This window comes from Dromaius novaehollandiae, chromosome 1 (genome assembly GCF_036370855.1).
Source record: "Dromaius novaehollandiae isolate bDroNov1 chromosome 1, bDroNov1.hap1, whole genome shotgun sequence".
Lineage (NCBI taxonomy): Eukaryota > Metazoa > Chordata > Aves > Casuariiformes > Dromaiidae > Dromaius > Dromaius novaehollandiae.
The window spans coordinates 129,233,295-129,305,383 of record NC_088098.1 but is presented as its reverse complement, the minus strand read 5'-3'; the positions used below and the strand labels follow the sequence as shown (position 1 = coordinate 129,305,383).

The 72,089-nt window shown below is 37.7% G+C and overlaps 2 protein-coding genes across 5 annotated transcripts in view; one reads left to right on the top strand and one right to left on the bottom strand.

Annotated features, from left to right (window-relative positions):
• The window catches only part of TASL (TLR adaptor interacting with endolysosomal SLC15A4), an 18,180-nt gene extending 1,680 nt beyond the window's left edge, over positions 1 to 16,500 (bottom strand). The window contains exon 1 of one of the 2 annotated variants that reach the window (XM_064518424.1): positions 16,443 to 16,500. The gene's annotated coding sequence lies outside the window, so the exon portion shown is untranslated. Of the gene's footprint in view, positions 1 to 5,721; positions 5,908 to 16,442 lie in introns of those variants that run through there. The other variant, XM_026101660.2, reaches the window with a different exon arrangement.
• Positions 16,501 to 32,788: 16,288 nt separating this feature from the next.
• On the top strand, positions 32,789 to 71,007 carry GK (glycerol kinase). Of its 3 annotated transcripts, none has more exons than XM_026101658.2 (20): positions 32,789 to 33,052; positions 40,753 to 40,826; positions 41,471 to 41,577; positions 42,139 to 42,216; positions 43,203 to 43,282; positions 44,227 to 44,364; positions 45,097 to 45,206; positions 45,823 to 45,889; positions 49,570 to 49,605; positions 50,253 to 50,320; positions 51,880 to 51,922; positions 52,594 to 52,674; positions 54,628 to 54,706; positions 56,568 to 56,664; positions 58,586 to 58,670; positions 60,702 to 60,822; positions 62,591 to 62,734; positions 63,785 to 63,865; positions 67,364 to 67,434; positions 68,534 to 71,007. In XM_026101658.2, exons 1-19 carry the CDS (start codon positions 32,975 to 32,977, stop codon positions 67,405 to 67,407), a joined length of 1,611 nt encoding a protein of 536 aa, XP_025957443.1. In that variant the 5' UTR covers positions 32,789 to 32,974; the 3' UTR covers positions 67,408 to 67,434; positions 68,534 to 71,007. The 3 variants fall into 3 exon arrangements, with proteins under 3 accessions (XP_025957443.1, XP_025957442.1, XP_025957444.1); XM_026101657.2 differs by lacking the exon at positions 67,364 to 67,434 and adding an exon at positions 65,402 to 65,488; XM_026101659.2 differs by lacking the exon at positions 67,364 to 67,434.
• Positions 71,008 to 72,089: the final 1,082 nt, after the last annotated feature.

Here is a 72,089-nt window from a genome sequence, read left to right as displayed (position 1 = left end):
TGTTGATTTGAAATGCACATTAAGAGTATAACTCCTCCTTTTCCAGCCTAATCAGTGATTGCAGCTGTGGATCCTTTTTTCAGTTAAGTCTCAGATCATTATATTATTACACATTTCTACTTGTAAGCAGGATAAAATTGTCTCTAACTTTCAAACATAATGAGTGTAGATGTCCACATTTAAGGTTATTGCCTTATCTCCCCTTAAAGCCAGTGGAGAAAGAAAGGCATGTTGCAGGTATGATTCATCTGGCCTGTTTTAGACACCTTTATCAGAATGTGCCCTAGATAGGCTTATCTCTCTCCAGTTACTATAAAGGGATCTTAAATTGACTACCCCAGATGTAGAAATCTGCAGTGTACTTCTGATGAGACACATTCCAGTGCAATGAGTTCCCATAGGAAGACACATGCACTTAAGAAGTACTTCAGCTCCTTAACTCTTGGTTTAGTCATGAGTACCACCAGCTCTGAAATCAGTTTCCATCGCAATCCCACAAAGGCACAATCAGGCTCCAGCAGTCACTAACTCTCTCCAGTCTCTGAGCAGGCAGCTCAGCGTCAAAAGCTGTTCAGACATGTTAGCACTGAAAGGCAGGACTTAAAAGCAAGGATGTATATGCATCTACATATTAGCAAATGTTCTACCCAGGCTCTAGGAGTTCCACTACTGCATAATTGTTCTTAACTCCACCTGTTCTTTTTTTTTTTTTAAAAAAAAAAAAAAAAAAGCAAATGACAAGTACACAACCCCTGAGAAAGATGTCATAAGGAAATTTTGTGTGGTCCAGCAAAGAGAAAGTACATCTTAAAAATGATTTGAATTTTTCTTTCTGTTCACGAAATAGCATGTGGTAGATGAGGAAATAGTATTTTATTTTAATTGTGAGTAATCTTCTTCATTTATCTGTTAATCTAATTATATACTCTTAATCCTTATGGATACTGTCTGTGCAGATATGAACATGCCCCAGTTATTTGTCAGTTTGCTTGACTATTTCAAAACACCAGCTGCAAAGGAGCACCAGAACTAGAACATATTTACACAAGCTGTGAGAGGGGAGGTGGCATCTCTGGCACATGTCATACCACCCATGCCACTTTTTTTGCTCTTTTACAAGAGCAAAAAGACTTTCAGTTCTCTGTAAGGCATTTCATGTGTTACAGTTACTAGTGCAAAATACCACACTAATAATAAATGTTGGCTAAATTCTGTCTTACTATGGATATAGACTTTATTTCAAAGTTGCGAACAAGAAGAGAGAAGACTTTCCTCAGGTGAAAACTCTTTCAGTTTAGAAGAGATGAGGCATGAGAAAATCAACTTCAGAAGGAAGTACTCATGAAAATTAAATGTGTCCAAACACTTGCTTTGGAGAATCTGGATCCTCTCTGCTCTTGCTAATAATGTGGGACTTCCCATGGACTGCAATAACTGTGATAAAAGGATACAGGGAGAGGGATGGACTGAGACCCATGGAGGCATAAAAGAGTGGAAATTGGTTTTCCATGAGGTCCAAATTAATGACGTATAATCTACTTAACATGAGAAGCAAAAAAAAAAAAAAGTTTGGGGTTTGGCGTTCCTTGAAGTATATTGCTTCTGTCTTGTTTTAGGTTTTAGCCATGATTAAGGTACAACCACAGAAATCTCTCTTAGAGACTAATTTCCTCTCTTTTCTCCTCCCTTTTCTTCCTTTTGCAGTGCAAAAAGACTGTTTCTCTCCCCTCCCCCCTTCATCCATAGCCCAGATGGCTTTATCGTGATGTTATCGCTAACTTACACTAACATGAATCTGGAATAGGTATATGCTTATTCCTATGCTTATTTTTGAAGTTGATCCTGAGAAATGAGTGAAACGTAACATATCGTCTATTCACTTTTTAACCAACGTTACATAAAGACATTTGTGTTCAGGTAGCATGTGACCTTTTTGTCTTTTCTGCTACCCAGATGTATCTTGTTTCTGTCATAAGCTGATACATTAGGGAAATGAAACTGTTGGTTTCATTTCTGTGCACTGTATTCTGCAGTACTTATTTTCAGAGTTTTAGAGCATACAGTCTGAAGTGGGAGTGGAAACAAAAGAACTGGGAAATTCAAAAAGTTCAGGCTCACTTCATGCTCAAAAATTATCTCTTTGGCTGAATAAGTTACCAGCTTCCCCTCTGAAGCTGGCAAGGACTTTTGCTCTAATCTGACAATATTCTCAGCTCTGTGAGGAAATATAATTGGAGTTCTGATAGGATAGGCCCTGAGAGCCTGAATGCAGAAGTGAGGTGCATATGTATTTCTTCTCTGGTCCTCATACTTATTATAATACATACCCAAATAGAGTAAAGTTGTTATTGTCTCACTACCAATGGCTGTTCACACAATGGGTAAGCCTTAATTCTTGTATTTTACATGTGATAAGGGTGACTGTTTTCCTTGACTCTCCTTTTGCATGTCCCATCTCTTCTTAATCCCCCTTCCATGTCATGTGTGTGTGTATATACATATATTGTATATATACACAAGATTCCAAGTCCACATAGATCATGTATAATGCCTTTCAATATTTTGGGTCTCATACTCCTCAAATTCAACTGTATTCTCTTCCCTTTCCCTGAAAAAAAAAAAGTTGCATGACTTCCATTGCACACAGACAAACAGTCTGATCTACATTTTTCATGAGATAAATTTTGCATGCGAGGGGAAAAAGGGGATTTTTCTTTAGATGGCTACTGCCTTGGTGGACTACATCCTGTATGGACATAGTGAAAGGAGAAGGTGTTTTTTATTACACAGTCTTTACTATCTTATGCAGTCTTTAACACACTGCAATCTTAAAAACGCCCTTCACTGCTCTGAGATATTTGTTGAGTTCTTCAGTGGAAAGAAAGCTCCAAGGCAGAATGAATGTATAAAGCCAATAGTGTTGCCAAGTATTTGCCAAGTGGTAGCAAATTTTCTGGGATATAAGGCTTGGAGATGGTGCAAATCTTTGCATAAAGACCTAAGATCAGAGTATGGGAACAAGCAAATAGAATGTAAGTACTTGGGTCAGAATAAGCAAAAAGACTTTATAAATGTGCATCTTGCACAAAAACCCAAACAAGATGAAAAGCTGCCAGGGAGAACAGAAAGAATGTTGTGCCGCCTGGGATCACAGTTTGGTGGGAAAAGGGACTTTCTTTTGCATTGCAAAGGAGGGGATGAAAAGCTCACAAAAGAGATCCCTTTGGACAAAGTATGTTTGGCTTTCAGCTTCTGGAGTAAGGCTCTCAATGGCACTAAAATTGTGCTGTTGGTAGTCAGAGTTCAAGTCACAGTACAGGTTATAGCTTAAGTAAGTTCTAGCTGATTTACTAGATGGATCTCAGATGGTAAAGTCTCCCTGTCTTGAGGATGGATCCATCTCTGGGTTTCTTTTCCCCATTTTTGCACATAAAGCCCTTCAGTTAGTTTTGGGATACATCTCAGGTTTCAGGTCATGGGTATGAGAGTTCCCTTGGCAAGCAGGGAAGCTGGAACATTGAGCCCACTCGCACTGCACAACTGTACTCCACTTTCTACCAGGGCTGGAGCAGAACAGCCCCCAGGCAGCCCCTGTACAGGGAAAATCAGGAGAGCGAAGAAGAGAGTATAATCAAATATGCAAATGGATGAGTCTAGTCTTTCCTTAATGCTGGAAGTCTACTAATTTTGGAGTTTGAATCCCATTAGAAAAGGAGCAAGTTTAATATAGGTTGCTCCTTAAGGCAGGAGTCAGCCCACTTTGTCCATGGCAAAAGACAAGAGGGCTGCCTAAACAGGGCTTCTGCAAAAGCATCCCAGCTCTACCTAATGCATGTTTAGCTCCCTTCCCTGCTGCCACTTGGGAAAATGTGGTATCTGTGGGACTGTGTCATGGTCTTTTACAGTGGCAGCAGTCGTGAGCTTTACCCACCTGCTCTGCTGCTTGTCTTTAACTTGGGCCCTGCTGTCTTCCCACAGAAGAAAATGTGAGCCCTGCTCCTATTCTTGGTTCACATGTCAACAGTCCAAGAGACACAGGGTAGTTAAGAGTGGCTTTAGCACAAGGGAAGTTGGGGTTGTTTTGGGGGAAACAAATAGAAAAGGGTTGGGATTATGACAATCCTGTATTTCCAGAGAAGAGAGGAATTACCTTGAAGGGTAGCCTGAAGGAAGCAGGGGAGGGGAGAGATCCCCTTCCCCACGAAGATCACAGTACAGTTTATCTGTGTATTGTAATATTGAATGTTCTTGTTAGACAAGTGTCTATCCTTTTTTAATCACACTAAACTGATGGTAGTGATCCCTGGGAGCAGCTGATTATTTTCATTAAAAAAAATCTTAATATGTGTTTGAATGTGGTTGTATCTTTAAATAAGTGGACTTTCTAGGGACAAGCTTCCATAAAAATACAATGAAAATTGTATCTGTATAAATATAGCTCCCTAAGCCCTTAAATCATTTCCCATCCTATTCTGTTTTCTCAGTTTGAGTCCTTTGACAATTTATACAGATTACCTGTGCAAATCAGAATTGTACCTGATTTGTCATTTTCCATGCCTGCCTTAATCATCCATACCCATGCAAAGTTGTTTTAAGGCACTATCATTCTGATCTGATAGCATTTTACATCTAATATGCACAGTTGTAAGCAACAACATGAAACATGAGGAAGAAAAGTATCAGGCCCCATGTTGGTAAGGATGACTTGACTACATGATACTTCTGCACTGAGGCTTTGTGTCTTTCTGGGGGTGGAAATCATCTCATGTTTCTGGATTTCTGTGTGTATTTTGAGTTGTCAGTTGTTGTGACTGAACTGTTTGAATTGAAATAAGTTGTATCTAAACGGCTGAAGTAAAGGGGAAAATAATTCATGTGCACTGTTACAGAAGAGAGTACACTTTCTAGAAGTGGAAAGAATAAATGGTAAAGCAAGAAAGACAGAAAAGGCTGAAGGGGTTTCCCAGAAGAAGCGAGGGAAATGATGCACTGACTAGCGTTGAAATGTTAAAGTCACATCTGCTATAGAGTTGAAAAAAAAGAAAAGGGAGGGGGAAGCTACCAGGGGCTGTGCATGGGTGTGTATGTACACCAGTAATTTTCTGTGAATCATGAAAATACAATGATAACATTTCTTTGTTTCTACTTCTTACCATCATCTTTTATTCAGAAAAGTCTCAACTTTTTTGTATGAACTGTTTTTTCAATATATGATGCCCGCTTTTCTAGGTATGGTGCCTATTTTTATTTTTAATCTACAAAGAGAGTATTCCACTTAAGATGTGGTTTGTACAGTACACTAACATGCACACGAAGGTCAATAAAAATGCCATAGTCATGATAAAAGCAACACAACTGGTAAGACTCCCCTTAAAGTATTCCAAAATAGATATTATTTAGCATGATTTTGTGACAGAGGAACAGTTAAACTTCTTTCTTTTTACACTTTTGACACCTATTACAGACCAAGCATGGCAAATTGTGGTTTTGAAGACAGTGCTTTTGAAATGTTTTTTTCATTTCTTAAGGCAGTAGAAACTGCATGTGGACAGAGTCTGAATCTCTACAAACATACCCTACATTCAAGATGGTCAGAAAAAGTATATCTTCCTTTTACCAGCTACAAGCTGTGGTCCCACAGCAACAGACAAAGCCACACTGATAAGCAAGAGCAACATTTTCATACATTTATATAATACAAGGTATATTTTAAGTTCTTACCTCCAAAGATACAGCAGCTGACCATGTACAGAAAGTCTGTCTTCCAACTAATTTAAAGCTTCCTCTAAGTCTGTCTTACCCCAAAATGCAATGTTCTGTTTTTATTGTTATTTTTAAATATACTTCTAAGATGATTTGTGTTTGATTTCTAATCCTCCTTAGAGTAGAAGTATAGAAAGAAAGTCTCTTAAGAGATGAGGGTTTTTATAACTGACTATACCACAACATGTTTGATTTACTTCCTCTTTTATGTCTAAATGAAACTTTCTTGTGAAACTGTGTATTGTTAAAATAGCTGATTGCAACATATTCAGCCCATGAAGCCAGACTTCTCTTTATTAACTCTTATACAAGATAGTGAATTAAACAACTAGAACACTCTTAGAGATTGTAGAGATTAATAAACGGCTAATCTGTTAGCAACATATGGTGTACCTCATTTCATCCATTTTCTATCATTTTCTTTTTAATTGAAACAGCAAGACATCTATTAAATAGACATATCAAGACTGTAGTGGGAGATAGATATGAAGACTGATGTGCCAAAGAAGAAATGCACTTCATAGAAGACCAACTTTGTTGTCTTACAACTCCTAAGAGGCTGTGCTGCACCCTCTTACATTTCAGTTTCCACAAAACATCACAGCTCAGGTGGTTCACCTGATCTGGCTTTTGGGATACCTATAAAACCTTTAATAGGCATTCGTAAGGAGAGTCAGGCTTGCTGTGCACTCAGTAACCTCACTGCCTGCCAGATCCAAGCGGGCAGCTTGCCTTAGTATGGCCGTACATTACAGTAGCTTAGACAAGTGGGAGTTCACTTGCCAGGCTTGAGGTGAATAGACAATGAACATGGCTTTGAGACTGGTGCTGGAGTATTCCTCAAAGGACAGAGGACATGTCCTATTTGATGGATGCAGATGGGCTGTTTGAGTTACTCTTAACAGGATGCCCAGAAGTTGCTTAAAAAGGCATCATCAGGCATCCAAGCATCACAGAGATAAGAGCAATTGATTTTCGTTCTCAGCGTTTTTTAACTTTATTGTTAAGGAGCTATTGGCGGTTTTGTCTTTCTCAGAAGCATGGAACACTGGCAGCCAAAATACATGTTGTAGCACAATGTTTCTAGTAAAATCATTCACAAAAATTGAGATCAATCAAGACACGTATCAGTGTTAATCTAGAACACTGAGAGAAGGAAAACCTTCCTGATACCTTACCTATTCAATAGTAATTGGACAGTGCTACCAGGTGTTTTTGATGTTGTTTTCATGTTGAATTTTTCACAAAGCCCAGTGCTAAGACAGTGAACCAATGGTTACTACAAAAAAAAAAAAAAAAAAAAAAAAAAAAAAGGAGGGGGAAAGATAATGCAGTCTTCGATATCTCGCACATGAAAACTGGAGTTCTAATATCTTAGACCTCATCTTATTCTGTCTCCAAACTAATTTGGCCTCTTTTTCCACATAGTCCAGATTTAAATATGATTGGAAAAAAATTCAAAGGCATGTGTGTCATTCTGGGTCTGGGCCCTACCTATGCATTGTAATTTATACAATAGTTTAATCAAATAATTCTGTACCCACTCATATGCTATGCCATATGAATGGCAGTGTCTAGAAAGCACAAGAGCTGGACAAAATTGGCAATCTAATGGAAATCTCAAGAGTTCTTTTCTGCAAAAGGTATTCCTTGTGGGAGCAATGTTATTGTGGTAATAGACAACTCTGTGTGTGTGCATTAATGTTGTATTTTTTTCTCTGATCTTTCATCAATGCTATGGGCCTTGTCAAATCTATCCTACTGAAGTTGGTCCAAGTGTCACCAGTCTTATTTTGGCTCTCTATATAAGTAAGGCATCCCCAAAATATTTTTGTACACATGTTCAAATAGTGAGCAATACTGAGAGGGGTTTTTCTCCCCCAAAGATTATGGACATACTCCTCAAATTTCCTTTTTCTCTGACAACTACTGTCTGTAAGGAGTTAAAATATAAATGAATTTCAGTCCATAGGCCATGCAGAATTTCTTCTCTTAATGAGAGAGTTATTCACTTAGTGTGCTGACACTTTTCTTGACGTTTCCATCATCTGGTTGAACTAGTATTGAAGCAAGCAAGAAATCACTAGGAAGTTTTTCCTCTTCTGTAGATCCACAGAGCTCCATATATACAAGAGCTCAATATTTCTAGTTAAACTATTGGGAAATAATTTTGGCAGTGTCTAAAGGCATTTCTGTAAAAGCCCTCAGAGAGTGGTCAGAATATATTTTAAATCTTCTAAATCCATTTAAAAACAAGATATAAACAGGCAGATTTTCAAAAGTAAAAAGTGATTCCACAGCCATAAAAGTGCAGCTACCCAGAACCACTGAAAAATCAGTGTACTTTATACAGATACCTGACTATGTATTTAAGACATAGCTTTAGGCCCCTAGATTTGGAAAAAATAGATGGTCTTTTTTTTTTTCCAGGTAGGCACATGTAATGTTTTCAGTACTCTGGAGGAAGCAAAACAATGTCCATATTCCTGCACAGTAGCTATATGTTCCTGTGAAAGAGATGTAGAACTGTCATTTCTTGTCATGCAAATTGCATATTAACACCTTGATAACCTAGGCAAAGTGCATCACTTTGGGGATACACGTTTATTCCAGTGATCTTGTTCACCTTCACTCCTGACTTTGGAAGGATTATCCCCAGTTAAGAAGTATTGTCCTATATGAATTGTTACGTTGTGATTTATCATCTGAGTACAGCACTCGGAGGGCCAGATTCAGAACCGAATGAATTGGGAGATTATCCAACGCAACAGCACCTGGCCCCTTTTTGCAAAAACCCTAGGAACTGCTTTGAGTCCCAGAGGCAATAGCTCTGAGAAGGGAGGGCAATTTTGGTAGCTTAGGGCATCATTCAATCCATCTGCAAATGCAGCTCAATGTCTAAGTCCATGCTTACACATTTTTCTAAATGTACTTTGCCATGGCGAATCCAACATATCAAGAATGTGTTGTTGTCACTCCCCCCCCCCCCCAAAAAAAAAATTTCCTTCTTTCCCACATTCCTTCCATTCCTTGTAGTCTCAGGGAGAGAGCTTCCTCTGGGAGACCGCTTTGATTTTGGCCCGAAGCACATCTATATTACCTTTTTAGTTCAGTTCAGGAGTGTACTTTCAAAGCAAATCCCCCAGTCGTACCCCCTTACTGTGCTTTGTTTTGCCTCATAGCCCAGTCTTGGAGCAAGTGAAAAGGCTTCCTTTTAGATGAAACTAAACAGGAGGACGCAGGCCAAGACCATACTTAAAATTAGCTAGCTGCTCATGGGCATTCATGAGATCACACTAGAGCTAGTCCAAAATAACCTCTCCAGAACACGTGTACCATGGATGTAGGGTTTCACCACCAATTATTTTGCTGTCCAGATCTTCTCCAAATGTGATACGCTATTTGCTGATGTAAACAAAACTGCAGAGCCCTATTGATGCACTCTTCTATAGGATAGTACTAGCGAGTTAATTGCTTATTCACCAAGCAAACTTTGGCACTGTTGATGATGCTATTCAGCTACTGTGGCTCAGTGTGTTGTGAATGATAATGCTGCACTGCTATAAGTATGGACAGAAGGCTGGAGAGAAGGCTGAAGTTCCTTCTCTATAGCTACAGACTCTACTACAGAAGTTCAGGATAAATCTATGCTTAACATGGGCCTATTTTGTCAAACAGTGCAAAGGCAGCTGCCTGCCAATTGTAGGAGAAAAGCTCTTTGTATTCAAAAAAATTTAAGTTGGGAACCTTTGACATGACTAATATTGTATAGCTCTGTTAAAATTATTAATAAGTGGAGAAAATAGATGTCTTCTTGTGCATATACTCAAGCAGGCATGTACATAGAAAGCTCTATAAGGCTACCAAAAATTTTAGTTCTATCCCCATTTGGTAAGTCTATATCATCAACTACAAATGTTGGAATTAAAAAGTTAAATATAACATCTTAAGATTATTGCCTAACTTATATTTACTTCATCCAATATGACAAAGGAGATATTTTGATTCCTTTAAGTCTTTGCAAGGGAAGTATGTATCAGAAGGAGATATGCACATTATTCAGTACTTTATCATAAAGAATGATCAGGAATAATCTATGTTCCTTAAAATAGCAAAATCACTTATATTTCAGGTTTCCTAGTATGTCACACTCTTGATTAGAGTCTGAAACTCAGTTCCCAGTGTGATAATTAACAACAGTATAATCAATTATTTGTGTAAAACATCAGTCTTTAAGCAGGAAAGGAGCTTCTCTGTTGTACAGTTTTATTTCCTCTTCACTGCTGATAATAAAAAATAAATATAGTTCTCTAGATAACATATGAGGATTCTCATCTTTCAAATGAGTACTCTAACTACTAGTCTCATGTTCATACCTCCGTCCCCCTTCTCTGTTCCATGAATTTTGTTTTTGTTGTTGCACAGGAAGAGTAGAAGGTCAGTATCTTCCCCACTCTTCCTTTTCGCTTGCTCACATGTTATAGTGCATCCTCCTGGCATGGCAATGTCTGGTTCTGAATCATCTCAGGTTGAAGGGAACCTCACAAAAAGTCCTCAGTCTGCTATGGAAAAGAAAGGTGGTTCTGGCATCAGTCTCCTTTTTGCTGTGCTCTACTCACACAAGAGCAGTTGTGGACATGTATTCCTGAGGAGGAAAAAAAGGGCTTGAATGGGCACAGAGACTGGCCTGCTGCTCTGGAAAAGACAGGGAGTGCTGGTGACACCTGCATGTGCCGTTTCCAGCTGCCCACGGCCAGAGGCTCCCTTCCCAGCACGAGGCGTATTGCACCAGCAGAAGAGTTGCCTTCAGGGCCCGGAGACTTAACTCTGGGAACATGAAAGTAAGGGAGCACAAGCACCTGCAGAGCAGCTTATTAGATCAAGTTAGGCACCCAGCATATGGTATTTCAAAATGAAATCATACAAATGATCATTAAATCTTTCCTGACTTCTTGTTGTATTATAGTATGGTTCTTATCCTTCATGCGACAATGTAATAGAAAACTATTCACTGCCTCACATACTGCTTCTGGCCAATAAACATAAGTATACAATTAATTTTCATATTGTATTTTATTTCTCTCTTTGGTGGCTCACATAAATCTTTTAGTTATATCCAATTATTTCTATAGCTTCAAACTATGTGCAAGTCAAGAAGAAAAGCAAGGCCTTTGATCTAAGAAAATTATAAGCAAGACCATTATACCCTCTGATAAATTGTCCAAGACCAATGAGAGTTTTCATTGAGAGAAGATGGCGGTATTGAACCTTGCATATTGAAGATGTTCTGTGTTATGTTCCCAATATAAGCCTTTATTAGTAAAGAATAATCAGTTAATGAAGCCTTTTTAGTCCATATTCTGTTCTCGTCTCACTGATTTACATGAACTGAAAGAGTGGTCTTGCCACAGTTCAGAAGTCTTTTCATTCAGTCTCAACCTACCTTCATTCATAATTCTTTTTTTTTTTTTTTACATTTAGTGGTCAAATTGTTTCACCTATATTTATAAAGGTCATAAATAATGCTACTCCAATGTATTCTGAAAAAAAAGTACCTTACTCTACAAGTGATATCAGAAAGTATATTGTGGTTTTCCACATAACCATATATGGACACATAAGTATATAAGCATTGTCATTTAGCCTGCAGTGCATGAATCACAAGTGGTTTGTAAAACATCAAAAGCTGGACTGCTTGGTTTGTTTGCCTGTTTCCATTGTCAACGTCTGGAAAAATCCAAAGCCTTTTCTTTCTTCTGTTTTTTCTTTTCTTTTTAACCAATAGCATAACCTAGAAAAGGATGATTTTGTAAAGAAAAAGAAGAAACTAAATACCACCTACGTTTTTACAGCCCTCTAGCCTTATAAAGAAAAAGAAGAAACTAAATACCACCTATGTTTTTACAGCCCTCTAGCCTTAATAATAATGAGGATAAAAGGCGATCCACAATGTATGAATACATTGGCTATAGATACATAGATATATGTTTAACTACTGAAATACTGATGCATAGGACAGCAGACAGCAACTTGAAGCTCGGCAGTGTGCTGGGTAGAGTGCAAACTGCAACTATTTTTTAAGCAATGAAATGTATTCCTCCCCATCTTACCACCTAGCTTTGCTAAACAGTTTGTCAGCAACCATAGCTGCTTATCTTTGCACCTTCCAGATCTTTTCAGATCTTCTGGGGTCAATTTCTAAGCTTTCTAGAATGCAAAGACATCAGTTCTTCACCTTCCATAGGATTTCTGTGTTATGGTAGGCCTAGTCCATTTTTAAAATGTCTGTTTTCAAAGAGGAAATTTAACAACGACTTTTTTTCTGTTCATTTGTTTTCCAAAGGTGCGTCTTTTCTTTGTAAGTAACTAAACTTTTAAAATATGCATATATAATGTGAAGGTTTGGTGGTTTCTCTCTGTTTTCAGTTTTGTTTAAGACTTTCCATACATAGCCAACTTATTTGAATGCTTGGAACTCATATCAATCATCACAGCAAACTGTGAAAAATTATTCTTAATTGGCTTTCTTTTATTTGTAAATCCCAGTATGTGTAGCAAATGTGAGTGATCAAAATGAGTATTTCAGATGGTAAACAAATAAAGCAGCCACCCCAGATCACTGCATTTCAAAGTGGCTCCTGCAGGATAAGAAAGTGCTTGAGCCTAAATCTCAATTCCATAGTGCCAGATGAATTCCTCCTGCTGGAATCACAGCTGCTTTGAGCACAGGATGTTATAATTCAATCTTTGCTTCACAAGTTTGACATGATTATTCACATCTGCCTACTCAATTAAGTAGCAGCTGATTACATCTTTTGCACCAGAGAGAAAGGCATCATTATTAGACTAGTGATAAGACTAATCAGTAGGTCTGGGAGGAAATATTAATGTTGCTTGCAGTGTAGTCCCACCTTTCATTTAAGCAGTCTTTCACACAGAACAGTGCCTAGCACTGAGGCTGCAGGAGCCAACACAGTTCTAGGAAGAGGGGAGCAGAGTGTGGAGCTGCTTTACCAAAGTTGCCAGAGCATGGTGCAGCCAACCCTTCTCTCCTCCCCTTGGCTTCCTTCCCCTGAGACCCTTTTTCTGACTTTTTGCCTTTGGGTGAGCTCTGCTTTCCCTTCTCAGCAGGTCTCCAGGTTTAGTAAACTCTAAGCCTCAGCAAATCCCAGCTAATAAGAGGAGGAGCTTGTTGTTTACCTGCCTGTGTCTTGAGGAAAAAAAGACTATTCCTCTCTGCAAGACTGGCTCAGTAGGATACAGGTATTTTTCTTCTTGGCTTGCCACTGGTTAGACTTCCACTGTGGCTAGATAGACTCTCAGGGACAAGCTCTGACTTTCTGTGCCATTCTTAAGGGGGAACTAGTTAATCATAATGTAAAACTTTCAGCTGATATTTCCAAAGGCAATAGAATGGCTGGAACACCTCCCACCTGTACAAAAATCCTCCCATATGATGCATAATCTAATCCTGATGCTTTTATTGAGTCTTTGTTAAAAATAAATCATGCCTCATGCTGCCAATGTACTTCTTGGTTCAGTGACAACTAGCCACTAGTAGTGAGGCTTTCAGATGTCAAGCAGAGAGCTTTTTAGTGGAAAATAGGATTGTACAATAGATGGATTTTTTTTCCTCTTTTTTATTTTTCTAATAATACTTCAGTGCAACATAATCAAGTCGAAGCAACACAGGCTACTCACAAGGGATTTTCTAATAGTGTATCAAAATACCACAAAAAATTCACAGTAATGCAAGAGGTCTGGTTATGTTAGCTGTAGTGGGCAAATATCTGTGCTACCTAGATGGAGCCATCCAGTGGCTGCTAGCTGAATTTCGTGCACTTTCCCTAAGTACTGGCTCTTCTTTTGACTCTAACTTCCATATCACTCATTTCCTATTCTTGTATCTTTCCAAGAAAGACAAGTTTTCAGCTAGCCCAAATTCTCCATTAGTAAATTAAACTGAAAATAGTGGCTGAATTCAGCCACTGTCAGGAGACTGACAGCATGGATGATAGGGGAAATCTGCAAGCAGCAAAAAGAAAAGCAGTTGATCCCACTGAGTACTTTTAACAAGACAATAATAGAAAAGCCTCCTGCACCTTGGTCCATATAAACTAGATCCCAGAAAACCACTGCCTGTAGTTTTGTCAGAGTTGGGTATTCTTGGGCAACAGTGCTATGAGCAAACTCCCTTCCTACTTTCAGTCCAAAAGGAAAAGCAGCAAATACTAGGGGCTGGAATAGCACAGAGAAAATTGTCAGTTCCATCCGCCAACAGAAACTACGCCTATTGCAGTTTGCTGTTGAAGTGATATCCAAGGATGTGGACCTAGCAGAAGGGGTGTGAGGAAGGAACGGTATCGTGGACAGGTTTCTGAAAAGCTGATTGAAAGCCAAGGGTCATTGAGCTGATTTCTGTTTTTGCTGAGGAACAGAAAAAAAGAAGAAGAAATCAGGCAGTTATACAGGCAGAGAGAAGCAAGGGAGCTTTTCAGATGGAGGTTGAAACTGAGATTTTGCAAGGAAAAATGATAGCAAAACGGTGTTTAGTTCTATACATAAAAAGAAAACAATGTAAGAAAATGGATATACTGTGGTTTCTGAAATCAACAAACACATTTGCTTTAAGGTAGAACTCAGTGAGTTAAGCAAAAGTGCATGTCTGGTGTAGCGCTTGGAGGAGTCAATGAAGATTATACTTATTTAGGAAGATTGGGATAGAAGGAATATAAAGATTTAGAAATAAGGTAAATATTGAAAAGTTTAGAAAAAATAAAATCAAATTAGCCACCAATGTGCCCTTGTGGCAAAGGTCAACAGAATACTGGGCTGCATTAGGCAGAGCATTGCCAGCAGGTTGAGGGAGGTCATCCTTCCCCTCTACTCAGCCCTGGTGAGGCCACATCTGGAGTGCTGGGCCCAGTTCTGGGCTCCCAGTACAGGAGAGACATGGAGCTCCTGGGTGTGAGTTCAGCAAAGGGCCACAAAGATGTTTAGGAGATTGAGGTCTCTCTCATATGAGGAGAGGCTGAAAGAGCTGGGGACTGGTCAACCTGGAGAAGAGTGAGGGGGATTTGATCAATCCGTATAAATCAATCCGTATAAATACCTGATGGGGGGAGTAAAGAAGACAGAGCCAGACTCTTCTCAATGGTGCCCAGTGATGGACAATAGGCACAGACTGAAACATAGAAATCACATTTAAACATAAGAAGAAATATCTTTACTGAGGGTAAAACACAGGAACAGGTTGCCCAGAAAGGTTGTGGAGTCTCCATGGAGATATTCAAGACCCAGCTAGACACATCCCTGAGCAAACTGCTCTGTTTGACTTTGCTCTGATCTGGAGGGTTCGACTAGGCCATCTCCAGAGGTTCCTTCCTGCCTCAGTGATTCTGACTCTGAGTATGAAAGAGGTAGAAAATAAAGATAACATTTTGTACAATAGACAGCAAATACTTCTCTGTGAATACTGTGAATACTACTACAACATTAAATAACAGTGATGTGTGAAAAGTTCACTATAAGCACAGCAATAAAAAAAATAAAAGCTAGATATGAATCTAGACAAAGAGATAACAGAATAATCACAAAGGATGAACATGGAGGCTAAAGGCAGAGGAAGATTTTATGCTCAGAGCAACTTTTGATGCTTGTTAATTCAGACTATATTGCCAACATTGTTCTGGAGTTCCTTTATATCTCTGGATGAGACCTTTAAATACTATATCATTCATTTTCTCAACCCACAAAACCAATAAATAGCAAGTTCTAGTGCATGTAACCCTTTCAGGAAAGAAAAGACAATCTCCGTGGATTTGGTTACACAAAAGGGAAACGAATTCCAGTGATTTCAGTTACCACTAAACAAAACTGGAAACTAAAACAAAGCTAATCAAACAAGGCCACAGGCCAAATAATTTCATTTCCATAGTAAAAGATGTGCTTGGAACAAGTTTCACTGCTGACTTCAACAATCCAAAGAGAGCAAAGACATTTCTGGAAATGAACAGAAGCCAGCAAATATAGCCAGTTTAGGACAATGTAGAAGACCTGGTTCTTATTTTTAATGAAGAGCTGGAAAAAATAAAAACAAATATGAAGCTAGGAAGAGTGGGAATAATACCCACTAAACTGGAAGTCAATATTAAGGGATGTTTGTATTTTTCTTGAAAAGTAATATAATGTAGGCCTGTGTGTCAGCTGAGGTTGGTCCTTTTTCTGGACCGGTCCATTGTTTTCTTTAAACTGCTGTTTATCTTTCATTTTATGCTGGGTAGTTCACACTTTTAATGGCTTGCTAAAGATTTCCTTTAAGAAGGACCTGGATACATTATCAGAGATGAAAGTCGTTTAGTATTTGTGTCACCTCTAATTTTTTTTTTTTTTTTGGTCCCATTGTATCACACCTAACTTCACAAACATCTTTACTTATAAGACAGAAGTTATAACTTAAAAATTAAAGTGGTTCTATGGACACCGGTATCATCATCCATCTTAGCAGCTATTCATGCTGAGTTGGCCAAGACATGTAGAAAAAGTTCGTAATATAATTATCTACACCCAGATACCATGAAAAGATAAGGAGCATCTAGTATCAGAGCAGCAATTCACATTCTGCTATGGATTTACTGTTACAAGTAACTAGGAAACATTTCACAACACCCCAGACTCACCCATGTGCGATCTGCCACGCATGCCTGATGCAATGATCTCAGCAGTTTACATCTAGCCTTGGACCAGGACACAGCACTGTTAACCCCGTATTATTACGTCTGGGCAGAACTCACTCCTTTGGGTTATTCAAGACTGCTTGCTGCCCTTAAAGGAGGTTGTTTGCTTACCACTCACAGCCTCTGGACTGCAGAGAGAAGTGGTCATTTTATCCGTACTGTTCTGCAGCGGCCCTGAGGGCTCTGTAGGGTGACTGTAAAGGTCAGCTGAAGACCTGGACTCTGCTGACCACCTTAAAGGATTGGCCTGTGTTTTGGGGTTTTTTTGTTTTTTTTTTTTTAACTGAAGTGTTTGAATCAGGTACCTCGCCCTACAGAAAAGCCTCAGAGGGAGCGCTACAATTCTGAGTTACTTCCCACAGCTCCTCCACCATCCCAGATGTGTATCCAGTGCAGAGCAGGAGCTCTCTGGGTAACCTGTGCCTTCCTGTGAAGCACAGAAGCTGCTTGGTAACTGCCCAGCTGCCTTTCCACTCCAGCTAAGGAGAGGAGGGAGGAGAAACAACTTTGGCTGCTCTCTTCCTTGCTTTCCTGCCAGACAATGTGACCTCCAGGATGAGCTGAGCAGGTTCGACCAGCTCTGCAGAGTGACTGAGGGACACCTCCTGTCCAAGATATAGGTCTTTGAGCAGCCTAGGAAAGAGGAAGAACTATTGGCATGTCACAGCTCCCCGAGTCACAGCCCCAGCAGATATGGACTGACCTGGTCTATACTGGTGGGCTATGGTCCCCATGGGTTAACACAAAAGACAGGAGAGGGGTGGATAGTTTGCCTCAAAGCACCTAACTTACCCCTTTTGCTGTTTAAAGTGGTAGGTTAAATTCCTTAGGACTAAGAGGCTGTCATACCTCTTAAGTGGTGAAATGTTTGTTAATCGCAATCTGCCCGAAATGAGAACAGTGGGTGTGTTTGCAGCGCAGGAGGAAGGGAACTTTGTCCATCCTCTAAAAAATGCCTGCTATGAAGCCGCCTGGGAATTCAGAAGCTCTTTCACCTGCAGGTTGGAAGATATCCTTTTACATCTTTTCATTTCGCCAGTCCTCAGGCCAGCACCCGCAGAAGGTGATTGGAATTGCGTGCTGCCAATGGCACAGCTCAGGTTTAATGGCACAAGGGACAGAGGAGGAGAAGAGTCTGGGCCTCTTCAGATTTACATTAGTAAGATAAATCATATTTGATAAGATTCGATAAGACACAGACATTCCACCCTTGAACTCCCTTTTGCAGTGCACGTTCCAGGTACTGACACTTTGCCTCATGAGGTAAATGAACTGAGAATTGCACATGAAATTGAAGAATGAACTTTCCCATGACCTGTGAAATTTCTTATAAATAAGATAGCGTCTGAGCTTAAGTCAACAAAACAGGTAGAGTGACTGTGTAACAAATGCTGGTCTCCACATAGCAACTCCTCTAGCAGAAGCAGGACACAACACATTCAGGGAAAAGAGCTTCTCACCTTTCTTCCCAAACAGCCTCTTCTTTAATGAGCAATTGCATATCAGTTTTCTTTGTAAGGCTGGCCATTTAAAGATTCCTGATGAGGGTTATTTGTACAGGCAAATAGATAGTGCAGAGGTTGTTTCCTTCAGGAGAAATTTGCTGTATCACAGTATAAATCTGATCCTTACATTTTATGGGACTGCCATGGAGAAAAACTAATATTCCAAGCTAAAAATATATCCTTTGAGTTAATCCATTTTAAAGAAAAAAGGTCTCCTTTACTTGCCAAAATATGCAGCTCTGAACTGACTTCAAAGCATGTGAAATATCCAGTGCTTAATTCTGTTATGTGATGCTTAAATCCTTCCTCTCCTGCCCTGCAGGCTGTCATGTGAAACGTGCTGTTAGCTGGGATCACCTGTTTCATATAGGCTGTCTCAGTTGTCAAAATGATGAAATGTGATTTCTCCTGCTGGAGTGTATAAGGATAGTATCACATATGAGCCATAGCAGAGCTCCTTGTTTTATGTCAGAAGCCTAATTACTATAAAATTAAAAAAAAGAAAAAGGCAAAAAAAAAAACCCAGGATGAGTAAAAAAGCCAATATGGAAAAAAATTCTCTTGTCTGTGAGCTATATGAACTTAAGGAATAACGTACCTCAATCTACACATTTTTTTCTTGAACCTTAGAAAAAATACCCTTAGTGATCTGAAACATTGTTTTTTTCATTGAATGAATGTGGTAACGAGGGATTGATAATAACAAAGAAATTACACAGTATAATAGAAAAATTGTATCCAAAGAATTCAAATCAGAAATGAATAGTTACAAAGGCTTGAATAATACAGCTACTTTGCTTTGAATAAATATAATCATGTTTTAATTCTGCTATTTGTCAAAAATGGTTGGCAGCAACTTGTAGCTTTCTACTACATAATGCTATCTGAGCAATTTCTCCCAGTGTCTTCAAACAGCTGAATGCTCCCATTCTTCCATTGCTTTAGGCATTCCTATTAGCATGAATGGGAGTTGTAAACAAGCTTCATTTGCTCAAATAATCTTAATATTCATTTGATATACCCCAAATTACTTTCTCATAATAATTAGACATACTTTCATTTATTTTAGTCTTTCTACTGGTATTCAAAACTGAAAGCTTTTTATTTATATGACTACATGGGTTTTATTTTTCTTGTAGATCTTAGAGTCAATAATATTTTTAAATAGAAACGTAAAATCCTGATCTCTTTAGACAGTTTAATCAGTCCCTTCCTTAGACAAACTTCCCATGCATGTAATTTTGTCTGTATATGGGCTAAGGAGTTGATTCAAGAAGAAACATTTTCTAATCTCATATTGACTTTTTTAGGAACTGGGAAGGCTTAGCATTTTTCAGAGCTGCACCCTATCTATAGATATAGTGTTTGGTCCATAAATGTAAAACTCTAGTATAAAGAGGGTACAGAGATGACCTCCAGAGGTCTCTCCCAAACTTAATTATGCTACAAAAACTGATTTTATTGAACTCTTAGAAAACTACTGACTACTTTATGGTATTTGATGTATATTTTGGTATTCTTTCAATATAATATCTGGAAATAGTATTATACCATTACTCTAAATTATGAATGTGTTTCTATAAATTGTATGTACATAAGAAAAATTATATACTAAATCATATAGATTACATATACTAAATAATTATAATTATTTAGTATTAGCATCATTTATTTTCAAAGTTTAAGTCATGCTTTAAAATATTATTCTGAATGCTCATTAATTAGAACTGTACCTTCCTGTATTTCGGATGCCTCTGAGATTTCTGGTGTTCTCTGTCCTTTTTTATTGTAGCAGACTCACATGCTTCACCATTCATCATCTGAGAACTTTGTATGAAACACTCCAAAATGATTAGTCATGGAAGCAAGCTTTTCTATTTATTTTATAATATGTAGAAACAACTCACTATTTATTTTATCTACAAAAATACAGCAGATAAACAAATATAGTAAGCAAAGATATTCAAGCATAATATATTTTGATGTTAAAACTTTAATCTAGTTTCCTTCTTAGGTAAGCAATGACAAAGCAAAACAAAGAAAACAAACACACACACACAGTCCTCTGCTGCAACAAACAGCAAGCACCTTTCAGGGCACCTGCAGGTGCACGCCTCCTTTTCTCCCTAATTTCACTGCAAAAGCTTCCATTGACTGCAGGGGGAGCAAGAATTTTCCTAGTAGTATTTTCGAAACACTCGGCAGTAGGGGACTCACAGTCACAGTGCAGTATGGTCTTGGTCATTAACAAGATAACTGTTTTTACAGTAGAACATAAAGAACTATATACAGAGCACATGAAATCAAACTGAGCACAGTGTGTTGCCTAAGGCTGACTTCCTGTCTCAAATAATATGGTAGGAATGAACGTGTAGAGGAGGCTAAAGGTAGCAATTAAATTTCTTTATATTGTTATTATATCATAAATATAATCTCATTCAGAATGAGGAGTCAGCTATGAATTTATCTCAGAATAATAGGAACCATATAATGTCATTAGAAAAGTAATTTTTCCACTTTGGCAATAACATTTAGATGAATTTTACCACTGCTACACTGATTTTCATCATCTGAGTGTCTAGCCTTATGATTTTATCTATGCCCTTAATATCTTCTGGTGCTAATTGTCTCAATAAAGGGCATATACAAGCAGACTACTCTTTTATAGTCATTGGAATGTTATTAAATTGCACAGAAGAATCAACTCAGCCTCTAGAAGTTAATGTACCTACAATGACGACTCACAAACACAGGCAGATCAAACCAGAGAGCTTAAGCAGCTCCCACCCTACCTCTCATCTCGGCCTCTAAGAGTGTTGTAACATGAAAAGAACCAAGCAAATATAAATAGGCAGTCTTAACTGCCTATTTGTACTAATGGCATTGCTGGAGTTAGACAGAAGTTAATAGCAAATAGCTGCAACACAAGTATATAAATACATTCTTTTAATGAACCACTGCTGAGTAGAACGCATTGTCAAAAACCCTGAAACAAGAGTGTATACCATGCATGACTACTATATATTTTTATATATATATAATATATATATATATATATATCTTTTTTTTTTTTTTCAGGAAGCCACCCTGGAAAACATTATCAGGAAACTGTCTTGAAGTATGTTAAAGAAAAACAGCAACTTGCTGATGGAAAACCATTTAGCCAGTGTATAAAAGTGACATAACTTGACCATGTATAGAACTGTGTAATAACCTACTGATGCAGCCCATAAGCTATAGCATAGGTGGACCAATCTTTATATTGCCTATATAAGACTGCAGCAAACATCGCTAGTTGCACAAGCACAACTGCCTCAGAACCAAGTATGCAGAACTGATCTCTCTGAATTTCTGTAATGCTTCGCATGTAAATATTATCTTACTGTCACTAAAGGGGGGGAAAAAAAAGTATTGTTTGGTTTTGGCAGTATCCTGAACTTGAGGCTGGGTTGTAATCCAGCTGGATCTTGTAGCATGGGATATTAATGCTAACGTTACTTTGGGTTTCCTTGGCTGTGGCAGCCTGGTTCCTGTGGCTCAGTCAGGACTGTGTTGTGGGCAGTTCATCCTTGCCTTCCACAGTGGTGGCAACCATCAGGAGAGGACCAAGCATAGCTAAACTGATTGCTGTTTTAGACAAAAGGTTTTCCTCTTTTTGTGTCATGCATCTCCACCGTTACACCAGGAAAGCACATTCTTTAGATTAGCTATCTTGAGTTAATGTTTAAGATATGTAGTCTCTGCAGATGCTCAGAAAGTATACAATAAATCATCAACATGTCAAATTCAGCCCTTGAGGAACAGTCCACATATCCACTTTCTCTTTGTGTGACTGGGCTTTTTCCCCTAATAATAGCTCCTAGATAGGTTTCAGCTCTCTCCCACTTCTCTTCCCCCTTTCCTCAGGATATTCTATGGCTTGTTTATCTCAAAACCTCAGTTCCTCTCAGCTACCAAGGAGCACCTTGCTCTTGGTCAACTATATCGGTGGGAACGCTTCTTCCCTGTCTTTTTCTTGCTTTTTTTTTTTTTTTTTTTTATTAATTCTATTTTTGAGATATTCTCTTTCTCAAGTTGTTTTTTCCCATAAGCATACCTTTAGGGTTGTATTTTGGGAATCCCAGACAGAAACCTATGCAATATCTTCCAAGCTCAGTATTTTTCAAAGGCCTAAAATGTTGATGTTCGTTTTGGTATCCCTAGTGGGGTATATTTGCCAGTTCATGTAGCAAGTGAGTTTTCTGCCTCTAGAAGAAATTTGTGTTTAAATATGACTGTCTCTATTCCTTCGAATGTAAAACACTCCAAAATAGAGAGTACAAGCTTCAGGAATACCTAGTGGTGCATGCCATCAGATCAGTGTCAGACTTTGGCACTCACCCACCACAACTTCTCACGCTGACAGCTGACTGAAGATGTCTAAGAGGCTGGTTTCTATAATAGCCAGCTGCCAGTTCAGGATGTTCTAGGTTAGGTTTCAGAGCCCTCCACCAGTAACAGCAAAGGCTTGAAGGAAAAGTAAGAGAAGAAAAAGGTCTGGCCCCAAGAACCATTTACAGCTCTGCCAGCATCATTGGTACCAAATTTCTGTCATATCAGCTGGTACTGCTGCACAAAGGTTGCAAAACTTTTCCTGAACTTGCACTGTGTGTCCTTAGACTATTCTGCAGGATCTGCTCTCCAGGAGTCCTTTACAATCACACTTGAAACTTTATATCTCTCAGTCCACCCTTTCAGAAAAAAACATTGTCACTGCTTGCCCCAGAAAGAAAAGGCTCAGTGCCAAGGCTATTTCTGACACCAGAGCTAAGACTACCAGAAGTTCCCCTTTTCCAGGGGTTTCCCTTTTTAGATCCCAAACTCCTGAGAGTAGGGACGCTTCTCACAAAGGGTACTTGGACACTCTTCAGTCCTGATAGCGGTGCTGATCGGTCCTGGATTCTGTGAAGCCCAGCCTCTCCCTGCATTTCTAAACATTGCTTTTCCAGGAAAATGACTCATTTATCTCCAGTATTAATCAGAAATGATCTCTCACCCTAGTCTTCCAGATAGTTCACAACATAAATTCAAGGTTTTTCAGGCTCTCTTGTGGAGGGTAGTCTTAAATGTTACGGTACTGCTGGAGGAGTTAGTAACAATGAACAAGGTTGATAGGACAATATGCATCATCCAATCTCTCCAGAGTGTCCTTATCCATAAATCAGGATCTGGTAGACTTTTGTTACCTAGTTGGCAATCTTCTTCTGCAAAAGGAGTGGACCATAAATATCAAGTCCTTACTGGGACTACACAGTTTTTGTGTAAAAACCCATCCTGTGCTTTCATTTAGGGAAACACTTAGAAAACTCAAAAAATACATAGAGAGATTAGAACCATAAAGCCAGGAGTACTGGGGAAAAATTTTAATCTGGCAGCTCCTCTTAAGTCTAGGTTTAATTACCAAACCAAGCTTTGCACCTAGGTCTTTCTTTATTTTGAATTACCTGCTTAGGCTGAAGAACTGAGGTTATCTATCAGTTTAACTACAGTTAATGTAGTAGCAATTTCTACCCATTACTCAGCTGTTAAAGATGGAAGCAAAGGTATGCACCACTGTCCCCTTCTGGTTAGAAATTCCTTACCCCTGTGAAATATGAGGTTGGTATTTACATTACTTCTGAGCTCTTAATGAGCTATCTATGGACGTAATCATCTTAGTTATCATCAGTTCCACTTGCAAAGCAGGCAACGTTTAGGCACTTATGGAAGATCTTTCTAGCGTGTCTGTTTTTCAGATGGGGGGTCCCCTCACACACATACCATGTTTCTGCCTAAGACTGTAGTCAAATTTACCAGCAGTTTAGCTTAAACTGTTTTCTTTCTTAGCCCTCTAATGCCTCTATAATGAAAGAACTGCGTCACTGCCTGGATGTCCAGGCGGCTCCGCCATTTTGTATTCCAAACCTTTTAGATGCTCTGTCAACAATTGTTTGTGCAGCTGGTGTCAGCAACAGGGTTTTGGTTTCTGTGACCATGGGACTCTGTTCAAAGATGGATGTCTACTTGGAGAGATGCGATCCAGTAAGTGGGGCAAAAGCATCTTTGCCAACATGCTGGCCAACCTAGTAAGGAGGGCTTTAAACTAGGAATGACAGGGGAGGGGAAGAGTTACCAGCAGCTATAGCAGGGAGCAATGGACAGGGTTGAGAAGAAAAATTCTTGAGGTAACGTCAACAAAAGAGCACAATCAACAAAACAGGGCTTAAGTGGGGGCACCTCAAGCGTTTGCATGTAAGCAAGGAAATGCCTACAAGACAGCATTATGGGGAAAATTCTCACACCCCTTCTGGGAAATCAGCATGCTTAGGTGCCTCTCTGAAGGGCCTGTGCACTATTGCATGCAGCATGGGGAAAAACAGGAGGAACCTCTATATCTCTAGATCTGTGTGCAGTTGCAGAGTTATGATCTTGTTGGGATCATGGAGACATGGGATAGCTCACATGACTGGAGTGGTCAGGGATACTGGATTTTTAGGAAGGACAGGCCAGGACGGCGAGGAAGGGGAGTCGCCCTTTATGTGAGAGAGCAGCAGGACTGCATAGAGCTCTGCCTAGGGGTGGACAATGGGCTGACTGAGAACTCATGGTAAGGATTAAAGGGCAGACTAATAGGGGTCACATTGTTGTGGTTTTTTGCTGTAGGCCACCTGATCAGGAAAAAGTCTATGAGGCCTTCTACAGACAGCTAGAAGCAGCTTCACGTTCACAGGCCCTGGTCTTCTTAGGGTACTTTAACCACCCCAGTATCTGCTGGATGGACAATATAGCAGGGCACAAGCAATCCAGGAGGTTCCTGGTTCCAGGAGGTTCCATCGGTGACAACTTCCTGATACAGGTGATAGAGACGCCAACGAGGAGAGGCGAGCTGCTGGATCTCTTACAAGGAAAGGATGGCTGGAGATGTGAAGATAGAGGCAGCCTTGGCTGCAGTGACCATGAGATTTGTGGAGTTCAGGAGCCTGAGAGGAGGGAACAGAGCATATACAAACAAAAAGCAGGATCACAACCCTGGATTTCAGGAAAGCAGACTCTGGCCTTTTCAGGGACCTTCCTGGAAGAATCCCATGGGATAGGGTCCTAGAAGGAAGAGGGGTCCACGGAAGCTAGTTGATATTCAAGGATCACCTCCTCCAAGCTCAAGAACGGTCCATCCCAATTAGCAGGAAGACAAGCAAAGGTGGCAGGAAACCTACATGGATGAACAAGGAGCTCCTGGCAAAACTCAAACATAAAAAACAAGTATACAAGAGGCAGAAGTGTACAAGAGGTGGAAGCAGGGACAGGTAACCTGGGAGGAATATAGGGACTTTTGCTGAGCATGAAGGGAGAGGACTGGTAAAGTCAAAGACCATTTGGAGTTTAATGTGAAGGATGTCAGGGACAGCGAGAAGGACTTCTATAAGTACATCAGTAGCAAAAGGAAGACTAGCAGAAATGTGGACATGCTGCTGAATGGGGCAGGGGCCCTGGTGACAAAGGATACAGAAAAGGCTAAGGTACTCATTACCTTCTTCGGCTCACTCTTTACTGGTAAGACCTTCAGGAATCCCAGGCCCTGGAGACCAGGGAGAAAGTCTGGAGACAGGAAGACTTTCCCTTGGTCGAGGAGGATCAGGTTAGAGATCACTCAAGCAAACTTGACAGCCACAAGTCCATGGGCCCTGATGGGATGCATCCACAAGTGCTGAGGGAGCTGGAGGACATCATTGCTAGGCCACTCTCAATCATCTTTGAAAGGTCATGGCAATCAGGAGAGGTGCCTGGGGACTGGAAGAGAGCTAATGTCACTCCAATCTTCAAAAAAAGCAAGAATGAGGACCCAGGGAACTACAGGCCAGTTCACCTCACCTCGATCCCTGGAAAGATTACGGAGCAGCTAATCTTGGATACAATTTCCAGGCACATGAAGGATAAGAAGGTGATCAGGAATAGCCAGCATGGATTCACAAAGAGGAAATCATGCTTCACCAACCTCATAGCCTTCTACGATAAAATGACTGGCTTGGTAGATAAGGGGAGGGCAGTGGATGTTGTCTACCAGACTTCAGTAAGGCTTTTGACACTGTCTCCCATAACATTCTCATAGACAAGCTGAAGCATGGGCTAAATGAGCAGACAGTGAGGTGGACTGAGAATGTGCTGAATGGCAGAGCTCAGAGGGTTGTGATCAGCGGCACAGAGTCTAGATGGAGGCCAGTAACTAGTGGTGTACTCCAGCCATCAATACTGGGTCTGATCCCGTTCACCTATTCATCAATGACCTGGATGAAGGGACAGAGTGCACCCTCAGCAAGTTTGCAGATGATACAAAACTGGAAGGACTGACTGATATCCCAGAGGGCAGTGCTGACATTCAGAGAGACCTTTACAGGCTGGAGAGATAGGCAGAGAGGAACTTTATGAAGTTCAACAAAGTATCATAGAATCACAGAATCATGTAGGTTGTAAGGGACCTCCTGAGGCCATCTGGTCCCACCTCCTGTTCAAAGCAGGTCCAGTTAGGCCGGGTTGGTCAGGCCATGTCCAGTCAAGTTTTGAGTATCTGGAAGGATGGTGATTCCACAACCTCTCTGGGACACCTGTTCCACAGTTTGACCATTCTCATTGCAAAAAAAATGTTCCTTATTTCTAGTCTTTCCTTACTTCTAATCAGTTTCATGTGTTCTGACTTGTGTCTGTTGATGATCTGCATCTCTGTGAAGAGACTGGATCCCTCTCCTCTATACTCTCCCATTAGGTAGTTGTAGACCCCAATAAGATGTCCCCTAAGCCTTCTTTTCTTAAGAGCTGAACACAATTCTCTCAGCCTCTCCTCATACCCCAAAGAACACTAGCTACTGGTAACTAACTTAATTTTGTCTTAGGATGCAACCGGAGTGTAAAGAACCTCCAGAAAACCTCTGCATAGCTGAGGTCTCCCATCAGCTCTATGATACAGAGATACACTGTTTTTGTGATACCCAATATAAAGATATGTAAAATCAAAAATACCAACATACAGGTTATGTAGTTCGGTCCTTGTTGACAACAGTACATTTATTAATATCTCCAGAATTTCCTGTCAGATAGCTAACATTTGATTGAATGATATGGAGGATGAAGGTCCATGAGCAGCTGAGGCAATCTAAGAGCCTGCTGCTGATGAATATTTCATCCTGTCCTTAGTCTCCTCCACAACACCTCCTACTTATTCTTAACCCTTCCCATGCTCCTAGCTGTGGAAAACACTGCTCTTGCACCAGCTCTGGCACTCATTACAGTAAGTGAGTCAATTCAGCTTCTTGGCAGAAAACATTCCACTTTTATTTTGCCTGGGTTTGTTTTCTGCTGTATTAGTGAGTTCAGACAACTCAAGAAGGAATCCAGCAAATACCAGACTCATTGCACAATAAGTAGAAACTGTGCACAGTCAGGATTGGGGATGGTGGTGGTAAAAGCACAGGACCTATGTGCTGTTAGACCAACCTATTGTGTGGAATCATGCCTTAGATAATTCAGTCTTGCTCCCTCTGAGGTCAACAGGAATGCAGTTACTAATTCCTAAGAAGCACAGTGGCTAAGGAATGCAGTGCTTTTGGACTTGAGGAAGAGCTGACCTTTACTCCTGCTCTGCTGAAGACTTGCTACGTGACCACTAGTCAGTAATTTAGCTGCTCTGAGCCTTTCTCCATATCTGTAAAAAATGCTAGAAGCATTACCTTACTTCAAGAAGTTTTGTAGAGATAATACCTCAAAAGCTTTTGAAGTTCATTGATAAAGAAATACGTGGATCCTTGGGCTATCTAATTACCCAGAATAAATAGCTAGATACTCACATAATAATCAGTACTAAATTCTCAATAGCCTTTCTGAGGATGTTCCACTGCAAGTTCTGCAGGCAATAACTGAACTGAAAGAGAACCAAATTGTGGGATATATTTCCTTCAATATAGAACATATTTCTTCAAAATGAACATATATTTGGTGCTATATTTTAACCAACACTATCATTCTGAATTCTAATTCTCTTCTGGATCCTCTCTAGACATATGATGGCTTTCACATGAAACATTTTCTTCTGTTTTGTTTCAGTTCTTTTGCATGATTTAAGAGCTCAGGTTAGTGCAGAATTAATAGAATCTGTTTAAACACAGTGTAGTAATAGCTTCAAGATATTCATACAACTCCACGGTTGCTTCTTGTTCATAATCTTTTCACTACAGCTGTCTTGGCATTTTTGATATCCAAGCATGAAAACCAGAGTCTAGGGTGAATATCACGGAATTTTCAATTCTGAGCCAGGGTTCAGAGAGAAAAGTGTCAAATATCAGCATTTAGAACAATTTACCTTTTTTCTAATCTTACCATTATACACAGCAATTTCACTTAAACTTATTTCTGGAAACATCCAGTGGTCCAGTGCAAAAATCACACATGTGAAAAGTTGGACTGCATGAACTCTAGTTGCCTTGCCTCTACTAAGCTGAATTTAAAGAGAAAGTAAAGAATAGAATGAACCTATGAGAACTGGTCTTCATATCATCTGTTTATGGAACATGAACTAGATTATTCTTTTGACAAAAATCGTAAAAGAGAAAGCACAGCAAAACACAGTCTCTAGGAAACCAATAGAAAACTATCTAAAATTTAATGCTCTCTTTTATGCAGTGTACTTTTTCTTTCAGGAGTAAATTTTACAGTAAGTTGCCATAATTTTTGTATGGAAGCTGGAAGACTAAACATCTCAGAGTTAAGAATTTTGACACACAGAGTATCTACTATACCACTAATAAATATTTATATTTCTCTGAATTATTCATTTTAGGTTCCAAGAATACTGATATTTAGCTATAAAAATTCTTGTTTTTCTGTCATTTTCCCCCTTTTAATTTGAATATAAACATTGATTGACTTAAAAACTACTTTTCAGAGTGTTTCAGTATTAGGGTTTTTTTAATGTGAATTTATTTAATCTAAGTTTTACTTTTGCCTGCCAGAAAGCCAATAACAATGCAGCAGTGATTGCTCAGGGTTTGAACAGTGCAAGAGTGATCCTAAATATAAACTGACATTCAGGGAAAACTATTGTTTAACAACAGGTCAGAAGTAACACATCCTGCAAGGCATATATTGCATCACTGCAGCTATAGCTTCACAGTAAAATTGTTCTTGCCAAATGCTGACAGAGTACTGCATGTGGACGCCTTCCAAAATAAACCTAAGATAGAGAACATGGAGTTGTTCATTCTAATCTACTTCTGCTAGACCTACAAAAAGGTTCCCTGCGTATAGGGGCTACAGACAACTTATGTGAAGGTAAGGGCATTGGCTGTCCAGGTCATGATCTATTTGTGTTTAGTCTCTAAGCTGGTAAGAGAGACAGCATTTATTCACATGTGCAAGTGTGAATAAATGAACTCTCACATACACCATTCATGTTCCCAGTAGGTAAAAGGGGATATGTGACAGCATGACTCACTATTCTGGCACACTTTAACACTTTATATGCACACCTGCTCTAGGCTAATTCGAAATATTTCCCTTCACATCTTCATACAGGACAGATATCAGTAAAGAATAGCAGGATTCAGACTGCTGACTTCTCTCTGCCACTAAGAGGCAGAATGGAAAGACATGTGGATGCCTGGCATCTACTCTTTAAATCACGCTGTATCACATGCTTATAGTAGCCTGACACAGTCACATTTTGACCTTTACTTCAGGTCAGTAAAAAAGAATCAGCCAGAAACAGCAGAATTTAATTGCCAGCATCTGTCCATTTTGCTGAGATGAAAAAAAAAAAAAAAAAGAAAAAAACATATATTGAACATCTTGGCTACCTAAAAATATATATTAAAAAAAATAGTGAGACTGTATTCAGAGATGGGGAAAACTCTCATTCAAATTCATTCTGTAGATCAAGAGCTCAAAAAGCTGCCTGTGGAACAAGAGTATATTTTCCAGTAATTCACATGCCATGGGGAGCTCAAAATAAGTGTAATCTTCATGAATGTAATATTTTGGGGAACCAAATTCAACTTGGTTGTAATTAGATTCTCTAAAGTCAATGAGAGTCTACACTATTTCTGCCAGCTCAAAGTTTTTATTGTAAATATATTTAACCTCCAAAATCTCTCTCTGTGTCATAAATACAACAGTCCTAACCAGCACTTGCTAGAAATTACTTAGCTTGATTATTTTCTTCAACTTACATGTTCTTCTGCAAGGGAACAAAATAGCTAATTATTTAAGATGTGTAGATTCTTTGTGTAGACTTGTGTTTTATAGACTCGCCTCAACTAGATCTGAACAAGAAGCAGAGTAAATTAGTCCACAAAGGTATTTGTGCTCCTTCAGGTACCCTGCTTCCATTATCAAGCTAACTCATTTAAAACTATCTCAGCAGTGTACTGCCTCACACCATCTTAAGATAAAGGTATGGCCTTAACTCCACCCTTCCTTCCCCTGCAAACAACTTCCTTGAAACAGTGCCCACTATCTGTACTAACAACTCTGCAAATAGTAACTTTCATGTATGAAAAATCAAATACCACAGGAAAGGAGTGTTCCCTTCAAACATGGAATAAGAAATGTCAAAGAATAAAGAGTACGCTGTTGTCTGATAAGCTGCTATACAATTTCTGCTGAAATTCTTCCTTTCTATTTTACCTGCTCAAGTGACTGCTTCACATTAAGGAAATGGCATAGGTAGGTATCATTGCCATTTTTCCCTTTCCAGATCTGTGAAAACATGCAGACACTGCTGAAAAGAAACCCAAGCAAATGATAGATTTGCACCTAATAGAAAGCTTCTGTAACTCCATAATCTTTAGAAGTTTTACATAGGTGTGGTAGTATTTCATGCATAAATATTGGTCATGGTATTGCTACCTCCCTTTCTGGATCCCTAGGGACCTCAGCCTCTGCTCAAGGTAGAGCTGCATCTATCCAGAGTTAAAATAAGTTCAAAACACTGCATGGCAGGTTTTAACAAAAACAAAGTAACAGAAAACACACTTTTTCTAGGACTTATATTAACGACCATAGACTTAACTAAGGTCCTATGAGATTAATTCCTAATTGTTAATTCCTCGTCTATATGGAGATGCCCTGGCCCTACATAATCTTTTAAAATCAACTGTGGTTATTTCCCGTGGCTTTAGAGAAACTGTTGAAAAGTACAAGTTACCTACAGCATACTTTGTGACAATTTTAGCAGGCAGAGATGGAGGGTTCTCTTACAAAGCCACAAAGGGTCCCTACGATCTTCTAGTATGATCTGCTTTGGGTCATTCTCTATGGGTTACAGGAGGTCCCTGAGCAAATTAATCTTTGAACTAAAGCTTAAGTTTTAGGGAAAAAGTCTTTATTATAAAATTTTAGAGTAATAAAGAATCTTTCTTAACATTTTGTAAGCAATCCCAGTACTCAGGTACCATCACTCTTAAAACTATGGATCTTATTTCTAAATTGTATGCCTAGTTTCAGATTTTGTGTCTTTTTATTTCTTTGTCTGCTAGGCTCAGAGGTGTTCTACTATCAAATTTGAGCTCCCATGTAGTTAATTACAGGCTGCAACTAAGTCACTTGCGATCTATTATGCATTAGTAGATGGTGTTGCTAGCATCCATATCAAGGCTCCCAGATACTCGCGGAAGTATTAGCAAAGAAAAAAAGGTCTATCAGAAGAGTTGAATCAAATGTCACATAAAATATCACTAAGCAGCAGCAGTCGGATTTTCCTTATCAGACAGTAGTGTCCACAAAATACCATGAGTTTCGATAGCTACCACTAATAGGGAGTTAGAACAAAGAAAAGTCTATCCATTGGAGACTGGGGAGGTTGCTTTACTGCAACATTTCACTAGTTAACCTATCATCTGCTTTAGTCAGCATTATTAGCTTTTGCAATTCTTTCATGGGTCTTGCAACACTAGCAGTTTTTCTCGAAGCACTAGCTACCAACATGTAGTAACTTAAAGAGAATCCAGATCTTTTTTTTTTTAAAGTTAATAAGTATTTCTGCTTGACGCAGAGTAAACCTCTGAAAAATTAAACAAATCCTTTTGTGCCTGCTAACATTTTTCAGCCGACGTCACAGCTGTGAGCAGGCTGACTCAGAAGTCTTGAATGTCTCCTTGGCAATATTCACTGCGAGCAGACATTTTTCTCCTGCCCAGAAAAGCGCGCTGTCCTGGCTTGGCACCTCCAGGGCGTTCATCCTCCAGAGCTGCATCTCACCCGGTGCAGCGGGGCGGCCGGCCGCCTCAGGGGAGGCCAGCCAAGCCCACACGGCGTTTCTTGGGGCTCTTCCCCATCCTTAGGGAAACAGGGTCGCTCCGGACAATGCCACCGCGGCGCTGAAATGACCCCAGCTCTGTGGCACACGGCGGTGCCCCGGCCAGCAAACCGCCCCCACGGCCGGCTGAAGACCCTCGCCGCGGGGCCGCACTTCTCCTCAGGGAGCACCTCGGCTTACTCGCACCTTCCCCCACGCCAACGGCTCTCCCCGCCGCCGACACCCCTCAACCGACGCCGGCGGGGGCGGGAGGGGCGGTGCGCGGGCCGTCACGTGACACCGCCCCTCCCGCCCCCGCTCGCCCCCCAACCGCCGCTCTCCCTCCGCATCGCCCCCTCCTCCTCCTCCCGCCGTTGGCCCGCTTCCTGTTCCTCTCAGCCCCGCCCCCGCACCTCTCCGCCCCCGCCGCGCCCCGAGCGCTGATTGGCTGCGGCCTGGCCGAGCACTGGGCAGCGCCCCCCGCCCTGCCCCCGCCCCCTGCCCGGCTTCCCTGCGCGAGCCACGCGCCGGCGGCAGCCGAGCCGTCAAGGCAGCGCGAGCGCGGGTAACGGCCCATTGCCCTCCGCGCCCCGTGGCCGTTACCCGCGCGGCTCGCCGAGGGGACGGCGCGAGCGAGCGAGCCCACCGCCCGACCCGCCCGCCCAGCGAGGCCCATGGCCGCGTCGGACCGGATGGTGCTGGGGCCGCTGGTGGCCTCCATCGATCAGGGCACCAGCTCCACTCGCTTCCTGGTGAGCAGATCACGGGCGCTGGGGCGGCCCCCGGCGCCGCGGCCGTGTGCGGAGGCGGCGGCGGCTCCGCGGCCTGAGGCAGCCGCCGCTTCCGCTCCTTCGCCCTCCCTGCCGCATCCTTGCGGAGCGCGCGGGGTCCGCCGGCCTCTGCTGTGCCCTTGGGGAAGGGCAGGGGCAGCGGGCGGCACCGGGCTGTGCCGCTGCCGCCTTCGCCCCCGTCTCCTGCCCTGGGCCGGCTCCCCTCTGCCCCCACGCTGGCCTGCGGCTGCCGCCCCGCGAGGAGGGGGGAAGGGGCGCCGGGGGACACGGGGCGGGGTGGCGGAGCCGCCGGTCGGTGGTGCCCCCCGGCGCTCAGCCGCGCCTTCGCCTCCCCGCTGCCCGCCCGGCGCCGCCGCGAGCCGGCGGCAGAGGTTTCTGCCTGCCGCTCCTGCTGCATCGCGCCCCAGGGGCTGCGAAATCCCGCTGCCTCGAGCTGCCTGTGTCTTAAATCTGTGGAGTATCTTGCCTTGAATTAAATCGAGTGGGCAAGGCGCTCAAGCACTGGAGAAATACTTCCTCATGAATTGCCTTTTAAGTGATCGTGATTAGCTAGTGTTAAAACAATGCAGTGCCTCTGCCGTGTTGCCCTCTAAAGCCGACTTCGGCCTATGGGAGTGACTCGTGCAGTTCCTAAGGCCAAAACCTTAATGTCAAGAGTTATGCATCTCGTGAACTGCAGTTTTTCAGTTGGCTGAACTTGTACATCTTATGAGAGATGGGCCTGTTTAAACACTGGAGGGAGATAGTTTGTTTGAAAATGAGATGATTAATAGACCTTTAGTTTAATGGTCTATTTATTTCCATATCATGCAATAGATAGTAGCTAATATTATTGTTATATATGAAACTTACTATATAAGCTTCCTGCTTGCAAATCTCCACACAGATTGTCCTAATTCCCAGTCAGTAAGTCATGGGAGTTTGACTTAGATCCTGGTGACAATTTCTGCTGTTACTTAATTACACAGACAAGGTGAAAATGAAATTGAGAAAATAGCTAAATAGAAAATGTTGCCAAATATGCATAATATTTTTCTGAAAAGAAGAATGTCTGGACTTGCTCTTGCTATTTTTTCAGTGCTTCTCCCACGTGGAATTTTCTTTCATGAGGCAGAGGACTAGAATATCTTCCTGACCTGTGTCACCATTATTACTCAATATCACGACCTTCATGGGATTGTCAAATGACAAAGCAGAGATCTGGGGGTGGAGAGAAACCCCAAACTGACAAATGACACCAGCCAGCTATCTTGAATGCCAGTTACAAGCCCTTTTTGGAAAAAAAAAAATTGAAAAGTTCCCTGAAACACCTGAAGATAAATTGTATCTGCTTCATATGTACACCTGAGTTACCTTTTCTCTCATACTAAAAGGATAACACTCGTACAACTTAAAGAGACACTGCAAGCTTTAAATTTACACTCAAATTCTTTTTATAAGTTCTTCTAACAAGGAATTTCTTACAGTAGATGCATTCATCAATAGTTCATATATACATGGGTTTATCCTCTCTTTATGTGAGATATATTTACTCTGTTGGAAGTTTCAGAGACTCACACAAACGAGTAAGAGACCATGGGTTTTTTTTTCCTTATTTTTTTAAAAGGGTATAGTATCTACCACTATTCTCAGTTCTTTTTGTATTCATTTCAGTTTCTCCCAGTTCATTTCAAAATATGGCATTCTCTTAAACCTGGCAGTGTGATCAAACTGTTGTGATAATAAAGCTACGTGAATTTGAGCAATAAGATATTTCATCACTGAATTAAAATCAGAACATGGGGAGAGAAGCAGGCAAAGTATGCGGTGATCTATTTACCAGTCATGTCAGTCATTCAGATAGTGACTAATATATACACCTGGAAAAGTCTGTGGTGGAGTGAGATTGCTACAGTTAGAAAAGAGACTTTCCTGTGGAATATTTTATGCTGAAATGTAACGTGGTGTTCTTCTGGTGTGGGTTGTTTCTTTGGGTCTCTTATTACCTCTTGATCTTTTACTGTGTTAGTTGTTTTGCATGCCTTTCCCATTGTACATTTTTTCTTTATTGTTTCCAATCATTTTCATCTTTGTGTCTGTGCCAAAAATCGAATTATTGTTTACTTTGTATGTCTATTATCATGTATGTATTATCATTATTATTAATGTATTATATCATCAGTAATACTACGCAACCCCTAGCTAGATTTTAAGACAGAGGGGGCATATGATTTTGATTAGGATTAAAGATGTGTGGGTGAGAAATTGTCTGGTCCATTGGGGCCCTAGGGTAGTGCCAAAGTCTAAATGGTAGCCAGTTTAGAAGTGGTGTTGCTCAGGATTTATTCAGTGAGGGCTGAATATCTTCATCAACAGCCTGATGCACTCTCATCAAGTTTGCAGATGACAACAACTTGCGGGGAACAGTTGACTGGAATTCCAGTTGGAGGAATGGCCTGGCAGAAGCTTCGTGAATTTCAACAAAGTCTAGCACTTGGGACAGAAGAGCCCACTGCAACAGTACAGAGAGGGGACTAGCTGGCTAGAAAGCGGCTTTGTGGAAAAGGACCTGGAATCCTGGTAGACAGCAAGTTGAATATGAGTCAGCAGTGTGTCCTTGCGCTGGTGAAGATTAACCACATTAGCAAGACTGTAGCTTGCAGATCACAGGAAGTAACTATTCCCATCTGTGTGGCACTTATGAAGCAGCATCTAGAGTACTGTGTCCTGTTTTGGTCCCCCCAGAGCAAGAGAGGAACTGAAAAACTGGAGTCAGTCTAGGAGGGTTGCTGACACAATCAGCAGGCTGCAGCTCATGGCATGTGAGGAGAGGCTAGGAGACCTGGGTTTGTTCAGCCTGGGGAAGGATGGGGGTGGGGATGTAATTGGTGTCTTCATCCAAACAGTGGTTTATGGAGAGGACAGAGCCAGGCTCTTCTCAGAGGTGCACAGAAAAAAAAAAAAAAAAAGGCTATGAACACAGGTCACAGCAAGGGAAATTCCAAATAGATATAAGGAACAATGTTTTTACCATGAGGAGGTCAAAGGCTGGAACAGGGACCCTGAGAGCCTGTGAAATTTCCATCTTTGCACATACTTGCCTGGAAAAGGCTCTGAGAAACCTGGTCTAACTTAGAATGTAGCCCTATTTGAGCAGTGGATTGGATGACCTCCAGAGATTCCTTCCAGCATAAATTATTCTGTGATTCTGTATCTGGACATAAATTAAGTTTTGTGAAATTCTCCAGCTTATGTGAGTGAGACTGTATGAGCATAGGTGACAAGTAGTTTTGAAAGCACCAGAACTTATAAGACTGTATTTCTGTTACTTTCACTCCTTATTTATCCTTTGTCTGTTTCTTTCGCACACAACACACAGGCTTTTAGCCTATGCTGTCATCTTCCCTCAGGGGCATTAATTTGGATCTCTTCTTTACTACACTACTTGCTTTTGAAAAAGAAATCGTTATTATTTTTGAGATCTCAACTCTTCCATTAAGTTGTGATAAAGCTGGATAACATGTTCAGAGTTACTGGAGGGAGCACTGTGCTTTGAGCACTGGTGCAGTTGCTAAAGGTTCATTTTCTTAATATATCAAGCTAGAACAAAAATTGAGTAGGCTAAAAAAGTGCTCCTAGATAACTGAATTCTGGTCTAGATGTTTAATTTTTTTGCCAAATACTTGCAGTGTGTCTCTCATGTTCTATTTTATATTATTCAAGAATCATATCATAAAAATCCATTGTAACTTCCTCTTCTCTTGCTAAAAATACTGTGGTCAGGAGCTAATGGCCAGCTGAACCACTGCCTGGTCTCTTGAAAGGTATTTGCTGGTAAAGTTGAAAGGTAAAGCTTTTTTGGCATTTTAACTTGGAAGATCTCAAATTGACCTGTCTGTGCCAGTGGTGAAGTACATATACAATAGTTCACATTCTAGATTTGTCAGTCTGCCACAGAGGATTTTTTTTCCAATGCAGTGGAGTATTTCTTTCTGCTTTTACTTTATTTTCAGAAGAAACACTTCAAATGAAATTATACCACACTGTAACCATTCTTTTCAGTAAACAGAAAAATGCTTTTAGTTAAGAAAAATCTTAGTATCCTTTGTGTTTACACTTCAGATGGGAATCCATTCAGCTCATCTACTGAAGTAATTCCACCTTTTAGAAAAAAAAATTCATTGTATAGCTAACAAGAAGGGTTAACAAATATTGTAGGTGCTGTAACTTTTCCCTGCCTGTTAGCTTTTAACATTTATTGCATAAAAGACATTGCAGTTTTGCTTTTTCTTCCCATAATCATAAGCACCTCCTTTTTGGGGGGATCTGTTCGATGGGAGCCTTCCAAGCAACATAATTTATGGTAGAGGATTTATTAAACTGTGCTCATTCATGAATTCTGACTGCCTGCTAATCCTAGTTAAAAGCTAAAGGTTGAATTATCATTCGCTTGTCAACCTTTCCCTAATTGGATTGGTTTCAGTGCAATTTCTAAACTCCATCTCTAACCTTGTTTTCCTGCAGAACTTTAACTGTTTTAGCTTAACAGAAACTCATCAAGAGATAGCATAGGCTAGCAGAAATACTTTTTCTGCAGGCAGAGTTACATGACTATCCTGAATGACAAAGCTTGAAAATCATCAAAAGTTACTTCTAAAACCTATATGATGTTTTTTCTGTTTTTTCACTACTACTTCTTCTCTTGCATCTCTTCCATGATTCTCATGTTTCTCTGTAAGCCACCTTCTCTGCAAATTGTTACAGCTGATTGATCTGAATTATTTTCCACTAAGATGATAAAGATTCAGTGTATCACCATTCAGCTGTTTGCATCCTTTCATATGATGTCATGTATTACATCAGAGTCCCTGCAAAAAGCTTGAATTAAATGAGTGGCCCTTTTGCTTGTCTATTCACTTACATACAATATAACTAAGTAGCAGTACATCTGTAGTTGTTTTAACAGTCTTTCTCAAATTATTTCTGTTGCAAAATAGCTCTACATGTTCAAATGGCATAGGCAATCCTTGTGTGACAACTGCTTATATAATCAGGGCAAAACTGACTGATGGGGTTTTTTTCCTACAAGAAGTGAGAGATCAGAATCATAATCTGGAACCATTTCGTAATGAATATGAAAAGAAGAAAAGCAGTGACAGACATACAGTTCAAACCTGTTTCGGAAAGAATGTGTTGACCTTATCTGAATTGCTCATACTTATTGTCACCTATTCTCTTGCTCTTTCACCACTGTCAAAGAGAAACAAAGATGGATTTTTTTTATCTCTGTTTGGTAACACCCTCTTGGAGGGGTCCTAATTTGTTCTGTTTATTCCCTACTCCTTTTACAGTCTTCCTTTAGGTTTCAATGTAATGTCTCAATTACATGTGGCTTCCTTCTGTGTACTGAAATTGTAATATCGATATAGAACATGGTATTGTTCTTAGTGAAACTTCTCAATCCCTTGCCCTGAGGTACTGGGAGTGTCTGCTGCTTTTATTGAGGATGTTAAAAGCTTGTGGTTGGTTTGTGATGTCATGTTCACCTAGTTATTCTCTATGGGCATGAAAAATCTATGCATTTGTATTGTTATTTTTTCTGTTGAGAATTTATCCCTGTTAGAACGGCTTGCTCAGGAGGAGGCAAAAAGCCTTGCTGTGCTAGAGCTTCAGCCTTTATTATCTGCGGGTCACACACTGCAGGTTCCATGAATTCACCTAATTTCCTGCTAGCAGTATTAATCCTCATGCACTGCTTTCTATATCAAGGAATGTTGAATGAGTCTTAACATTGCTAATAGGCCAAGTACTTTTAGGTTTAAAGAAAAAGTCTTCTGTCTTTCTATCTTTATTGTAAAACCTTAGTAAACTTTACTAGGCTTTTGACATTGAGAGAATTTCAGGATTTTTCTGCTTGCTCTGTACATGCAAGAATTAAATCTCTGTTACTAATTATATATACAGTAACATTTTAAGCCCCTTATCCCATTATACTAGTTCTTTCTAAGCATGTAGTACTGACAGACCTTAGCCTTTTTTTTAAGTAGAGTTTCATGTCGAGGCTCAACCAGTAGCTGAAACACAGATAAGTAGATACGATGAAAAGAATATAGTGGTGTTTTTCTGTGTAATCTTTCCAACTGAGAACAGACAAGGAAGGAGAACCTGTGCCTTTTTAAGAAGTCTTTTTCGTGTGTCTGTGTGTAGGGCAGGTGGATTCGCATTTAGTATTTTCCAGAGAGGCTGTGCTGTCTCCATCATTGGAAGTTTTCAGGATCCATCTGGATAAAGTCCTGAGCAACCTGGTCTGATCTCATAGCTGACCCTGCTTTGAGGAAGAGGTTGCATTAGAGATCTCTCGAGGTCCGTTCCAGCCTGAATTATTGTATGGTTCTGTGACTTTGATATATAGCCAAAATATTCATAAAACTTAAAGTTTCACTTTAAAGATGCACTTTAAGGCTTCAAAGAAATTAAAGAATCACAACTTCATTATCTGCTTTGTCACAATTGTTCTGAAAGTTCCAAAGTAAACTTGACTGTCTGTATGAAATCAAGAATTTATGGTTTTAAAGCTTTGAGAGAAATTCCTACATCTTGTGGACTGGAAAGATAGCATTGCCAAGGAAGTCCAGAAAAGACAGTACTGTTTGTGCTGCAGTCATATCCCAGATAATGGATGGGAACACCTGAATTTCGTACCCTGAGAATGAGAGTAGTTCATAAATCTGTCCCTCCTCTGTTTGCTTGCCATAAAAAATTAGGATGGTGTCCTACTGGCATGTTCTACGGTTGGCCAGAGTCTGCTGTTAGATTTTGTGATTAAGTTGGATAATATATTTGATGACATCTTAAGGGAACTCGTAGCTTGGCCACAATAGATTACTTTCTACAGCAGGCCACTGATGAAATCTTTGTTTCTTCTGGCTGGGCTTCTATTGCAAGATAGAGCCTCTAAGTTGTGCTTCCCTAAGTTTGGCCGTTAGTAGTAGTCTTCAAGATTCTCTTCTTTGCTTTTTCTATTGTAATATATCCACATCTAATCCATTTTATGCAGGTTCTTCTCTCTTTCTCTCTCTTTTTTAAATGTATTGAGTTGTTGCAGTGAGGTTTTTTCTTGTCAGATTTTTCATGAGCTCGGTATTTGTAGATTCAGAAGAAACTGGGTTCTGTCTAGGTGGCTGTTCTTTCTTTGCAGTTTGGTTCCTTCTGTGGTTTCCAAATCAGATGTGATTGTCTGTCTCTTAAAATCACTTGTCCTAAAAGTGAGATAACCAGGAAACAGCATACCTGTGGCATCAATGTCAGAGCAGGAACTAGAGAAATGGTATTGTAACCAGCAGTTGGTACATTACTAACACAGAGATATGTTCTAAAATATTTCTTCAGACTAATTTCTATAACCTCCACAAGAAAAAATGTGGTTCTTTTCCAATCCATCAAGAAAAAATAGTGGTTATAATTGACAACAAAGCTTACCAAAGTATTCTTTGCTCACTTAAAGACCAAAATGCATATATCTAAACCAAGATTAGATGTGTTTGGCTTTTTTGTTGATGATGGACAAGAAAAACAACTATCAATTATCACCTCAGTGTATTTTTTGAGTAGAAATAATGTTACTTTATTGCTGTTTAAACTTTTGTGTTCATAGTAATTTCAGTAGTGTGATCTATTTACAGGTTTTTAACGCAAAGACAGCAGAGCTCTTGAGTCACCATCAAGTTGAGATTCAGCAGAAATTCCCTAAAGAAGGGTATGAATTTTCTGCTTCTTTTATTTGTTTTGTACATTTCAGTAGAACTTTCTTAATTTCATGTATGAAAGATTAAAACTGAAGTTGCAGAATAATTATTAACAACATGATATTGCTATAAAAGATTGTGTGATAGGAAGAATGACATGAAGTATATTGATATCCAGCAGGTGCTCTAAGTCAGACAAACTAAAATTACTTAGTTTTAAGTCTCTGACCAATCATTAACCTGTCCTCTGCCAGTCTTGTTTAAAGTGGTACAGTGGTCATTTTTACAGTTTAACAGTATTCTTTAGCTTTGTCTATGAAAGTTGCTTAGTTTGCTCTCTGATATTTTTAAATTTTTTTTGTACTCAATTGACCTAGCATTTACCTCTGAAGCCCTCTATATGGAAACAAAACAAAACAAAAATCTCTATTTTCTGCACATATTTTTGCTGTGAAAATACAGCTTAGTGTTTAAAAAGACTTTGGAATTCATTAAACTTTTTCTAGATGTGTAAAACATGCTTTGTAATTATGATTGTGTCAAATGTTCAGCTGGTTCTTGTTCAGACTTGGAAACCTTCCTTATTTGCTGTAAATGTAACTTCTGTGTGGATTTTTTTTTTTAATTATTAACTGGTATTTACTGTTTGTTGAAGATGGGTGGAACAAGACCCAAAGGAAATCTTAAAATCAGTCCATGAATGTGTAGAAAGGACCTGTGAGAAACTGCAACAACTGAACATAGACATCGCTAACATCAAAGGTATTCCTAGTACTTAAGGGTAACTGAGTGCTGTAACATACTCATGGCTGAGCAAGTCAGATTCTCTACTTTTTAAGTCAATACATGGAAAGGTGGAAGCATACTGTGGCTTCAGAAAAAATGTTAGGTCTTACTGTTTGGGAGGAACAACTGGAAGAGAAGTTGTTCGTGCATATTAGCAATGCAAAATCTACAAAGTAGACTTCCCTGATCTTGCAAAATCAGAGACTAGTGATAAATGAAAAAATGCTGCCATGTAAAATAGGACCTCTTGTCAAAAACTAATTTCTCTGTCAGTATTGTTGCCATGTCATTTTGTGACAAAATGAGAGAGAGATGTAAAGCACATGGGTTAAGCAGCAAAAGATGAAACATCAGTTTTTAGAAATAATATTTCTAGATTATAACATGAAAAAGTTGGAAGCATTCTATTTCCCATTTACTTTCCTCTTCTCCTTACCTGTTCCTCCCTCCTCTCCACCCCATCCTTCCCTCCCTCACCCCCTAAAAGGGGAAAACAAAACTTCTGAAAAGGATACTTCTTTCTATTTTGTCCTGAAGCCATTGGAGTCAGCAATCAGAGAGAAACAACAGTGGTTTGGGACAAGACGACTGGAGAACCTCTTTATAATGCCATTGGTAACTACTATACTTTCTGAATATGTAATATTGTAAAATGAGTGTGTTGTAGAAAAATGCTTTCCTAATTCTGTGCAGGTTTCACTGTGGCCTACTAACTACTTTGATTTTGGTGATCTCTCTCCTAAGCTGTGAGTTTGTACAAACAGGTGCAATTAAGGCCTATTCTGTTACAATTATTACTTAATGGATTAATAAATCATTTTGTAAGCTTTTAACAAAAAGGCAAGGCCTTGAGAGTTTTTGTGCATCCTTAACATGTAATGAAGCTCTGAGTTATGCCAGATCACTTCCTTTTAAATGAAGGAGCTTACCAAGTTCTCAGGATTCTTTTGATTTAACTTAAATGGAAAAAACATTTTAAGTAGATTTAACGAATACTTATTGACTTGGATTTGTATTTTTAATTTACTGTGGCTTTTTCAGATTATGTCAGCAGAGAAATGGTAATTTGCTCTCTTAGCCCATGGCAAGTGCCAGATAATTTAGTTTAGTGTAATATTAAGAGAACAGGACTGTTTTATGTTCAAATATATGTTGTTTACTGCTTTATTTTAAGCCAAGCTGTGCCCTGATAACTCTGTCATAGTGCTTTAGTTCAAAGTTTTCATAGCAATAGTAAATAATCAACCTACTGTTTGTTTTAACCTTCTAATTTTGACATTCATGTGCTGTAAACTAAGAAGTATAATTAGTCATTTGTTTATACTCTAGTAGAAAAAAATATATCTCCTATTATGTGGAAAATCCTGTTTTGATTTCTGAAATCATTTGTTCTTCTAAATAGAATGAGTTTCTGACCATTTTTTTTTTTACAGCAATGCATTAAATATACAATGGCAATTGTACAGTTCTTTCAGCTATTGAAAAGAAAAAACAAAGACAGGAGTTTACTGACATGAACTCCAGTTTTGTAGGAGAAGCTCATAAATGTCACTATTCATGTATTAAAGGATTTGATTAATTAATTTTATTTGGGCTTTTAGTGTGGCTTGACCTGAGAACGCAGTCAACAGTTGAACGTCTTCTTAAAAGAATCCCAGGAAAAAATAAATCCTTTTTTAAGGTAACACGTATTCCAGAATATCTAATTAATAGCTGAACACTTACTGCTTTAGTATATAATGGTTTTATGAGATGTGTGCTGAAAATGCCATGTAACAAAGTAACTTGGTTGTAGCTTTCAATCCCTTCTTACTTTGTCATATAATAATAAATGTGCATAGTCCTATACACGAATTTATTTTCCTTGAAATAAGTTGATCACTCTTCCTACATAGCTCACTAGAGAAGTTAAAAGGGTAATTGTCAGTGAGACTTAATTATGTGGTTCCCGTTCAGTGATAACATCACTCCAAAAAATTAGGAGCAAGTACAAAAACTCTGATCTAAAAATCTATTTATTTATGTAATTATATCATTTCATTTCTCATTTTATATCTGTATTATTTAAATTAATTGCAATCAATTTGCAAATAGGGAAATATTTTATAAAAAGTAAATTTATTCATATATATACATATATGGAAGATAAATGCTTGCAAAATGGTGTCATAAATTTTTTTTTATGAGCGTAGCCAGGAAATGGATGTCAAAAACCATATAAAGTTATGTGACTTTTAAGTGGAAGTAGAATACAAATTCCATCTTTCCTGTGTTGTGTTGCTCTTTTTTTTTTGGTCATCATCGCTTGCTGTCTAGTCATATGTAATTATCTTAGATAAGATAGGACTTCTGCAAATAACTGTTTCCACGTAAATGGTCTTTGAACTAAGGTTAAATCAGCTTTGATCTTTGTCCATTAATGCACTAGTTGTTTGGTTTTGATATTTTCAGGCTTGCATACTGTGTGCTTTGTACTTATTTAGAAAACAGGCTTCTGTAATTTGTCTGAGTTTTGCTCTTGGGTTTTTCCCTTAGCTTTTTTTCATTATTTTCACATATAACTGTAATAGTCATGGAAAGGATACTTACATTGTCTTTACTTTTTTTTTATTTTTAATTTTACAGTTTAGGACTGGTCTTCCACTTAGCACTTATTTTAGTGCAGTGAAACTTCGATGGCTTTTGGATAACGTGGAAGAGATTAGGCAAGCAGTTGATGATGGGAGAGCTATGTTTGGGACTATTGATTCATGGCTTATATGGGTATGTATTTTTGAGTTTATTCTCACTTTTTTTAAAAATGGATTTCTATTGACCATATCATACAAATTCCTAGCAAAGGCATTTTCTGGTGGAGACACAGGCAAAAATAAATTTTGAACATTTACCTGCTGCTTGTAATATATTTAACTGTAATCTTCTGAACAATGTAATAATTTCCTTCATTTAAAGAAAAGGTATTTTTTCTCTCATCCAATAGTTCCACAAGTGCACTTACTAAATAGGACCTATTTTTAGCAGAATTTATAAACAGAGTGAAACAGTTCTAGCAAAAGCACTGTAACACATGATGCCCACTAATCAGTGTCTTCAGTACAAGCCATTGAAGAAATTCTATTAAAGTTCTTTACAGGATGAATTTTTATCATCCCAGTATTGCAAATGGTTTTTTTTTTTTTTTTTTTTTGGTAGGTGTTTGTGTGTAATTTCCATTTATAAGTTGCAGTAAAATTCTGTTCATGCTTTTGGAAAATCTTGGGCTTTAGAAAGGTATATTAGCCACCTTTGCAATATAAGAATCCAGGAGCTAGTGCTGTGTCCTTATTACTTCTATCATGCCTTTGTTCCATTATATTAGGTCTGTCTCTTTAGTTGTTGCAAAACTAGCAGAGTTTAGAACTTAATTTAGAGCTTTATGAACTTAGTACTTTTTTGTACTTTTTTGATGTAAACTTGTAACTTTTCTTGGCTAATACTGTTGATATGCTTATTCAGAGTTTGACAGGTGGGAAGAGTGGAGGTGTTCACTGTACAGATGTAACCAATGCCAGTAGAACAATGCTGTTCAACATTCATTCTTTGGAGTGGGATCCTGAACTCTGCCAGTAAGCTCAGTTTTTCATTAATTCTGTTGTTTAATAGATTTTGTAAGTGATTTTTTAAAGAACAATAATAGTAAGAATCTTGTCTAGACTAAATCAGCAATTATTGTTGTATTTACTGTTACCATTAATAATTGAGGTTCGTTGTTGTTTCCAAATATCCAAATTACCACTATCTGGCTAATTAAAGAGAGCAAAGCCTTGATTTTTTTCTATAGTTGGAAGGCTGGTTCATGGAAATGATAACACTTAATAGCTTCTTTATTCCTTTTTTAACAGAGAAATTTGTAAGACAGTTACTATGATATGTCTATAGTGTTTTAAGTTTAGATTTACTAATAAAAATATTATAAATATATTGCTGGAAGAGGAATGACTTCCCACATGGAAGAGTTGGATGTGTCTTCAAAATACTCAAATATATACTGTTTTACTCAATAATTCAGTATCATGTACTGTATGTGGAGAAGCTCACAGTCATAGACTAAGCCCTAGAAATCAAGGTTCCCGTTGCAGGTAGTTTTTATCTTTTAGCTTAAACTTATTTAAGAAAATAAATACAAACTGCTTTCTGATTTAGCAGTAATTATATACATAACTCATTTTGTATTGTGTTCAGGTTCTTTGATATTCCTATGGAAATACTTCCAAAAGTACGAAGCTCTTCCGAGATTTATGGCCTGATGGTATGTTTTTTTGTGTGCGTGTGTGAAGTTAATCTTGTAAAGATAAAACTGTATCAATATAGATCAGCAGAATTTCCATAGAGAAAAATTAATGCCATTTTCTAGACCAGTATTGCTTGATTTGTGATTACTGGGTCATTATCTACTGTTGTGTAATGTTACAGAAGGTGAAAATTTGCTGTTTTCTATTTTAAGCATCAAATAGGCAAAACAAGTTGGAAGAGATTTTGATAAGGATAAAAAAAATATTTTTATGGTCAAGTACTTACTGATTTTGGAAATACCAAGCAGAATGCAGTTTATAATCAGTAGATTAAAAGTAATGAGATTCCTGTGAGAAGGGCACAATTTTTATACTTCTTGTACAACTGGAATTTTAATAGAGGTGACAAAAATTGCTATGGAAGTCTTCACGACCTAACAAAGCTGGACAAGATGTGTAATGTCTCATTTCCACATAACTGAAGGCAAGATTTAGTTTATATGAACTGTAAAATCACAAGTAACACCTTAGGTTGCCTTCTTTTTGAAAATAAATCCCCCTTGCAGTGTATGTTTATATAGCAATTCAATTAAAAATATTTTGGAGCATTGTGATGTTTTCTTAATTCCACTGCTTTCCATGCAGCTGTGAATATTACTTAAGAGTGAATTGTTGTCATGGAGCTGAGGTCTCAAGTTTACTTTGTTACAGCATCGACTCTTCTGATACTGTGGTATCTAATATATTCTTTGATTAGGTAAAGGCGTCAAAATAGGATATGCTGGATATTGAGATTTTATGTAGCAGAAATTCTTTTTCCTGATATTTTGTCCTCTTGCTTCCTTGAAAAGTACATACAAGCTAGTTAAGACAAATTATGAGACTTGTATGTGAAATATAATTCTAACTTGTGTGAAACTGAAGTATTTTTACTAGTCTGTTAATGAAGATGCCAGTAGGAATCATACTTGACTTTTAGTAATGTGAAGAGTCAAATTAGGAAGAATTGTGTTAGGCTGAACAAATGAAGCAGATGCAAAAAGACTCTATGTGGCGATTGAAACAGAATAGCTGCTCACTCTAAATTTGAACTTTTATTTCTCTTCCTTTTTCCATCCATCTTTTTTGTTTTCTTTTTTTGCTGACTGTAGAAAATCTGTCCTAGCCTGGTGAGTAGAGGCTTTCATTAGGCTGACCACCCATATCTCATTCATTCTGTTCAGATATTGTGCATTTCCACTGATGTGAGAATAAGTAAAACCTCACTTTCTAGCTCAACAAATGTGGCAAGTATGTCCAAATGTGAGACATTACAATTGGTGTTCATCTCAAAGCCATTTCTTAATTGTAATCTTTACTATAATGTTTGCTTTAATTTGCAGGCTGTTGAATATTTCTTCTCATAGTGAAGTCAAAAATACAGCAACTGGCTAATAAATGTTGGCTGTCTGGTTTTATGAAAGAGGAATGTAGGCTATTCTGTCTACAAATATTCATTCTATTATAGTGAAACTTTAGATTCATGCATTTTTTAAATGCATTTATAAACTCAATTGCCTTAAATCCTATCAATTAAAATGAGAATTAAAGAAGTAACCAGTATTCTTATTGGAAATGCACATGCATGGCTTCACTGAAAATGCTTTGTCACAGTTCCACAGAGAAACAAATTACAGAAGGAGGTAAAGATTGACAGCGGTATAGATTTCTTACAATACCTACTGCAAGAGTGTAACTGAAAAAGCATGTGTTAGTATTTGGAAGAAATTCTACATGTGTCTTAAAATGAGGCATCTCTCTTTGCTTAGTCTGTTATCATAATCACTTTTTTTTTCTAGTCACTTTACTATTTTTCACTTTTGCATTTTAAACTTGTCACAGACTGCATATTATTCTAAGCCTGATTTTCTGTACAGTATGGTTTCAACAAAATCTATTTTAAGAACTGTAAGGTGACATCAAGTATACCTGTAAATTTCCTGCTCTCTATTTTTTAGTGTTTTAGGCATGAGCTGCATTAAGCTGAAGTCCGATATACACCTGAACTGAACCATGTTGCTGAAGTGACCCTTCTTTGTTTCCCTTTAGGCATTAAAGCCTACTTTCATCTTTTTTTTTTTTTTAACTTTAAAGGAGTTATTTCCTTTTTACACTATCTGCCTTCAATGCATTTCTCTTTAAAATGATGTAAAAGGGAGAAAGCTCTGGCTTTTAGTTACCTACCCTAAGTCTTAACTAAGATACAGTTAATGTAAAATAGTGAGTCTATGCTATGCTTTTCATAAGCCTAATTTAAAAGGATTGACCTAAAGATTCCCCTTCTGACTTCTCCTGGTCACTTGTTTCTGTGTGAGATATCTGGGGTTTTGGGGAGACGGGAGGAGAGGGTTGCCTCATTTGCTCTAAATTCCTAGAAAAACAAATGCTGCTACCAGAAGTGTTTCTCCCTATGATACTGTCTCCTTATAGATATCTTGTGGCCATCTTCCATTTTTTCCCTAGAGATTTTTATCAGAAGTGAGAGAAGTATTATAGTAAAAGTCACCTTTTTAGTGATTAATCTACAGACTAGAAGAATAATGTTCTGGATCCTGCCTTGTACCATGTACCTGTACCATGATTCTGCCACTTCAGAAGTGATGGTGGAAAAGAATGTTAACTGTGTACATTTTATTTTGCAGTTATAAATACTGTATATTGATACCATATAAACTGCAGTGATACCACAACTTGCTTTCTTTTCTTTTTCCCCCTACCTAAACTTTTCCCCTGTTTTCGTTCTGGGGTTGAGTTAGCCTCCATATTTGGCTATAACTAGATAATATGCGTTTATATTTTTCTGTTCTACTTGTGCTTGGTCCTAATCTTTTTTTTTTTTTTTTTTTTTTTCAATTGGAAGATGAATCGAAAGTATGGTAGTCTGCAGACTTGGGATCTGGGGGATGGAGACCAAAAGGCAGCTAGATCTAGTTAAGCTTATATAGAGGATCTGCACCTTCAGTGAAAATCTTTTGTGGTCTACTGCTTAGAAAAAAAGTGGAAAATATCCCCAACTTGGAGGCCACTGAACTATTTTAGTTCTGATTGCAAGATAAATTATGCTCTTGCATTTCAGTAGGATAGCCAATGCACAAGTGTTTTCACTTGTACATTTATAATGTGAGCAAAGAACATGATTTAGTTTCTACGTTGATAGGAACAGGATTAAAGAACAGACGTTTTGGGAATGTTCCAGGGGTTCTGGATATTTTAAAAGATTGTGGATATCAGAAGAGGTAAGCAGGTTACATTCACTGGTCTATGCCATTTTCATACATGACAGTCATCACACTAGGATGATACTGATGGTGTTGCATAGCTTGTAAATTTTCTGTTGTCATTATGTCTTTTTTTGCCTATTAAGACCTTTTTGATGTAGGTTTTGAATTCTTTGGCTCTGGTATTGAAATCTTTGACTTGAAATATGCAAACATTTCTATTGAATACATATTTTAAAGGCAAGGCAACTTTTCAAATGTTAGTGACACTGCTTTTACATGGCTGTCTGTTCTTGCATGACTTAGAGCCTTGTTTCATTTGTATCTACATTTGAGATACATATCTCCCCACTTAAATACAAGTTTAGCTTGTTTCTCATTACAAATTGTAATCATGAAAAGCTAATTCTCAGCATTTCTCTCTCTTTTTGTGATATCAGAAATCAGGAGCTTTGACAGGTGTACCAATTTCTGGGGTGAGTTCTGCTTCAACTCAAATTCTGGCATGAGAACCTGATACTGCATGAATGAATCTTCTTTGGAAAAAAGCTTTAACATGGGTGAATTTTGCTACAAATTAAGTTGATGGTTTCCTTTTTTTTTTTTACGTCATGTTAAATGTATGTATTTTTGAAGACAGATAAACTAATAATGAAGAACCTGTTCAATTACTAAATTAAGGCATGGATGTGTATATATACTTGATAACTGTAATGTGTATGTATAGTTCTGTTGGAAACTTTGGTTCTCCAAGTAAATTAGTAACATCACAAAATGGAAGCAAGCCATATTTTATATATAAAATGAGTTAAGTATATACATTATCCAGAAATATTGGGCAAATTCTCAGCTGTTTCCAATATCATATACATCCAGATAGTAAATTTAATTTTGAGTTCTTTAAATTGTTCACCATAAATAGCATGACTCATTTTCATTTGCAGTTCTTACACAGGGGACAGTAGTAATAAGCACATGTTGTCTCTATAGATTTCTTCCTCACTTTCAATTACATGTGTGCTGCTGATAGGTTACAGTTAGAGTTAAATATATCTGCTCATGTTACTTGTTCGTGCTTGTGATTCATGCACAGACATTTACTAAAGAATCCCTCTCTTTTCAGTGCTTAGGTGACCAGTCTGCCGCTCTTGTTGGACAAATGTGTTTTCAAGATGGACAGGCAAAAAATACGTAAGTTATTACAAAAGTTCTAAGGTAATAGGTCAGTCACTGTTCTGTTTTGAATTAAATCCTGTGTTCTCTTTCAATCTAACTGCAAAATGCTTTTGTACTTACCACATAACTACAACTCTACCTTTTGACTGTGTTGACCTACAAAGTAAACAGTGTTCTGACTTTCATATAAAATACTGAAGATATTAAATTGTTTGTGAGGCAAATTTTGGAACAAAGTAATTGTGAGGAATCATCTCTATGTGACAGGAGGTTTTTGCATTTTAAAATTCTCCAAAACACAGACTAAAGCAGTTGTCAATATTTAACTTCAGTGACCTGAAGCTAACCATATACAGTAGGCCATGTAAGTTAGATTGCATAGACATGAATGACAAGAAACATGCAGCATTGCTAGATTGGAAGGATTCATTTAGGTTCCAGCACTTGGTTTTGGTTCTGTGTCTAGCTTAACATGGAGACTTTTAAATCTGATTTTTCTAGTTCTCAACCTCTTAATGTCCCTTGTTTAAAATATCTGATGAGTTAAGTCAGGGAACTGGTATAATCAAACATTTATTTGAGGAAGAGCTCTCTGTTTAAATGACTTATTGTTCCATTTACAATCATGTGCTTAACTGAGCGTGTAGGTACATACGCAGGATTGGACTTTCACAGATTTAATTACACATTAATCTATACTTGTTGCTAATTAACTTTCACTTTACCTTTTACATTTATATACAAATTTAATAGTTTAATAGTTAGTGGCCTTGCATTTCAATAAAACAAACGTGAATATTGTGACAAAGTGTATTTATAACACAAGAAATCTTTGGAAAAAAGTGCAGCAAAACCAAAAACTAGAAGTTCAATGCTGGATGAGAGTTTTTTAACCTATTTGTGATACAATGTTATCTTTTCTTCTCTCCAAATATACCTGAAGGTTTTCTCAGTAATATTTTAAGCTACTGCTTTTCAGGGCACTAAAAATAGTGAGAAACAATTATTTAGAATAAGTTAGAGTGGATTATGAGGTTTTTTTACATTCCTCTTATTAAATTGTGTCCTTGTATGTGTGTGTATGCACACATACTTGTGATATGGTCTTCAAACGAGAAAAATGGAATTTTTAGAAATATTTCAACAGAATATTTTTATAAAAAAAATCATTTCTTTGTGACAGGAACAAAGTTTCTTAAATTTTACCCGTTTTACTTTTGTACCGTTCTTATTTTATAAAGTGGCCTTCATAATCAGCTTAAATTGAAGTAAGTAAACACTGCCACCGAAAAGGAATTCCATCTTAGTTTTCAGCCCTAGTGTTCCTTGATCCAGTGACTAGACGAGAAATAGTCAGCCAGGGAAAGAAGAGTGGGATTAGATCTTTCAGCTAAAGCCTACATTTGGATCAACTTTTAGAAGAAGGTTTTATGATGAGTTAGTGGTTGCATAGCCTCCAAGGGGAAAAAAAGTGGTGTCTTGATCCTCTGCAGTGGAGTCATGGTTACATGAACTACAGTAATTGGTTATCTTTTAAACACATTGTTTTTAACTTTCCTTTTCTTTCACTCTAGGTATGGAACAGGATGTTTCTTACTGTGCAATACAGGTCAGAAGGTTAGTTGCATTTTTTTCAGTTGTTCACTTGTTTTTAACAATTTCCTTTTAAGTACTTGTATACAACTGTAAATCAGACTTTCTTAATCTTATTAGCAGCAACTATATTGCTATAGGTAAGGAAAAGTGCATATTGTAATCCAAAATAATGGAAAATAATAGTTTGTTCAAGATGTTTAAGACTCAATTTCATAGTTTCCAAAATGAACTTTCCATAACAAGTTTCTCACTCTTTGCTTATATATGTTTCTTAACCTCACCCAAGAAGTGCTGAGTGTTGTGTTACTTAACCACATGCTTTTCTCCTTGACTTGGTTACTTCATTTCTGCCCTTTGTTTTTTCCCATTTGTTCCCTGTAGTAGTAGTAGTTGAATAAATAATGGAAAGCTTTGGCTTCCTTCTTATTCATATGTCCTTCTAAAGAACCCCAGTTCTTTGCTATTAAGAGTCTGGAAAGATCTGTGGCCACTTGTGGAAACAAGAATTAGCTGAGGAGTCTAGCTTAGGTGCTTATTTAGAGTGCTAGATCATTTATTTTGTTGAAACTCTTATTTCAAATTTGTTTCAGTAAAGGTTTTCTCTCTTGTTTATTGTCATTTGAATATATTTATTTATATATATATTCTGCCTCTGTTCATGGTTTACCTTTCCTTTCCCCTTCCCCTTTTAGTCTGTGTTTTCTGAGCATGGTCTTCTAACCACAATAGCTTACAAACTGGGCAGAGACAAACCTGTTTGTTACGCACTAGAAGTAAGTATGGTAATTTCTTCCTTTTTATAGTGATACATACTATCTTACATACATATTATTAGTGATACTTATTCTTCCTTACTACTGTTTTCTAGTATCTTTTTGTTATCTTTAGAGAAACCATTCAGGTGCATAGAAATTTAAATAGATTTGTATTAGAGCTTGAGTGCTTCAAGGCTTACGTGTGGTTTTGATTATCCCATCTCTACCTCCAATCTGAATCACCTGATGAAATAAAAATATTTCTACATTGTATCATTTATATTTCTGGACCATTATAGCTAAAATATTTTTTCTGCTATGCAGTATTTCAAATCTGACTGGCGGATAAGAATTCTATACTAAGATTTTGTTAAAAAAGGGAAAAAAGAAAGTACTCAGTTACCCTCTCTCATAATAAAAAGTGTGATTAGATGTCTTTGGCTTTTACTTTAGTCTAATGGATTTTATTTCTAACTTTTTAAAAACTCAATCAAATTCTTGAGACAAGAACCATCTAATAATTGAGCTCTTTTGAGCTACTAAAACTTAGGTGCCTACTTCCAGAATCTAGTTCCTCAGTTCTCCCCACAACTCGGAGGACATCCAAGTTCTGTAGGTAATTGGATTTGTACTCCTTTAACTTCAGGTTTCATGAGTTTAAAGCTCTGATTCTGAAGCACAGAGCAGCTCAGCAGCTATTTTGCACCAAAGCTTCATTGGGATTTGTAGAATAAGTATTTTTCCTTCTATCTTGCTTAGTGGACTTAATCTATTAGTTATTCTCAAAACACACTTATTGAATTGTCTGCCCTTGAGCTTTTGTAATGAGCTCATTTTTCCATGTCAACCAGACAATAATTGGTGGGTTACAGTACTCTTGTGGAATGTGAGAGACTCTGTTCATTTCCTTTTCCTTCCCTAAGGAAAGCTGAATTTGCATTTGCCACATTCTGGCAAACTTTGGATGTTTTTGTTTGTTGTTTTGTTGTTGTTGCTGTTGTTGAATCCATGTTCTTGAAGTGAGAACTAGAACTATCTTGAGAATGATTCGTACTTCCACATGCTCAGGCATGCACATGCACACTCTGTTTCTTCCTCATCTCCAAGTCCTTAATTATGCTGTCTGAAGAAATAGCTTCAGCAGAAGGTGTTGAATACTGCCTTCTCCTGCATCCAGACTAGAATGGTCCACAGTCTGGTGGCTGAGACACTTCTGACAGAGGCAAGAAATATGGATTCAGCTTTTCCTTTTAATTAAGCCCATATCTTGCAACTTATAATTAGCTGGTTAGCAAACACCCTTGCCTCCTTCTAGTGATGGCTTTGAATGAAAATACAGTACTGCTTCTGTTTTCATTAAAGCTTAGCCTAGGAGACTAGGGACTGTCTTGTTGAGGAGTCCATTTGGACTTTGGTGTGAGATGGAAGCCATGCCATTCATCTGTGATATGATGGGGGCATTCGGAGCCATTTGCTGAGGCAGCTGGAGAATTTCGCTGGCAAATGCCAATGCCTAAATTTTCTTTGTCTTTCTATGCATTTGTAGTTACACTGTAGCATTTGAAGAACTCAACCACATAATGAGTCTCATTTTTTAAATCAAAGCATAAAAATCTTAATTTGTCAGAAAAAGAAGACTGAGGCTACTGAACCTCATCATTGTATATTCAGGAGAAGACCTAAATTAGAGGGAGCAAGAAAACTGCTTAGCAAGTGTCATGGTAACTCCCCTCCAAGGGAAAAATTGGGCGATAGGCATCTTTTTTTACAGGGATCCTGAATAACAGGCTGCTATTCTTATATGGCAGCCTCCAGCTGCCAAGAAACTCATGGTTATGAGCATTCTTGGGAGTGCTTACTATCATCCTGGAGTTGGAGGCTGCAACTGCCTCTCCTCTCCAGTCCGGTAAAAATGAACATGATGCTGGCAGTTGTTGTCTCCTAATCTTGTAGTGATTTTGTTTCCTTTAGGGATCTGTTGCAATAGCTGGTGCTGTTGTTCGTTGGCTGAGAGACAATCTAGGTATTGTTAGGACTTCACAGGAAGTTGGTGAGTGTTCACAATTTGGAGCTGTTAATTTTTTAGGTTTTCTTTTCACCCGTCTTGATGTCTCTAATGTTGAGTAAAAGCTCAAAATATTCAAGTAAGGAGAAACTGCAAGATACATATATTTTGCTGTGTTCAAATAATTCATTTTTCATTGATGAAATCACTGTTTATTGACATATGTATTTTATACAGCATTTCACTAAGGTCTTTGAAATCCATTGTCAGCTTTGTTCTATTGCAGTTCATAATTTTTAGCAGTTTCTCTAGCAAATAGACATCCAGGAAGGTATTATTACACTTATGGTGTATTTTCTGGTTTCATAAAATACTGAATTTCCAAAGCCAAGAGTATGTAAGTCTCATCTATGGAACCCAGTGAAAATTGGATCCTAAACCAATATACTCATTCCTATCATAAACGGGAGGACCTGAGACCCTAAACATGCAATCATCTATGTAGAAGAATTTGTATACATTGAGGCAGTTGAAGACCTCAATTTGCAAAGCTATCTCTTTAATGGAATTGTGGGTGATGATATAATCTCTTTTGGCTAAGAATATCATAATCCTTTGGAATTTCAGTAGCTGATGTTTTCTTCTTGAGCTGAACTTGAAACGAGCTGATGTGTAATGTTATAGAAAATAGGAATGCAAAAAAGTTTGAAAAGAGAAAACTTTCAGAAACATGCAAGTCTCAGTTTGAAAGTGACTGGTATAATGTGATGTAGGAAATTGACTACATTTTTTAATATTCTAAATATCTTATTCAAAAGTGGAAATATTTAGAACTCAAATTTGACTTACAACTTCAAAAACCAAGCAAAAACTGAGACCATCAAGCAGTTTTTCTAGTATAAAGCTTCACAAATTCATATGGAGGCATATATACCATTGTCACTAGAAATTTCCAGTTGTTGAAACACTATGGTACCTATTGGCTTCGTAAGTTTGACTAAACATTTGAAAGGTTTGGGATTCAAGCACTTTAATCTTGTTGGTGTTATTAAAATCAGGTGGGAATCTGTCACCATTTCTCTGAACAGGTCTTCCTTCTCTCTTCACTCCTTTTCTTTAAGTGGAGTCTGTGTGAATGTGCCTTTTGAAGCAAAATGTCAGCTCACAGACTTTTTGGATAAGTTTTCCTACCTCTCTTTATTGCTATGCTTTGATCCATACAAATAGAAGAAATTTATAAAAACAAAAAAAAAATATGTTCTTGTCTTGTTATATAATTTAGGAAAGAGCCACATACCTTACTGCTTTTGCAGTTCTGCATATTTTAACATAACTTTATAATTATAAATATTTTAATATTGGGGAACTCAGATATCCAAAGTTATTACTCAGGCATTAAGAAACTTCAGATTTCCTTGTCGCTGGGCTTGTAATTATATACTTAAGCTGCAAATTTAGAGTTCTAAATCCATTTGAAATTAATGGGAGTTTAGTTCTTAACTCCCTTTGGTCTTGATCCAGTTTCCTTTGCTTGCATTGACTTACATGCAAGTAAAGTGTGACCTTTTGGACAGCTTTGAAGGATACCCTTTGAAAACCTCACAGAATCTAGGTCAGCATATTGAACACACAATTTTGGTTTTTGATTTTTTCATTTTACATATCCCACAGTCCCTTATGCCCCATCTTCCACTTACAATGCTGCAAATGGATAAATAGTTAATGAGCAGAATGTCAGAGTTAGTTGTATTTTCTAGTTGTATATGGCTTGGTTATTTTTGTAGCTACCTTACATATTCTGAAATATTCCCTATTTAAATAATAACATGTTAAGGGTCATATTTAAGTGCTGGTACAGTTGTGAAAAGCTATGTAAAGACTGTTTGTGTGTGTGTGTGTGCACTAGAAAAACTGGCTGCAGAAGCGGGGACTTCTTATGGCTGCTACTTTGTGCCAGCATTTTCAGGACTGTATGCACCATACTGGGAACCCAGTGCAAGGGGGTAAGGATCTGATTAAACACTGCATTTGCAGGAAGATTTAATTATTTGCAAAGACTGACACTGATCCCTCCAGTTTTGTGCACTCTGCTTTTTTTGCTCCTTTGGTGTGTCAGGATACCTCATTCCCTGTGATATCTTCAACAGAGAAACAGGGGATGCTTGTATTCAAAATAGCAACAGCTGCTGGGAGAAAAAGGAGGAGCAGTGGAAACTCAGCCTTCACAGGAAGAAAGTTCTAGTAAAAAGGAGGTGTAATACTTCATTAACACAGGCTGTATACATCCAACCCTCACTAAAATTAAGTCTTATTATGAAATTATGGAAAACTACCAATCTTGAGAAAGATGAATGACTATACAAAGTATCTTTTCCCAAGAAAGATTTTTGCTGTGATAGAAAGGACTAGAATTAGCTAGCCCAGCTACTTCCCCTAAACAAAAATATGGGGAGTTATCAGGGATACCATTTGCACTGAGCTGTGGATTTTGGAGGACGATTACAGGATAGTTCTATTATTCTCACTACTGAGGGTGTTGCTTTTTTTTTTCTTCACATTTTTGTGGTTCTGAAAGGATTTTAATCTCATGAAAGAGAAAGAAAAGGGTGCATACCTGTGATCTGTCAGGCAACAAAAGTAGAAAGTGAAGAATGTAATGCTGATTAATTTTTCTGAGCTCAGTTCCCTGTTACTGCTCTTTCACTATCATATTTACTAGTAGATACAGGCTACTTAATTCCTTCCCCTCTTGTTCTCTCTCCCTTCTTCTCTCTCCCTCCCTCCCCCCCCCACCATAAGTCCAGCTCTCCTTTACTTTCCAGTCTATTAAACACTCTTCAGGACAATCCCTTCCAACAACTTTCCTGGTGATTAAGACTTAACTAACTGGTAATAGTTAGAACTACTAGTTCAAACAATATCCTTCTATTTGTATTTTCTGCTATTGTGAGTTTGCCTACTGTTGCTGGAATCAGACCATGCCGTAAGAGTTACAGAAGCATAAGATGTGTAAATATAACTTTGGTAGAATGAAAAAAAAATCTTAAAAGCTATCCAGTTACCAAGATTTTGAGTGGTCTCATCTTTAGAATTTAGGTACTTTTTGTAGTTACAGAAAAAAAATCTTTGTCTTATCTTTTTTTATGATTTTTCAGACCACAGTGCTTAACTCTTTGGCTTTTAAAAACTGATTTTTGGAATGGCAACAACCAAAAATGTCCTTTAATATCTTTGATATTGCATGTATCCAGCACCAAATAAAGCTGCATTTCTTTGTACTATGTTAATGTATCCTTCAGATATGGAAATAGAATAAAAGGATGATCATTTGCTCTGCAGTTCAGAATACATTGACTGAATCCAGCTCACTCATGGGTAGAAGTAGCATAATTTCTATATCCAAAATTCTCTTTGAAGGTGCTGAAGCAACTAGTATTCAGAATAGATCTGATAACAACTTTAAGCATTTAGAGCATGTCACTGACCCAGTAGGGCTTTTCCTCAGGAACCAAATGTGTAAGAGAATTTGATAAGATTTAGTGATAGGTGAGATTACTTTTTTTAAAGAAAAATCAGCCTAGTTAATGCACTCTCCTTTATTAAAGGAAGAACAACTAGAATATGTGTGCGTGTGTGTGTGCGTGTGGATATGCACCCATTTGCATGCAAATTGGCAATAAAATTTTAATTTATGGAAATGAACTGTGTTGAATGGGCACTGAAAATATGTTTGTCAGGCAGACAGCTTATTACAGAAAGAAAAGAGTTTAGATTAAAAAGAAGCAAGCTTTTTAATATTAAAAAGCATTCCTCATACAGTGGAACTGAAAGAGTTTTTAACTATAAGGCCTAGGTCTGAAATATTTTCTAGTAAAGATGTGTGTTCTAACTAACTTGCATTTTTCTTTTCTTTCTCTTCAACAGTATTATCTGTGGCCTTACTCAGTTTACAAATAAAAATCACATCGCCTTTGCTGCACTAGAAGCTGTCTGCTTTCAAACACGAGAGGTAAAGACAAATTAGGTCTTAATAAGAAGTTCATTGTAAATTAGAATGACAGCAAGAACTGTAACTCTTCAGAAATAGAGGATTGAAAAGACTTAATGAAGATTAATGATATACTTTATATTATGTTTGGATACTATTTTTCTCTTTATATGATGCTAATGTTGAAGAATTGTTTCTATGGACTTGGCCACAATGATCTGGTTGGCTGGTACATTATTTACTTGGGCAATGTTGCTTTTTATCACCTGTTAAAATAAGGTGAGCATATTTTGTGAATATCATGAGAGGCAAAACATGGAAGCAATCCAATGGCAAAGCCAATACCATAACTAAAAAGTTGCATTTGTTCTACAACATGTGAGACTACAGTTTATACTGTCTGCTGTGACAGAGATGGCTTGTATTGATACCCAAGAACAAAAATGGGTTTTTTATTGCCTTTGCTAGCATTCTGCAAAAGCAAACCAAAATTCTCAGTGAAGAAGTGAATCTTTCCACCAAATCAAAGGGGACCTCTATGTTCTGGGCATTAAGAAATGGTTATATCACCACTCCCTATTAATTTATGCTCCTTCTTGTGTTCTGTACAAATAGAGGAGAAAATGGCAGTTCTAGACCCCAAAATGTAACAGTCAAACCTTGATTTGATTGCATGTTTTTAAACTGATGTGATTATTAACACTGAAGTTTAAAATAATACCCAGCTAAATCTGTGTGAGAAGAGGAAAGCAGCTTAGTAATTCTGTAGTGACAAAGAGCAGAGCAAGGAGTACTTCCACGGAAAAGACAGCCAGAAACTTCACCCAGGCATCTGCTTTTGAAGGTGTGCTAGATGGCTCTGAGTCCTCAGAAAGCCATGAAGGAGCTTGCAAGTAGTGTATATCTCTGATACCAGAAATGAGGCTGAAGTTACAGGGGACTGACCTGATTGCCCAGTTTGCTGTCTGTTCCTCTCTTTCCTTATTTCTCCTCCCATCCATTCCCTCTCATGTGACAGCTCAATGAAGCAAATGTCAGAAAAAGAGGCAGGTCATGTGGCTGAGAGTAGGAGAGGGGGAAAAAAGCTTTCAGCCTGAGGGTGAAGTTAACCATTTGAACCAGTCTAATACTTTCTCATACTTTAGTCAATGTGCTTTTATTATAATTATAGGAGCACCTGAATAGATCTACTAGGCACACCTAAATCAGTAGATTAACTCCTAGTGACACAGATAAAACATTTGTGCATTTTTCAAAGGTATATTGTTAGTTCTATCTTTTCTGAAACAATTTCTCATGTTATAGATATATTAAAAAGCATATTGATAGGTATCAGTGAATTAAATACTCTGCTCTTAGTTATCCCTTGCACTTTCCACATATTTTCAGCTATCCACCATGCTCAAAAGAAGGAATCAGAATTTTACCAACAATTACACTAACAGTTTATTCTTACAGTCTAATGAAATGTAAAATTCTCAATTTTCACTGACTAATAAAAAAATCTGAAGAGATTGCTCTTTCAAAACTGTTGAGTGTTCAGCAGTTCCTACTGAACTGTCTTCCAGATTGCCAGTTCAAACAATGTAATTTCACCATTCTTTAATGTATCTAATTAGAGAAAGTAGACAAGTAGACAACTTGTAGTCAGCTAAAGGACTCCATTCAGGAATACTTCTTCCTAGGTCAGCTTTGATGAAGGCTGTAGTTGTCTTCTTCTGCCTAGTAAGTTGCCATCAGCTTTTTTTCAAAGTTCTTCTCAGACCTTATAAGAAACATATAGGGCTAGGTTTATAGCATCAGAGGAAAAATATTTCCTGCACTAAGATTTCTGAAATAAACTGAATGCACTTGCTCTATATTAAACAAATCTGTACCATCACTAGTTCCATCTTTCCCTCTTGATGAATAGAATTTGAAGTTGTATTTTGGGGGGAGATAATTATTTAACTTACACTCTTTAGCAAACACTGACTTATCAGTGTTTTATACGCAGAGGATTTCATAGATTTCTCTATAATTCAGCCATAACATATATTAATCTTACTTAAGATTTTAGACGCTATGAACAAGGACTGCGGGATACCACTAAGCCAGTTGCAAGTAGATGGAGGAATGACCAATAACAAAGTTCTCATGCAACTCCAGTCAGACATTCTCTGTATTCCAGTAGGTAAGATGAAAGTACAAGAAAGTTTTCTTTCTAAAGGTGAAAAAAAACATTGACTTGTAATGGCTAATGAGGACCAGTCAGCTGTTTTTTTTTTCTTGATGGTCTTTTACTGCTACTGGTGAATGTTCTTTTTACACAAAAAGTTACTGGATCTTACATCAAATGTTGAGAATGATTTTTCTAGTGAATCTAGTGAATCGTTGACTCTTGTTTCTCTTGTTGAAATATGAGTGCATTGAACTTTGAAGTTATCATATCAATTCCTAATCATCTAATATCTTCTAAAATCAGTGAAATTAATGCTCTACTGCAGCATGTTGGCCCTGAGAATCTTATGCAGAGTTAAACCACAACTTTGCACCTCCACTGCTCATGTTTTTGAGTAAGCATTTCAGCAAATAGCAAATACCCTTTTTTTTCCCCTTTGCCTTCACAAACCTTTGATCTCATTTACAAGTAAAGAAAGAGACCCGCAAAACACACTGACCACTCTGTTTCTCCTAGAACAGCAATAATAATATGAAATACAAACCCAGTTAGAGTTGTTCCTCTCTGCTTGCCTCTCAGAGGCAAATAACATTTTACAAAGCCATTATTTTGACACAACAGCAATGCAAGCATTTTACAAATGATTGTACAACACCTCTTTCATAGAAAGTCCCTGGAATGATGATAAGGCTTTTTAGCTTTTGAAGGATGTGTTTCAATGCACAGCGTGTATGGCTTTTTAAAGACTCCACTTGAAAAGTGTGACTGGAGTATTTTAGTATCAGTGAAAAGCATGCATCTTTCTCAAGATATATTTTAATATGTCTGGCAGATATAGAGTTGATGAATAATGTAAGTTATACATTAGCATTCTTAAGGATGCAGTATGTCACTGAGTAACATCAGGATATTATACATCCTCAGCTATACTGATGAATGATGATTTTTTGTATAAAAGTACTAATCTTGCCTGATGTCACCTAATATGCAGCTGCTGGAAAATTATTCAGAAAAACATCATGATGTCTCTTAAGCATAAACATATGAGACACTTCAGTAATAGCCAGTGAAAAGTTATTAACTCCATAGAGATTATAGCTTGCTTTTATCGATAGATGATACACAAGGCTCACATTATCAGTGCTTAATAGTAACCAGATAAAAGGACATGATCAATAAAATCAGCTTTTAAAGGATCTTCTGCCTGAAGCAGAGAAGGGGGCAGTTCAAGAGTTAATGGAACAGATATACCACTAACATCTTGAGGGTAGGATGATCTTCTGCAGTGTCTGTGAAAAGTGAACAAACTAGAAGGTACAGGTATATAACCTCTTTTAAGACTTCTTTTCTAGGTGTAAATGCTTTTAATAAAATAAAGTATCTAGAGTGCAGGAACAAGACTAACAAGCCGGTGATCACTGCTTTGGGGAGGGAGAGAGAGGACAACAAAATATCTCATTATTAACAGGAAATTGGTGGTTGAAGTCAGCAGCCATACATATGGTATGAAAACGGGTCAATTAGATGATTCTCTCTTGGAGGAAGTGGTGATCCAACGTATTTCAGAGACTTGGAAGACTCAGAGGTGAAGTTAGTGTCAAACCATGTGATTGGTAATAAAATATGATTTGCAGATGATAAACCTAAGGGAAGCTTACATAATATATTACAGTTACATAAAATATAAATCACTCTAGATGTATACACAAGAATATAGGTCTGATGCCATCAAATTGACTTTCATGAAAAACTGTTATGCCTTCTTTCTGCTTTACTCCAGTAAAGCCATCAATGCCTGAAACAACAGCTCTAGGAGCTGCTATGGCAGCAGGAGCTGCAGAAGGAGTTGGAATTTGGAGTCTGAATCCTGGGGATTTGACAGCGGTGACATGTGAACGATTTGAACCACAGATCAACCCAGAGGGTAAAAACCTCTAAGAGCTTGCAAACTTAAAATTTTATGTACAATAGATCAGGGTTTTTCCTTTGTTGCATTCTGATATATACTGGTATAAAAACAGCTGTATAAAAACAGCTCTATGCAATTATCCTCACAAATGATGAAGATCAGCTTTGCAGTGTTTGGTTTAGGAAACAGTGCATTCTGCTTACTATTTTGGTCATTTGTTGGCTAGTAAGACTGGAAAAAAAATTAAATGTCATAATTCATTGGGAGTGGAGTGGAAAACCGCATGTGTGCTATTTTCTTTGGGTGGTGAATTTTTGTTTGTATGTGGGCTTTTTGTGTTGTTTTTGTTTTTAAAGCTTGGCACCCAGCATTGCAATTAGTGGCTTTTGTTTTATATCAAGTGAAAACAGAGAAACCTGTGTTGGCTTTTCATTTCTCAGTCTTGAAAGCTTTTCACTGAGAAAGATGGTGTCTCCTAAAGTTCTTGTACATTTATGAGTTTTCACAGGTAGAAAGGTCAAACCAAATTTTAGGAGACTCTTTAGGCTTTAAAAAGCCTACACCAATCATTGTTTTTAGTTAACTCTTTCATCAGTTCTTAAAAGCTTCTAGAGACAAGAAAGCATGTGCTTGACATAATAATTATCCCATATGCATGACAAATGCATTTTTGTCTCTTTAATTATTTTTTAACTTCTTGTACAGGTTTCTGTTTTACTTCCCATTTTGATTATAATTACTGCTATAATCCATACTTTAAGTCATTATTTTCAACACTGGAGGGCTTCTACGTGAATAATAATTGTTCCATTTCTTCCTACTTATAAATCTGCTTATTGGTGAACAGCCACAAAGTTGTTTTTAAGATTTATTTCTCCTTACTAGGAATAATTTTCTTTTAATCTATTCAAAACAGTATTTTACATTTGTGTGTGTGTGTGTGCAGACAAACTATAGTATGAAGAAGTGTGGAAAGCCAAGACTGTAGTCTCTGCTTCTTAAATATTTGTAGTGGTATTCATATAAATTCATAGACTTTTCTGTTTGCTGATTTCTCAATTTCAGAAAGTGAATACCGTTATGCCAGATGGAAGAAAGCTGTGATGAAATCTATGGGCTGGGAGACATCTGAAGCTCCTTCAAATGGTAAACCAATGATTAATGCAGTTTGAGTATTGCTAATTGGCCAGTTAGCTCAGGTAATTAATCTTGAGATTCATGACCTTTTCTGCTCATACCATCACTGGTCTATTCAATTGATTTGAAAACTATTACTTAAGAGCTGTGGAAACAAAGCAGGAAATAGATAGGCTTTAACTCTTGAAAAGACACAAGCAGCATCTTGTAGGCCTCTAAAAACACAGGACATTAATTAGGATTAAACTTCAGGCTTTGCAGAATTGCATTGGTTTAAAAAAAAATCCTCACTAAAATAGTAGATTCAGCACAATGCTGAGATAGTTAGTGCAGTGATTTCTTAAACTTTCCTATACTACACGCTCATATTGCAAAAGAGAAAAGTTTCATCCTGTGATTTTTTTCTTGCTATATCTTGCTTTATCATATGCTTTATAGGAAGGAGGGATAAATAACCATCTCAAAATCTGTATGACCCACAAGAACTAAGAGTGAGAAGTTATCATAAAGAGTTGCACAGACCTTTTGTGCACATATAGAGAATATGCAAACACTTATGAGGGACTAAACAGGATCTTTCCTTTGAAATAGAGGGCTTTTGCATCTTTCAGGTTTGAATTAAAGCTGCAGTCTTCTATCATCTGTAATTTGAATTTATGTTTCTGCACCATTTCAGGATAAGTTTTCAGGCCTGAGTGAAACTATGTGTCATTTGTAGGCCTTATCTTCATTTAATTTTGTTTCACTTAAGCTAAATAAGCTGCTAGAATAAGAAATGTAAGATTTTAAAGTATCTTCAAAATGTAAACTGCCACCAGAATCCAGTTACAGCTGTATGGAAGTGTCTAACTTTATTACTGAAAGATAAAGCTAAAATTTTTCTTCTATGATCCTATATATTCATTTAAGTATCTTATTTAACACTGTGGTTATACAAACAATTCTCTCAGTCCTGTCTAGAAGGCAAATAGGTAGGTTAGCATGAGTAACAAGATTCCTTTCAGTATTGTCCATTATTATTTAGTAGCCTTACATCTCAACTCTGTATTATGTATCGTAAAATCCCACACTGATGTGTATCTTACCTATTTATCTTTGTTTCCTTTTGAAGCATAAAAAAATTCTATCTTACAGAAAATAAAACTAGATCTTGCTCTTCAACTATTGTGAAAAAGGGATGTTCATCAAAATCTACCTTCAGTGATTACCTATTTTACTACTGGGGGAAAAAATAGATGTTTTTCTTTCTTCTTACTTTGAAAATATGGTTTCCACCTGTTAGGAGCATTTAAGATTGACGAATACTAGAAATAGGCTCAACCTAAATAGTTCTAACAGTGAAATTTGGATTTAAACTCTTATGATGAAAGCCTGTTTCAAATTATTATGGGGGGTTATGCACAGACTTTTTTAGCTTTTCTGCAAATGTTACTACATTTGTTACTTTTGCTGTTCATATGATTTTTAACACATATATTGCAATTTATATATATATTTCTCTTTTGATTTGCTTGACTGGAAACACCTTCCCCTGGATGACATCAGGTGACACTAGTATCTTCTGTAGTCTGCCTTTGGGTTTTTTTATTATGAGTAGCATGATAATGTTAATCGGAGCAAAGTACGTCTCAGGTTAGTTTTTATTTGAATGAGATTATTTTAAAAGCTATCTACACTAGTTTAAGTGTTGGGGTTTTTTGTCTTCTATCTTTATTTTCAGCAAAAGTGACTGATCATTTTTGTTGCTCATGCACACAACTGTTCATAAGGTTGTGAATTAGACATACAATACTTAAGGAAGCCAAATGAAGGCCATCTCAAATTCATCATCCTATGCCATGAAATTCATGTTAGATGTACATGAAACTTTGAAATATCCCTTCCCTTCATCTAGCTACTGCAGATTGTATACAGGTTCTAAAAAGGAAATAGGTTGGAGCAGCCTAGCAGAGTTGTACATTGCCTGTGTTAGAGTGAGGTTCCATCCTTTGTCTTGTAGTTCTCATAAAATTAAAAATCATTTTGAGGATCCAGTTTAACTAAAAGGAAGGCTTTTCTTCTGTCCCTGAAAGGCTTCATGTACCCGTTTTTCTGGTCCCCTTGGAATTATTGTATGGATAGAAAACTTCTTCCACTAAATCTATAGAATACTCTTTTTGTACTTTGCTCTTGATGGATAAGTGAATTTCATTTTGTATAAAGAGAAGAAACCTTCATAAGCCTATCCACAAAAACTGTTTTAAGGGAAAGGGACTGTGTGCATATGCAATGAAGATGCATCTTTAACCTATTAATATACAGTATATTTTATTTTAAAAGAAGGTTCTTACTGAAGATGAGTGTTAGTTACTTGTGCCAGAAATAAGACATTTTATTAACATATTCATATGGTAAGAAAAAGAAGTTCATATGGTGATGTCATTTGTTTGTATTTTTTGTGTTTTATAATATCATCCCACAGCAAATATTTTACAGTATAGCTATTATTACTTCTTAGTGGGCTTTTTGGGTGTGGTTGTTTTCTTGGGGGGGAGGGGCTTATTTTCTAATTAAACAGAATGTTGAAGACTCTAGCATGCTCCTATGGTGATGTGTTTATATTTTGTTTTTAGTCATTTAGCCTGAATTTACTATTCAGTTGTATTTTTCCTTGCATGAAGAGACTGTCTGAGCTTATAGGAGAACTAAAATCAAACTAATCAAATGCTCAGTAAAAATCAAACTGAACAAATGGATTGGCATTGATTTACTAACTCTGGAATGTATCTGTAAATAAGAACAATCTTGATTATGAAGAGCATAATAAAACCAACCATGAATAAGTGGGTAAATTTTTAACAAGCTGAACTAAGCAACTTGAATGTTAATTGTGGGTCAGGTTCTTGACACATACAATAATATCACAAGCAATATTAAGTGGTCAGATAAGCAACTTAAATTCTGAGTTTATTGCTTTTTAAAAACAACTAATCAGTAACCTGCGCATATATCTAAACTAGTACTGTTGGAACTCAGGAAAACAGACTTTCTCTCCTTTCCCTGAGCTTGTCAGTGCTTTTCTTTGCTGTAAATGGAGAACACATTCATCTCAATTCACTCTGGCCTTCAGAACCAATCTTTGCTCCTGTTTTCAAATAACAATAACTATTAAGGGGTTTTAGTATGTAATGTACATGGTAAGCTTGGGAACAGGAGAAGTTGCAAGAAATTTCCAGCCCTTTTTTTTTTTTTTTTTTTTTTTTAATATGATTATGTCTAAATTGGGCTAGCATCAATGATGATATGTACAGGTTGTAGTTTTGTTCAGCTGTGTGTTAGGATATAGAACTTCTGTTGCTGATGGGAGCACGACTGCTTCCCTGTTAGACATTTACTCTGGTAAATCTCCTTTTGCTTTTAAAAGACAGAACTAGCTGACCAGACTTTTCTCCTAACTTCAATCTTGGAACTCCATTAATTAATTTGTTACATTTTATCTTTTAATGAAACACTGGAACTCCAATGCAGTCATCAGTATAGTAAGTTTGAGGATTGAATCTACTGAGGATTGAATTCATCCTTCATGTGCTGAAATAGCAGTAAGTCTTGCATGGCAACAGTGCTATTGTTAAACATGTCTCTCTGGGGCAGGGCTATGATTTTACAACGGCTGAAACGTGAGGGAAAAATCTGCTGTGGCAGAATAGAGAACACTAATGTTGCAAAAAAACAATATAGGGAACTGCTAAACTAACTGCTTTTTCATGCAGTACTTGATGACTGAATACAAAGATATGATATCGTTTCATGATTTCATCAAAATCATGTCGATTACTTGCACTTTTATGATCTTCATTCTTTTTCTTTCCAGTGAAGAAAAGACCAATATCTTACTTTATTTCACTATTAAAACAGCTTTTATGTAGCAATTGGAGTCCTTATGCAAAGATTTTGCCAATCTTTCAAACTAGTTTTAGAACTGGATACCTGAGAGATTTCAACCTACTGTATAGCTGTACTCTTCTTGAGGGGGCAAGGAGAGGAGTTGACTGAAAATCATATTATTCTATTAGACTCAAATTTAAAGAAGTGCTGTTTATGCTTAAATTGGCTCAAGTGATGTATAAAAACAGAGAATTAGTTATATATGGGATCTAAAGTCCTTTGACTTTATCCCCACAGAACAAGGTGTCAGTGCTGGTAGTGATGTCATATTCCTCCTACCTAAATACTCTTAGTGCTTTGTTTTTTCTAAGATTCTGTTTTTCCTTTTTAGTCTTTTGGGTTGTGATAGTTATTGCCAAGTTGCAAACTAATTCATATATAGGGATCACTATGCAGTTCTCCAAGTTAGTTGCAGTAATATTTCCCATATTCTGAAAGCTGAGCTCATATTCAGAAAATACTAGACTTAGAGTACTCTACCTCAATCCTTCTACTTGTTAAAAGTTTACCCATCTTATTTAGTGTGGTCCCTTCTCTCCTGCTATATGCACATCTCAAACACTTAAGAATGTTAGCTTACATATGTGCAGTTGTGGCACAAGATACATATAATTTTTTATTGCCTCTCTGGCATTGATTGAAAACAAAGGATGGTTATACTGAAGTCCTTCTATAGCTCAGCTGTATTATAGAGTGTAATAAATGTTTCAGGGCAAATTCTATGCTACTAATACGTATTCTTTCCTATTTAAGGTACTGATAAATGAGACTACTTAATGGACTACCTGGATGCAGCTGATTTTTTTTGTTTGTTTTATTTATGAAGAGTTTCCACCACCAATGTGATTATACTGTGTGACTAAATCCATTCATGAACCCATTTGTTGCCAGGCCTTGAGCAACCTCCCAGTGGTATACTGAAACTTAGTCATCACCCCATCACTGCTTTGCTCCCTTCCCCATCAAATCCAGCTTCACTGAAAGCATTTGTGTTGACTGTCTCACATCATACTATTTCACATTATGAAATTTTAAAATTTCAGAAGCTCTAGCTTTGTTTGAGAAAGTTGTCATTTAAAAAACTTCTGGGGTAATTTCAGATGTTTTTCTATGCTCTCCAGGGTTTTGGTACTTTATAAAATGCACTGCAGAAAGTTATAATGATGCACTATAGAACTTTGTAAACATCCGATAATATTTCTTCCAGCTGCTATGGATTATCTATCATATTTCTATGCTTGCCAAAGATGTGTTGTTTTAGTGGCCATAAGTCTGAAACAACTTTAATGGTACAAACCTTTTAAACACTAGCTCAAATTGTATCTTCAGTATCACACGTTGCCACTGGTTTGGCAATGAAAAGGTTGGAAATATGGTCACCAGAGTACTATCAAAATGCTCTATCACAAAGTTAAATGGAGGTTTGGGTTGGCTTCTGGCATACGTAGCCAGCTTGCCTATTAGTAAGTATTTAAGACACTAAGCCCTGTAACTGTATCTTTAAAGAGGTAGGAGTAAATAGACATTTTGGTTAAGGCTGTGTTTCATGTTCTTCCCTGTTTGTATTTGTTTTGAAAGACAAATTTGACACAGCATGCAATTCAAAGGAGAACTTCTTAGTCCTCTGTAGCTGATAACTCTTATTACTCTGAACAATGTACTTTTCTTGACCAATACTGCATATGTTTTGTCATCCTGCTTAAGGATGTTTTAGTGATTATATGTTAAACTTTCGAAAGTTGAAGCTGAATTAATTTTCCTTAAAGAGGGTCCACTCCCGATTAAATATCAGTGCTTTAGTTCTTGATCTCATTTAGTATATCTCAGGGACCAAAATCTCCCTTTCGATTTCCATGTCCATAGTTTTAACAGCAAGTTATCCCAAGATATGCTGGGTGAACCCAAAATCCTGGCTTGGAACTGTAAGTACTTGGCACCTGAAATGGGCCACTGGAATTCAACATACTTGAAAACTGAGTTGCATCTGCCTTGAAACTTTAGATCCTCCATAGGTAAAGGAGTGAGGCAATAATCTTAACTTCAGCTTCCTGGTTGGTTTCAACAGCATGAGAAATGCCAACCTTGTTGGCCAGGTCAGAGAAAATGTGTTCTTGTATAGTGTCACTAGATCACTATAGAATGATATTGAGGTTAAATGTGGGAACAATGACTTTCAAAACAAATTACAAAGATGTATTTAAATGCACTAGGAGTTAAAGGGAGTGGGGTTTTTTGTGCGTGTTTGTTCTTAAAGATTTTTGTCTTAAGAAAAAAAGTTATTCTTTGACTAAGTTTGTTTTTCTTCATTCAACTGTAAATAGCGGTTTAGTTTTAAAAGAAATGTTAAATATATGTGTGTCTGAAGCAATGGATTGCACAGAAATTCAGGTCTGTACAATATATTTAATATCAAATGCATATTAATTGCCTTTTTGTTATCAAGTGCAATGACCTTTGAAAATGTGACTTTTAATTAAGAAGTTAGAGAAGGAATATATTCCTCCTGTGGCTGCATGTATAAATTCAGCTGAGGGGATTTTTATGCACGGGTGAAAATATAACACCAACATTCTAATCCCACAACTCCTATAAATACCTGAATGTGAGGTGCAACTGAAACTTCTGGGTTTCCAGTTTTTATGGAGAGGTGAATAAAGCGTGAAAAATGAACATGAATCTTTAGAAAAATGTTTATACTCCTTACCTTTTCTCTGAGCTGTTGATGATCCCATCTTACACCAAGGAACAGGAGTAACAGCAGCCTTTGGAGTGCACAGGTCAAGGGCAGCACACACCTGAAAAAATGGACTTCTGAGTATGACTTCTTGCCAAAAATACTGAAGTAGTGAAACTGGGATAGTGTTGCCTTTGCCAGTGGTGTATGTGGCAAGGGAAAAAAGTAGCGTGTATTATTCAGGAGGGAGATTTTTTGCTGCTTTTTCTGATGTATCTTTTACTGAGAAACACAATTCCTATTACTTTTTTCACTGAGTAAATACCATAATTTTATTTTCAATTGCTGTTGCAAGTATTTTTTTAGAATATCGCACCACTGTACTCTTTCTACCAACGTAGTTGAAATTAATTGTAAACCGTGTGTGGGGAGAACTGCTGAAAAGTAGCTTTTGTGAATAGAAAACTGTGATTTTTTTTTTCTATATATTACCAGATTTATAAATTCTTACTTGAGAAATGCATTCACTTGTTATTAAAATACAATAAACAAACTGGTGTATTTTGTCAGTTTATTTTTGCATGTTATCTTGCAGATACATTTTTGTTAATATTTTTATATGGACTATTAATATGCACTGAGGCATATTAAATAATAGAACCTCCACTTTGTCTCACACACACATGCTTTACCTTGCTGAGGTACGTGGATCAAATATATGTCATACTGGGTTGTGTTTTTTACTGATATATTCAGTTTCATGGATTGGATTAGAAACAACTCAGACTTCCTCAGCCCCCACCTATTCAGGAAAAGGCAGGGAAATACAAGTAAGAAGATGAAGAGGGACACAGTCCCATAGGTTTGGTTTGAAGGTCACAGACAACATCGGTGATACTGCTAAAGATTAAAAAGCTAGTATGAATTGGGGGGAGGAGAAATGTCAACAAAATAGAAAACATTGCTGGAGGCAATACCTAGAAACATCTGAAATTTCTATTTTTAAAAAAACAGAATAGGGGGTATGTGTATACAGCAACTGCCTTCAAAATCCCCCCCTCCCAAAAGGATACATTTACACAGTGTGCCTGCCAGATTCTTTTGTTTTGTCTGTACATGGATCAAAATCATATTTACACATCTACTCCTGCATAATTATACCTTATTATATAATTATAGCCTTCAGCCATAGTCTTTAAGAAGTCAGTAGTCCCATATATCAAAATCAATTATTGTGAGCCAGAAACAAATCACTTAAATATTATGTAAATTATCACAGAAATTTGGCTAACACATTATTACTCAATACCAGACTTCCACCTCTGCTTGTGAGGTTTTAAAGTTTTCCTTTCAAATGGCAAAATTAGAGTCTTGCCCTCAGCTGTGTTTACAAGAGCATACTGAAACTTCAGGAGAATTATGAGAACAAAAGAGTATTAATCTAATTAATACAGATAATTAAACTTAATTTGATATGAAGTTTTATTCACTTGTATAAACAAATGCTTTTCAACAGAAGTTAATATAATGTCTCATCTAGTATTGGAAGCGTATGCAAATAAACTTTTTAATAACCATGCCTACATCCAATAATCTTCCCATCTAAAGAAGCCTGAATCTGTTGCTATTGGAATG

Bases quoted from the DNA above. Each gene is read 5' to 3' on its own strand.
- GK (XM_026101657.2), top strand. From the start codon at position 32,975: ATGGCCGCGTCGGACCGGATGGTGCTGGGGCCGCTGGTGGCCTCCATC. The intron at 40,827-41,470 runs GTATGAATTTTC...TGTTTGTTGAAG, and splicing joins CAGAAATTCCCTAAAGAAGG to ATGGGTGGAACAAGACCCAA. The intron at 50,321-51,879 runs GTAAGTTATTAC...CTTTCACTCTAG, and splicing joins GATGGACAGGCAAAAAATAC to GTATGGAACAGGATGTTTCT.